Source organism: Jaculus jaculus, chromosome 5 (genome assembly GCF_020740685.1).
Source record: "Jaculus jaculus isolate mJacJac1 chromosome 5, mJacJac1.mat.Y.cur, whole genome shotgun sequence".
Classification (NCBI taxonomy): domain Eukaryota; kingdom Metazoa; phylum Chordata; class Mammalia; order Rodentia; family Dipodidae; genus Jaculus; species Jaculus jaculus.
In genome coordinates this window covers 166,350,205-166,420,071 of record NC_059106.1, presented here as the reverse complement: position 1 = coordinate 166,420,071, position 69,867 = coordinate 166,350,205, and the positions used below count along the sequence as shown (strand labels likewise).

Sequence of the window (69,867 nt, the reverse complement as noted above, 5' to 3'; positions counted from 1 at the left end):
CTCCGTCCTGCCTCCTCATGCCTGGCTACCCTCCTATTCTTGTTGAAGTGAGTGTTTACCATTTGATGCCCCAGACAGCTGAACATGTAGAAAAATCAACAGACCAAGGCGAGAAAGATTTAAGTCTCCAGTGATTCAGTTATCCTGAGAGAGCGAGAGACAAACAGACACATACGCAGAAGGACAGACATGCATGCACACATGTGCACACACAGACAGAGACAAAGGCCTTTCCTTTACAAGATTATCTAGTACTCTTGTTTGCAGAGCTTCTCTCGTGCCTGCTGTTCTCAAAATAATCAGGTTATACCCATGAGGGTTGCTTGGGTGGCATGTTCTGGTGTCTTCTCTCACTACTCTCGGGAGGAACAAGGATCACAAAGTCTTACTTTGTAAAGATCTTTAGAAAATTTATTTAACATATGGATGGAAATAATAATTAGTTTAGCATCTGCTAAGCGTAAAAGTACTTTAAATAGCATTTCTTATTCAAATTCCTTCCTCCCTCAAAAGTGTTCTCCTGGCCACCTTATTATCCCCAAGGCAAAGGGATTGCCAAAGACAAATTCAACTCTTTGATTTCTATCACCAACGATCCTGAACACCCGCTCATCCTGTGTACTCACGTATGCCATATGCTTTGCTTGCTTGCTTATTTTTGTAGTGATGAGGTATTTCATATAATCTTACTTAAAAATGGAGAGCTGGGGCTGGGGAGATGGCTTAGTAGTTAAGGCATTTGCCTGCAAAGCCTAAGGACCCAGATTCAGTTTCTTAGTACCCACAAGCCAGATCCACAAGGTAGCACATGTGTCTGGAGTTTGTTTGCAATGGCTGTAGTCCCTCTCTCTCTCTCTTTCTCTCCCTGCTTCTTTCTCTCAAATAAATAAATAAAACATTTTTTACACATGGAGAGCTGAGCCAGGCATGGTGGTGCATGCCCTTAATCCCAGCACTTGGGAGGCATAGGTAGGAGGATCGCTGTGAGTTCAAGGCTACCCTGCGACTACATAGGCTACATAGGGAATTCCAGGTCAGCCTGGACTAGAGTTAGACCCTACATAGAAAAAAACAAAAAAAAAAAGGGGGGGTGTCTGGAGAGATGGCTTAGTGGTTAAGGTGCATGCCTGCAAAGTCTAAGGACCCATGTTCAACTTTCCAGATCACACATAAGCCAGATACACAAAGGTGAGGCAAACAAAAGGTCACACATGCCTACTAATTGGCACAAGCATCTGGAGTTAGATTTCAGTGACTGAGGTCCTGGCACACCAATTCTCTTTCTTTGTTTCTCTCTCTCTTTAAAATTAAAAAAAAAAAAAAATTAATGAAAAAAAATAGAGCAGAGTGTGGTAGCTGAGACAGGGAAATGGAGAGTTGGAAGCTAGCCTGGGATACATCTTGAGACCCTGTCTCAAGTCAAGCAAAACAAAATTGAAGTGGCCTTAAATTGCTAGGCAAGGCACTCACTTTAATTATAGGAAAAAGATGCTATCCCTTTAAATAACTTTAAAAATAGTTATTTATTTATGAGAGAGAGAGAAAAACAAACGGATATACCAGGACTGCAAATGAACTCCAGACACACGTGCCACTTTGTGCATCTGGCTTCATGTGGTTCCTGGGGGCATCAAACAACAGGATTTACAAGCAAGTGTGTTTAACCACTGAGCCATCTCTCCAGCCGTTAAGTAACTCTTAATGGGCCTTCAAAGTTGTTTGTCTTTTTGTTTCAGCTAACATATGTGAGCCATCTTCTTCATGAACATGTGCTTATGACCGCCCCCCACTTCAGCAAGATGCATTTTGCCTTTTTTCACGGCTATGTGCTTTTTGTTGTTTTGGTTTTATGTTTTGTTTTGCTTGTGGGGTAAGGTCTCACCCAACCCCTGGCTGACCTGGAATTCACTCTGTAGCCTCAGGGTGGCTTCGTAGTCACAGTGATCCTCCTACCTGTGCCTGCCGAGTGCTGGGATTGAAGGCGTGGGCTGCCACCCTCAGCTTCTCCGTGGCTATTTTCTTGCACAATAGCTGCCGTTTCCCACCAGTTTGGGCGGCCGACTTGGTGCCTCCGTGAACACTACGCTTAAGAGTTTGGGCGGGAGAGGAGGCTGTTGGTGGGTCGAAGCAGCATTCTTTTTCTCCCTGAGGGCTCTGCAGTAAGGCTTGGTGCTAGTCTTTATATAATTCTCCTTGTATTGTTCTAGAAAGCTTAGGGGTTTCAAAGACACCTACTGCCTTCAAAGTAGACACGAAGTTTTGGCTGCTCATACATCCTTATGAAACACGCCCGGTGCTCTCACTGCCCGGTCACCGTTTCCCACGTGTAGCCGGTCCTCTCACTGGCGCCTTAGCCCTGCACTCAGCAGCCCCTGGCGAGCGCCCCCAGCCCCCCGCTGCTCGGCATGGGAGGGTGGGGGGCTGATCAGCCTCGCCAGGAGCCTTTCTGCTCAGTGTGCACACCTGCCCCCAGAAACCCGCGATTCATAAATAAAAATGTACTACTTATCACGAGGCACATATGGGACTCCAGAAATAAGTTGTCAGCTAGCAGGCAACATATTTTTGATATATTGAGTTTATTTCCTACATTTACCCATTTGCCCGGATGGGATTCCCATTCTTCATGCAAAGTCAACTCCCCTGCACAGCATCCCCTGCTTGAAAGCTTTATTTTTGCCTTTCACAGCCACCTTCCCAAGGGTTCTAATCTTTTTTTTTTGTCTCCTTGTCAACAATGCCTCATGGTGTGATGCAATCATATTGGGCCACAGAGTAATAGCTCAGTGTGGTAGTTAAGCAGCAGCCTTCTCCAAGGAGCAGGCAGCGTGCTGAGGACTGCTGACAGCACACTGTGCATATTAGGCACAGCCAGGTGTGGCTAGTTTTTCTACTTGTTGTTCTGGAAACTTCCATATGCATGAAGGTAGACAAGTGCATAATGAACCTCTGCACTCAGCATTCAGCTGTAAAATTAGGGACTGGGGGAGCAGCTCAGCTGTAGAGCATGGGCTTAACATACAGGAGGCTCTACATTCAATTTGAACATACACACACAAACACACACACACACAATAAAAAAGAAAAAGAAAGAAGAAACCAACACCACAACACAGTGGCACTTGCCTTTAATCCCAGCACTCGTGAGGCAGAGGTAGGAGGACGGCCATGAGTTCGAGGCCACCCTGAGACTACAGAGTGAATTCCAGGTTAGCCTGGCATAGAGTGAGACCCTACCTCAAAATAACAACAAAAAAAGAAACCAGCAAAAAAAATTACATTGTTAGCTGGGCATGGTGGCACATGCCTTTAATCCCAGCACTGGGGAGGCAGAGGTAGGAGGATCTCCATGAGTTTGAGGGCACCCTGAGAATACATAGCAAATTCCAGGTCAGGCTGGCCTAGAGACCCTACCTCAAAAAAAGTACATTGTGCCAATCTTATTTCATCTATTTTCTATCTATCCAGTTTTTCTCCTTCAGTTGCTTTTTTCCCCAACTCTTACTTTTCACAGTCATGAGGTTGAATCCAGGACCTTATGCATGCTAGGCAGTGAACTACCACTGAGTACATACCCTCCCCCTTCCCTTAAAGGCCAATCCTGCACATCACTTTATTTCATTGCAGTAGGGGCAAATGTTCTTAATTCAATGTTATAGGGAAATAAAGGTGGTGTCAAGTTCAGAACTTCACTCAAAATGTGGAAAAGTTAGATGCCACAAGTGAACTTCCCTCCTTATAATTCCCACAAGCTGCCAGACATGGTAGTTTAGTGTATGCCTTTAGTCCCAGCACTTGGGAGGCTGAGGTAGAAGGATCACCATGAGTTCAAAGCCAGCCTGGGCTACAGAGTGAGTTCCAGGTCAGGCTAGACTAGAATGAGACCCTACCTCAAAATCCACCGCCCCCCTCAAAAAAAAAAATTCCCACAAGTAAAGAAACCTGCTCAAGAAGACTTCACCTGGCTGTGCGTATAGACTTGGCTACTTACTATACAAATCAACAACGATTCAGATGTGCCAATGACATCCAGACGGATTAATTAATACAGATCTGTTTCAGTTCATAAGTGCTTAAAGATATTAAGAGTTTACGGGCTAGAGAGATGGCTTAGTGGTTAAGTGCTTGCCTGTGAAGCCTAAGGACCTCTATTAGAGGCTTGATTCCCCCAGGACCCACGTTAGCCAGATGCATAAGGGAGTGTACGCGTCTGTAGTTCGTTTGCAGTGGCTGGAGGCCCTGGTGCACCGATTCTTTATCTTTCTCTGCCTCTTCCTCTCTCTGTCTGTTGCTCTCAAATAAATAAATAATATTTAAACAATAAAAAATAATAATACTGAAAAGAAATTAAGAGTTTACACCCCCAAAAGTCAAAATCAGAGTCCCTTTAAAGAAAAAAACAATAAAAACAAATATACATAAAAAAACAAAATAGGGGCTGGAGAAATTGCATAGTGGTTAAGGCACTTGCCTGCAAAGCCAAAGGACCCAGCCAGGATCAATTCCCCAGGACCCATGTAAGCCAGATGCACAAGGGGGCACATGCATCTGGAGTTCGTTTGCAGTGGATGGAGGCCCTGGCATGCCCATTCTTTCTCTCTCTCTCCCTGCCTATTTCTTTCTCTCTCAAATAAATAAAAATAAAACATATTGAAAAATAAATAAAATAAAAGGCTGGAGAGTACGCTTAGCAGTTAAGACACTTGCCTATGAAGCCTAAGGACCCACATTAAATTCCCCAGTGTGCACATTAGCCAGCTGCACATGGTGATACATGCATCTAGAGTTCATCTGCAGCAGCTAGAGGCTCTGATATGCTCATTCATAATTTCTCTCTGTGTGTAATAAATTTAAAAAATAAAGAATAAATAGGTTATTCCAAGCCCCAAGGTTGTTAATTACAACCCAAACATACAGTGATAATGAACATGTGGTCCATGATCTGTTGCCCCCTGTACACTCTTTATTGTCTTGTTGTTCCATATGGCAATCCAGTATCCCCGTGAGAAGTGCCAGAAAGCGCCACCATTGATGTCTCACTGTGACGACCCAGTATCCCCGCGAGTTCCAGTGAGCGCCACCGCTGACGTCTCAGCTGTGACGACCCAGTATCCCCGTGAGAAGTTCCAGTGAGCGCCACCCGCTGACGTCTCAGCTGTGACGACCCAGTATCCCCGTGAGAAGTTCCAGTGAGCGCCACCCGCTGACGTCTCAGCTGTGACGACCCAGTATCCCCGTGAGAAGTTCCAGTGAGCGCCACCGCTGACGTCTCAGCTGTGACGACCCAGTATCCCCGTGAGAAGTGCCAGTGAGTGCCACCCGCTGACGTCTCAGCTGTGACGACCCAGTATCCCCGTGAGAAGTTCCAGTGAGCGCCACCGCTGACGTCTCAGCTGTGACGACCCAGTATCCCCGTGAGAAGTTCCAGTGAGCACCACCGCTGACGTCTCAGCTGTGAGGACCCAGTATCCCCGTGAGAAGTTCCAGTGAGCGCCACCCGCTGACGTCTCAGCTGTGACGTCCCAGTATCCCCGTGAGAAGTTCCAGTGAGCGCCACCCGCTGACGTCTCAGCTGTGACGACCCAGTATCCCCGTGAGAAGTTCCAGTGAGCGCCACCCGCTGACGTCTCAGCTGTGAGGACCCAGTATCCCCGTGAGAAGTTCCAGTGAGTGCCACCCACTGACGTCTCAGCTGTGACGACCCAGTATCCCCGTGAGAAGTTCCAGTGAGTGCCACCGCTGACGTCTCAGCTGTGACGACCCAGTATCCCCGTGAGAAGTTCCAGTGAGCGCCACCGCTGACGTCTCAGCTGTGATGACCCAGTATCCCCGTGAGAAGTTCCAGTGAGCGCCACCGCTGACGTCTCAGCTGTGACGACCCAGTATCCCCGTGAGAAGTTCCAGTGAGCACCACCGCTGACGTCTCAGCTGTGAGGACCCAGTATCCCCGTGAGAAGTTCCAGTGAGTGCCACCCGCTGACGTCTCAGCTGTGACGTCCCAGTATCCCCGTGAGAAGTTCCAGTGAGCGCCACCCGCTGACGTCTCAGCTGTGACGACCCAGTATCCCCGTGAGAAGTTCCAGTGAGCGCCACCCGCTGACGTCTCAGCTGTGAGGACCCAGTATCCCCGTGAGAAGTTCCAGTGAGTGCCACCCACTGACGTCTCAGCTGTGACGACCCAGTATCCCCGTGAGAAGTTCCAGTGAGTGCCACCGCTGACGTCTCAGCTGTGACGACCCAGTATCCCCGTGAGAAGTTCCAGTGAGCACCACCGCTGACATCTCAGCTGTGAGGATCCAGTATCCCCGTGAGAAGTTCCAGTGAGCGCCACTGCTGACGTCTCAGCTGTGACGACCCAGTATCCCCGTGAGAAGTTCCAGTGAGTGCCACCCACTGACGTCTCAGCTGTGACGACCCAGTATCCCCGTGAGAAGTTCCAGTGAGTGCCACCCGCTGACGTCTCAGCTGTGACGACCCAGTATCCCCGTGAGAAGTTCCAGTGAGTGCCACCGCTGACGTCTCAGCTGTGACGACCCAGTATCCCCGTGAGAAGTTCCAGTGAGCGCCACCCGCTGACGTCTCAGCTGTGACGACCCAGTATCCCCGTGAGAAGTTCCAGTGAGCGCCACCCGCTGACGTCTCAGCTGTGACGTCCCAGTATCCCCGTGAGAAGTTCCAGTGAGTGCCACCCGCTGACGTCTCAGCTGTGACGACCCAGTATCCCCGTGAGAAGTTCCAGTGAGCGCCACCCGCTGACGTCTCAGCTGTGACGTCCCAGTATCCCCGTGAGAAGTTCCAGTGAGCGCCACCGCTGACGTCTCAGCTGTGACGACCCAGTATCCCCGTGAGAAGTTCCAGTGAGCGCCACCCGCTGACGTCTCAGCTGTGACGACCCAGTATCCCCGTGAGAAGTGCCAGTGAGCGCCACCCGCTGACGTCTCAGCTGTGACGACCCAGTATCCCCGTGAGAAGTGCCAGTGAGCGCCACCCGCTGACGTCTCAGCTGTGACGACCCAGTATCCCCGTGAGAAGTTCCAGTGAGCGCCACCGCTGGCGTCTCAGCTGTGAGGACCCAGTATCCCTGTGAGAAGTGCCAGTGAGCGCCACCGCTGACGTCTCAGCTGTGACGACCCAGTATCCCCGTGAGAAGTTCCAGTGAGCGCCACCCGCTGACGTCTCAGCTGTGACGACCCAGTATCCCCGTGAGAAGTTCCAGTGAGCGCCACCGCTGGCGTCTCAGCTGTGAGGACCCAGTATCCCTGTGAGAAGTTCCAGTGAGCGCCACCCGCTGACGTCTCAGCTGTGACGACCCAGTATCCCCGTGAGAAGTGCCAGTGAGTGCCACCCGCTGACGTCTCAGCTGTGACGACCCAGTATCCCCGTGAGAAGTTCCAGTGAGCGCCACCCGCTGACGTCTCAGCTGTGACGACCCAGTATCCCCGTGAGAAGTTCCAGTGAGCGCCACCGCTGACGTCTCAGCTGTGACGACCCAGTATCCCCGTGAGAAGTTCCAGTGAGCACCACCGCTGACGTCTCAGCTGTGACGACCCAGTATCCCCGTGAGAAGTTCCAGTGAGCGCCACCCGCTGACGTCTCAGCTGTGACGACCCAGTATCCCCGTGAGAAGTTCCAGTGAGTGCCACCCACTGATGTCTCAGCTGTGAGGACCCAGTATCCCCGTGAGAAGTTCCAGTGAGCGCCACCCGCTGACGTCTCAGCTGTGACGACCCAGTATCCCCGTGAGAAGTTCCAGTGAGCGCCACCCACTGACGTCTCAGCTGTGACGACCCAGTATCCCCGTGAGAAGTTCCAGTGAGCACCACCGCTGACGTCTCAGCTGTGAGGACCCAGTATCCCCGTGAGAAGTTCCAGTGAGTGCCACCCGCTGACGTCTCAGCTGTGACGACCCAGTATCCCCGTGAGAAGTTCCAGTGAGCGCCACCGCTGACGTCTCAGCTGTGACGACCCAGTATCCCCGTGAGAAGTTCCAGTGAGCGCCACCGCTGACGTCTCAGCTGTGACGACCCAGTATCCCCGTGAGAAGTTCCATTGAGCGCCACCCGCTGACATCTCTGCTGTGGGTTTTCTGCTAACAGGTCATCCAGGGCTCTGGGCTATGTTGCCAGATATTTTTCTACGTGGGATCTCCCACTGGGCATGGATTTCTTGATAGCTCTCAGCAAAGAGAAATGTTGCTGGGGTTGTCCTCGGTCCTCCATGGTCACGTGTTTTTGTCTCTGGCTCTTGGGAGGGAGTGCCTGGATTTCCTGAGAGATGTGGCATCTTTGTGATGTGTACCCCACTTTCAGGAGTCCCCTTCCACTGAGCTATGAAGTACCATGAGACATGGTTGCATGACCTTGGATTTCCCAGCCTACAAAACCATGAGCCATAATAAATCTCTTTTCCTTACAAATTACCAGTAGGGAATTCTGCAGTAGCAGCAGCAAAGAGATGACCCTGGCCCATGCAGTGCTTCCAGCAGAATCTGCAGCCCCAGATACAACTGGTTCCTTACTGGTCTGGGGCACACTCAGTACCCTGGCACTAACATTACTTGAGTAACAGAGAGGAATTGAGAAGTCAGTGCCTTCCTCAACTGCTATGTGTGGAAGACACAGAAACAGGTATCCTAGAGAGTGGACTGCTGGAGGTACAATTAGAAATGTTTTCAGAGGGCCGGAGAGATGGCTTAGCACTTAAGACACTTGCCTGTGAAGCCCAAGGACCCAGGTTTGACTCCCCAGAATCCGCCCAAGCCAAATACATATGCGGCGCATGCATCTGGAGTTTGTAATCAGTGGCTACATACCCTGGCATACTCATTCTCCCACTCTCTCTTTTTCTCTCTCTCTAATAAATAAATAAAAATAAGATATAAAAAAATTTTTAAGCCGGGCGTGGTGGCGCACGCCTTTAATCCCAGCACTCGGGAGGCAGAGGTAGGAGGATCACCATGAGTTCGAGGCCACCCTGAGACTACATAGTGAATTCCAGGTCAGCCTGAGCCAGAGTGAGACCCTGCCTCGAAAAACAAAAAAAAAAAAACAAAACAAAAAAAAAATTTAAAGAAATGTTTTCAGAGCCTAGACTAGTGGTTCACACCTTTAATCCCAGCTCTTGGAAGGCAGAGAGATGTAGGAGGATCACTGTGAGTTCAAAAAGTCAGCCTGGGACTACAGAGTACATTCCAGATCAGTCTGGACTAGAGCGAGATCCTGCCTTGAAAATAAAATTTAACAATTTAAAAAAAGAAAAAGAAATGCTTCCAAGCCAGATGTGGTGGTACACAGCTGTAATCCCAGCACGTGGGAGACTAAGACAGGAGGATCTCGAGTTACAGCCCAGCCTGCTCTACACAGCACGAGCCTGTCTCAAAAAGAAAAAGTGTGTGTGTCCGGGGAGGCCTTCTTACCAGAAGTGGCTAAAATGCCTAGTTTCTTGTCTCCAGACCTGCAGGATCCTGAGCCCAGCAGGAATTGTAGCAGGCAGAGCAAGGGTCCCAGCCTAGCCAGGAACAGCCTTTGTTTCTGTTCTGATGACAAAAACAGGAAGAGCATCTTGTGTGTTGTGCCATAGCAGTGAACAGGGAATGTGAAGAGACAGTGGCTGGGCAGCCCTGCTTCTTGGCACGTCCTGGCAGTGGCTTCTGGAGGTGGCAAGGGTCCCTGTTGCAGTCAGGTTCGCATTGCTGGTAGAAATCACCCAACTAAGAGCAGCTGGTGGGGAAAAAAAGGTTTATTTTGGCTTATAGACTCAAGAGGGACGCTCCATGATGGCAGGGAAGATGATGGCATGAGCAGAGGGTGGACCTCACCCCGGCCAATATAAGGTGGGCCATAGCAACAGGAGAGTGTGCCAAACACTGGCAAGGGGTCATTGGCTATAACACCCATAGCCTGTCCTCATCAATACACTGCCTCCAGGAGACATTAATTCCCAAATCTCCATCAGCTGGGAACCTAGCATCCAGAACACCTGAGTTTATGCGGGACACCTGAGACAAACCACCACAATCCCAGAGAGGCCTCCTGGCCAGTGCTCTCTGTCCTTAGGAGACCAGCCTTGTTCAGGAAGTGGGATCAAGGCTCTGAGGAACAAAGTCCCACTTCCCCATGTTGGTATTTGTGAGTTTTGTTTTTGTTTTTGTTTTTGTTTTTTTTTGTCTTTTTTTAGGTATTTCATTTATTTGAGAGCAAGGAGGGGGGGGAGAGGCAAAGAGACAGAGAGAGAGAATGGACACACCAGGGCATCCAGCCACTGCAAATGAACTCCAGATGCATGTGCCACCTTGTGCGTCTGACTTACACGGGTCCTGGGAAATTGAACCAGGGTCCTTTGGCTTTGCAGGCAAACGCCTTAACTGCTAAGCCATTTCTCTAGCCCTTTGTTAGTTAAAAAAATTATTTATTTATTTATTTATTTGCAAAAGAGAAAAAGGTAGGTGTGGGGAGGGGGGAGAATAGGCATGCCAGGGTCTCTAGCCATTGCAAACAAATGCCAGACATGTGTACCACCTTGAGCAGCTGGCTTATGTAGGTCCTAGGGAATTGAATCTGTGTCCTTGGCTTTGCAGACAAGTGCCTTAATAACTAAGCTATCTTTTCAGCCCTATTAACTTTAAAAAAAATTATTTATTATTAGAGAGAGAGAACATGGGCACACCAGGGCCTCTAGTCACTGCAAATGAACTCCAGACGCACGCACCACTATGTGCATCCACCTTACCTGGGTACTGGGGAATCTAACCTGGGTCCTTAGGCTTCACAGGTAAGCACCCTAACCACTAAGCCATCTCTCCAGCCCTTGCTTTTTAAATTATTGGGGTTTTTTTTCTTTTTTTAATTATTCTTTTAAGCTTTGCCTTTGAGGTCATGAAATGGGAACAAATGGTAGAGAGCCCTGTGTAAGAGCAAGTCCAGGTGCAAGTATCTTCCATTCATCAGAGCCATTGCTGAGGTGCTCAGTAATTTAGTTTTATTAATTACTACTATGAATGTGGTGGTTTGAATCAGATGTACCCCCATAAATTCATGTGTTTAAAATGCTTGGTCCTGGGCTGGAGAGATGGCTTAGTGGTTAAGCACTTGCCTGTGAAGCCTAAGGACCCCGGTTTGAGGCTCGGTTCCCCAGGTCCCACGTTAGCCAGATGCACAAGATGACGCATGCATCTGGAGTTCATTTGCAGTGGCTGGAGGTCCTGATGTATCCATTCTCTCTCTCTCTCTCTCTGCCTCTTTCTCTGTCTGTCTGTCTGTCTGTCATTCTCAAATAAATAAATTAATTAATTAAAATGCTTGGTCCCCAGCTTGTGGCAATTTGGGAGGTGGAGCCTTGCTGGAGAAGGTGAGTTGCTGGGTGTGGGCTTTGGGGTGTTATAGTCAGCTCTCCTTTGCCAGAGCTCAGCTCACCCTCTCGCTGCTATCTGCCCCCTGCTGTGGTAAGAAGTGATGCCCAGCCTCATCTCTGCCATCTTTTCCGACCATGATGGAACTGCCCCTCAAGGTTTTAAGCGGAAGTGCACCCTTTCTTCTCATTCACGGCTTTTGGTCAGGTGCTTTGCTCCAACGACGCAAAGGCACCTGCAATAATGAACTAACTTCCAGAAAAGCACGCGCTGTGCCTACTTCAGACAAGGCTGACTGGCTGGCTGACAGAACTCCTGCAAGGGTGGAGAGATGGCACGTTACAAGTTCACAGTAAACTATCTTGAGCTGTCTTTAGTTCCCTCGATAGCCATTCATTGCCTGCCTCTATGTCTATGCTCACATCCTTGTGACTAACAGGTGACATCTTTTGGAACGTTCTAACAGATCACAAGCTTCCAACAACCCAAGAGCTAAGAATGTCATCACATAGCATCTGCAGCCCGGAACAGTGATTTTTTTTTTTCTCCCTTTTTGCTCTAAACTGCCTACCTGATGTTCTCCCCCATTGCATTTGAAAAATGTCTTGATTTATAACTTTCTTCTGTTACTATCTGTGGTGGTTTGATTCAGGTGTCGCCCATAAACTTATTATGCATTCTGAACGCTGGTGGCAATTTGGGAATTGAAGCCTCCCAGAGGCAGTGTGTTGTTGGGGGTGGGCTGATGGGTGTTATAGCCAGCTTCCCCTTGCCAGTGTTTGGTACAGTCTCCTGCTGCTGTTGTCCTCCTAATGCTGTCCAGGAAGTGATATCTACCTTCTGCTCAGGCCATCGTTTCCCCTGCCCTCATGGAGTTTTCCCTTGAGTCTGTAAGTCAAAGTAAACCTTTTCCTCTCACAAGCTGCTCTTGGTCGGGTGCTTTCTACTGGCAACGTGAAGCTGACTACAATACTGACAAACTTCCTAAAGCTATTGTCATGTTGGGACTTTGAATTTGGGATAACTTGAATCTGTGTTCCTGGGCCACAGTCACTCATAGATGGCTCTGTAATAAACTCGTATTCCCTCTGAGCTGAGAGCTGTGTTTTCTGTTAACATCGTGTACCCCAGTGGTTGGCCCTGGCCTCTCTCAGTCCTCCAGTCCTCCTGACTTGGTTCCCAAGTGCTGGAATTACAGGTGTGTGCTATCACAGCAAACTTTTTGTTGTTGTTTTTGTTTTGTTTTGATGATGCTGAGATCAACCCAGGCCTTACACATGCTAGGTTAGTGCTTGCCATCCCCAACCTGGTTGTTACTTTAAAAAAAAAAAATCATTTATTTATTTGAGAGGAGAGAGAGGGAGAGAACGGGTGCATCAGGGCCTCCAGCCACAGCAAACTCCAGCTGCATGCGCCACCTTGTACATCTGGCTAACGTGGGTCCTGGGGAACTGCACCGGGGTCCTTTGGTTTCGCAGCAAGTCATCGCTCCAGCCCTGGTTGTTACTTTTAAATGTGAAACTCCCATATGCACTCCTGAGCTCCGAGCCAGCCAGGGGAAGGCACAGCAAGGCGCTGCCCTCCCTGAAAGGCACAGAGAGCGCTGTGGCTGCTGCCAGCAATCTGACTTGGGTCGTCCTACTGAGTAACACTCCTTACTGTGAAAGTGATTTTCGGGGGGTGCTGTGCTGTATTTATGGAGCTCACGAGGAAAGGGGGGAGGAGGTGGAGGGGGCGGATGAGCGGTGGTTCACAGGTATCTGAGGCTGCTTGAGGTAGATGGTGGGGAGGCCTGGCAGGTTGTCCAGCCGGCTCTGTGTAAGAAGTACGGCCCGGCTGGCAGGGCCCTGCTCAGCTGTGGCTGCTGCAAGCAGCTCCTGGGCCGCCTTCCGGCTCACTTTCTGCCCTTCCTCCCTTTTCATTGTGCCACTGGGCCTTTTAAAAGATCCCGATTGCCGTGCCAGATACCCAGTTGCAAACTAGGGTGATCTGCATGCAGGAGGAGAGCTCACGGTGTTGAAATGTGTCTAAGGCTTATGTTTTTAGCGTGTGTCTGTGTGTGTGCGTGTGGGTTTTGTCTTTCCTGTATTTAATCTACAATGTTAATTCTTGTTCCAGACTTTTAGCATTCCGGGGTTCCACTTCTCTTCCCTTGCAGTGAACGCCCTCTTTCTGTTCTTGCCATCGTAATCATGAAGAACTTGACAGTGGAGAAGGAGATTGTATGTAGTGTTACAGATTAATGTTTTTTATTTATTTATTTATTTATTTTTTACTTTATCGTCGGAGTTGGTATGTCATTAGGAAAAAAAACCTATAACAAAAGCGACTGTGGGCCACGTAATTGCAGAGGTATTAGGTTAATATATAATGCATAAGTCTGTGTAATGGATACTTTCTATTCATCATAAAATTCTCAAATGGCTCACAGATGTGTGGCCCTTGCAGCTGTTCCCGCCGGCTAACGGCGGCGCTGGCTGACTCAAAGGAGTTTTGTACCAAAGTATTCTGGCAGCCGCCGCAGAGCTGGTGATACTGTGGCCGAGGCCGTGGTGCCTTGTCAGCAGGGTGATGACGACAAACTAATAAAGGCTGGAGGGGGGAGGGGAGGGATGGAAGCTAGGAGGAAGGGAGCCTGGGTCCTGCTCAGGAAGTCAGAAAGGTTGCTGCCAAGTTGCTTTGGAAAGCCGAATTCCTACCCCGGACTCCCTGTTAGACCGTCTCTAATAACCGTGTCTCCTCCTCCTCCTCCTCCTCCTCCGCTCCGCCAGCACCTCCCCCGGCTCACTGACTGGGTGACTAGGTGGCCAGTGAGTCCCAGGGATTCTGTGGCTCAGCCTCCCCAACACTGGGATTACAGGCATGCGCTCCTGGGCTGAGCTTTGATGTGGGATCTGGACGGGGGTCCTCATGTATGTGCAACAAGCACTTTGCTCACTGAGCCGTCTCCCCAGCCCACACTCGTCGTTTGTTTTTATTTTTGTTTTCTGGTTTGTTTGGGTTTTTTTGTTTTTTTTATTTATCTATTTTTTTATTAACATTTTCCATGATTATAAAATATATTCCATGGTAATTCCCTCCCTCCCACTGTTTTTGTTTTTTTTGGAGGTAGGGTCTCACTCTAGCCCAGACTGACCTGGAATTCACTATATAGTCTCAGGGTGGCCTCGAACTCATGGCGATCCTCCTACCTCTGCCTCCCGAGTGGTGGGATTAAAGGCGTGTGCCACCACACCCAGCTTGAAATGGGTTTTTATAGTGCGCTGCAGTGATAATCACTGTTAGCTGTTCTGAGCTTTTTACATCAGTGTCTGGTCCCTTTGGAATAAAGGTGAGAGGAGTCCAGGGACTTAAAGCACCTGCCTACTGCAAGCCCATCTCCGGGTAGCTCTTCCCCTAAAGTAGCCATGGCGACCCTATGATGACTGAGGCCTTGCTTATCTCTATGAGCCAAGGGTCATCTCTCTACCACTCCACCCCCCCCCCTTTTGTGCATGTGGTGTTTGTGCATGGGTATGTATTCATGTGGTGGGAAGGACACATGTGTGCCCAGGTGGAAATCAGAGGTTGACATTGAGTGACCTCTTCAATTGCTCTCCACCTCATTAAAAAAAATGTAATTAGTAGCAAGCAGAGAGAGACAGAAAGATACAAGAGAGAGACAGACAGAATGGGCATGCCAGGGCCTCCAGCAACTGCAAACGAACTCCAGGTACATATGCCACCTTGTGTATCTGGTTTATGTGGGTCCCAAGGAATCAAACCTGGGTCCTTTGGCTTTGCAGGCAAACACCTTAATTGCTAAGCCATCTCTCCAGACTTTTTTTCCTTTATTGGTTTTTCGAGGTAGGGTCTTGCTATAGTCCAGGCTGACCTGGAATTCACTTTGTAGTCTCAGGGTGGCTTTGAACTCATGGTGATCCTCCTACCTCAGTCTCCTAAGTGCTGGGATTAAAGGCATGTGCCACCAAGCTCAGCCCTCTACCTCATTTTTTCTAATATTTAATTTTTATTTATTTGAGAGAAAGAGGCAAACAGAAAAAGAATGGGCATGCCAGGACCTCCAGCCACTACAAACGAACTCCAGATGCATGTGCCATCTTGTGCATCTGGCTTATGTGGGTCCTTTGTCTTTGCCTTGTAAGTAGTTTGACCACTAAGCAATCTCCTGGTCCATAAAATCATTTTTTTGGCGAGGGGGGAGTAGGGTTTCACTCTAGCCCACACTGACCTGGAATTCACTATGCAGTCTCAGGCTGGCCTTGAACTCATGGTGATTTCCTGCCTCTGCCTCCCAAGTACTGGACACCTCATGAGGCCTAGAGCTCACCGATTCAGCTAGATGAGCTAGCTAGCAAGTCCCAGGGACGTAGCTTCCTGTCTGTCTCCCCAGCCCTGGGATGAGAGGTGCATGCTGCCAGGCCTGGCTTTTACGTAGGTGCTGAGGATCTGAACACAGGTCCTCATCTTTGTGCAACAAGTACGTTACTAGGCCATTTCCCCACCCCATCACTGCCTCCTTTCCATAAGCTAAGCAGGGGGTCTTTTACTTCTAGTGCAGAGAAAACATTTCCATCAGGCCCTCTACAGGACGCCTGTGGCCTCCCTACCCCTTAACAGAACCAACTGTGTATCCGGCGTCTTTGTGGGGTGATAAGCTGTGGAGTGTTGAGCTGACATTATAAAACAGCCACAATTGTTTCAGAGGTTACAACCATTGATATTGGGCCAGCCATTCTGAATTGAGATAGTAGAAAGAATGCTCTTTTGAAAGTAGGGGGTCTGAATGCTGAAGGAGCATCCTGCTCTTCAAAGTTGCCACTACTCCCCTCCCCCAATGCCAGATTAACAAGTTAGTAGCCCACCTCGTATTATGGAGTATAACAAATGCGGGGAAGAAAGGGTCATTGGATTTGCAAGTTTGTTTTTTTGGAAATGGTCACTGGGAAATATGAGGTAGGGCTGTTGGGAGTTCCTGTGTGGAGACCCAATGGAGCTAAGACGATGAAATATGGGTTGCGGGAGGGAATTACCATGGGATATATTTTATAATCATGAAAAATGTTAATAAAAATTTAAAAAAAAAAAAAAAAGAAATATGGGTTGCAGTGGGGAACTCAGCAGGTCTATGGGACGGCTGCCAAGGAAAGCTGCCTGCCAGTTTAGGATGCAATTTTCCCAGCTGCGGGGGTGGAACTGGAACCCAAGACTTTGTCACAGGTTACAAATGTCAGCCTTGGAGTTACAAAATTTATGTTCGCCCTGATAGATATTGTGTTAATTCAATCTTCCCTTGCTGTGCTCAATGCCATCTTTTTCAGTATAGATGTTTACTCTGTGCTATTACTTTGGTTTTTACAGGCTAACAGTTAAAAGACCTTGTACTATGGGGATGTTTGAACAGTGTTAGGATTGATATAAACTATGGAGACATTTAAAGTTGGACTGAATAAATGCACTGCATTTTAAAAAGTACAATTGTTTTTGAAAATATATTTTATTTATTTGATAGAAAGAGGCAGACAGAGAGATGATGGGTGCACCAGGGCCTCCAGCCACCGCAAACCAACTCCAGATGCATACAACCCCTTGTGCATCTGGCTTATGTGGGTACTGGGGAATCAAACTGAAGTCCTTTGGCTTTGCAGACAAACGCCTTAACCGCTAAGCCATCTCTCCAGCCCCTGCGCTGCATTAATTTTTTTTAACTTATTTGAGAGAGTGAAAGAGGCAGACTGAGAGAGAAAGGAAGAGAATGGATGCGCCAGGGCCTCCGGCCACTGCAAACAAACTCCAGATGTATGTGCCACTTTGAACATCTGGCTTATATGGGTCCTGGGGAATGGGGCCAAGGTCCTTTGGCTCTGCAGGCAAATGCCTTAACCACTAAGCCATCTCTCCAGCCCCTGCACTGCATTTTATATCATGGCTAGTCATTAGTTTAAGGGGGCCAGGGGCAGAATGTGGCAGTTTGAATTAGGTATCCTCTGTAAACTCACGTTTTGAATGCTTGGTTCCCAGCCGACGACAGTTTGGGAGGTGAAGCCTTGCTGAAAGTGTGTTGTTGGGGGCAGGCTCGAGTGTTATAGCCAGGCCCCCCTTGCTAGAATACAGCTCACTCTCCTGCTGCAGTTTGCCACCTGTTGTGGCAAGGAAGTGATGCCCAACCTCTTCTCTACTATCTTTGCTGTATCGTCACAGAACTTCCCCTCCAAGACTGGTAGCCAAAATAAGCAATGTTCTCCCCTGAGCTGCTTTTGGTTGGGCGTTTTGTACCAGCCACAAGAAGGTAAGTCCAACACTATTGAAACGAAGAGGGTGCTTGGGACCCTCGGTTTCAGGACCCAGCAGGGCAAGACCCCCTTGTCCTGCAAGGGCAGTGATGCTCCTGCACACAACCCACTCCCTAGAGGCACCTGCACCAGGTGTGAGACAGCAACATCTAGAGAGGCCAGGGCCACCGTAATTATATATTAAACTGGTTTTTTAAAAAAATCTATTCAGGGCTGGGGAGATGGTTCAGTGGTTAGAGGCACTTGTTTACAAAGCCTGCTGTACTGGGTTTAATTCCCAAGGAGCCACGTAAAGCCAGGTGCACAAAGTGGCTCACACATCTGGAAGTTGTTCACAGTGGCAAGAGGCCCTGGCACACCCATATGCTCAAATACACAGCCTCTCTCAAATAAATGAATTCTATCTAAATTAAAGCAATACCCAAATTCCTATTATATGACTGGCTCACTGGGTCAGTTTCTGGGAATTCATCCTAAGAATTCAAAACACCAGATGAGGGCTGGAGAGATGGCTTAGCGGTTAAGCGCTTGCCTGTGAAGCCTAAGGACCCCGGTTCGAGGCTCGGTTCCCCAGGTCCCACGTTAGCCAGATGCACAAGGGGGCGCACGCGTCTGGAGTTCGTTTGCAGAGGCTGGAAGCCCTGGCGCGCCCATTCTCTCCCTCTCCCTCTATCTGTCTTTCTCTCTGTGTCTGTCACTCTCAAATAAATAAATAAATAATTAAAAATATATATATATTAAAAAAAAAACACCAGATGAGTTCTATGCACACAGATGTTTCTGGTAGCAATCTCTGAGAACATGTGAAAACACAGATCCCAAAACTGAGGGTGACCACTCCATGGCCACCAGATGGTGTTCCTGGCTATCACTGCCCCTGGCTGGTTGTTGCTCTTCAGTGAGGAAGAGTCAGACACCCAAGGAGATGGAGACTAGGCCAGAGGGACCAGCTCAAGGGAAAAATGGTTCAAGCCTGATGGTTCCTCTTCAGAATGTGCACAGATTAAAACAGACTCTTTCCCATCAGGTCGCTTTGCACCCCCAACACACAGCCATTGCTGGGGATTCTGTTGGCCTAGGTGTGAAGTTGTTAATGCAAAAATCCAAGCAGGGGCTGGACAGATGGCTGAGGGGTTAAGGCCTTTGCCTGCAAAGCCAAAGGATCCCGGTTCGATTCTCCAGGATCCACATAAGCCAGATGCTCAAGGGGGCACATGCATCTGGAGCGCATTTGCAGTGGCTGGAGGACCTGTCACACCCATTCTTTCTCTCTCTGCCTCTTTCTCTCAAATAAATAAATAAAAAAAAAATTTTTTTTTTTTAAAAGGTATGCCCTGTGACACCTGGGGGAAAAAAAATCCAAGCAGGATAGAAATGGTCTAAAAATTAAATGGTTTCCCCTACTTCACACGCCTACCACCAAGGGAAACGCAAAAAATGTTAATGGTGGGGCTAATATGATGGGCCTTGGATAATCTTAGTATTTTCCATTTTATTTCCTTTTGATGGTATGCTTTTTAAAATTAGTTTTATAATAAATGTTATTAGAAGAAACCTGCTGAGTTGCTAAGCCTTGTGGCAGTCACGTGAAGCTGATGATCTCACCACCAGTGTTCAGTGTGATTTTTCCCTGTGATTTATTATTTTTACTTTTTAGAATTAAAATCTTAGTGAAATTTGTGTTAACTGTGTACAACTGTGGTTGACAGGATACATCATTATGCTTCTCACATCAGATGATTATAGATGAGATTAGCTAGAATAGAGTGCAACACAGCTTTGTCCCACTCATCTGTGAAAAACTGGGAAGTCTCCTTGGAGCTTATACAGATGACCTTTACTTGTTATTTTACAGTGTGAATTTGTAGGGGAAAAAATAATACACCAACCCTTGGGTCCCATACAGGCAAATTAAGATTGTGTTCTTCAGGCTGTTTCAAAAGCACTGGATTTGGCCATTCCCATTTAGAAAATACCAAGAAAAATTTATGTACAAGAGTTGATGCTATTGCATTTGGATAAAGCTGGCAAGTTCTTGCTACTAGCATTGCCCAGGAAAACACCACTGAGGAAATCTAATATATTGGAATAGATGTTGTGCCGTTTGGCCCACAGTTTTGACAGCTCTCAGAGTTAACCTGAAGTTGTCAATGTTTGGTACTAGGTGTAAGATTTCATCAGTTACCCTGCAACCATTAAGACTTCTTATGCATTAAAAATCTAAATTTTTAATGAGACTGTTATCTCGCAGGTCCAAATCTTCTGGAATAGTCTGCAGTGCTAATCTTGCAAACAAAATATCAATCTCTATCCTATCAAAACAGTTTGATAACTGGCACAAATGCCTCTTCAACAGCTCTTAAGTCTTTTATTTCTTCCTGTGATTTCAACTTATAGTAGAAATATGTGAAAAGGTCTCTTCGATCAACATGTCTTGGTGCAACACACAACGCATCTGTATCAGCACCTTTTGTATGTACTCCTAATCTGTGAGATCCAAATGTAAAAATTTTTCCTCCAACATTTTCAATTAGAGATTGTGGAAGATTCTTGCTTTCACTGATTTCCCGAATCCACTCTTTCACCAGGTTATTTAATTTTCCCAAAATTAAAATCCTGCACTGCAATTCCTCTTTCTCTTCGAATACCCCATAGGGCTTTAGAGTCTCAATGAGTTTCTGTGTCAGCAGGCAGCAAGCCTCCTTGGGGGCTGCTAAGCTGATAGGAGATGTGATGCCATAGTGCTTCTGTGGTGGCTGGGTTTGTTGTGATCCCTGTGTTGTAACTGGAAACGCTGGCACCGCCCAGCCGCTTCCCCCCTGCAACCACTACCGCTGCCCAGGGCAGGATCCACTGAGGCCGGAGGGAGGGAGGGGGGCGGCCTGCCTCAGCCCTGAGTCCAGCCCCAGTCCCACACCTGCTCCCGCTGCTTTAAGCGCTTCTCCTCCTTCCCCTTCGTCCTAACATCTATTTTTACTTATTTGTTTATTTTTGGTTTTTCAAGTCAGCACCTCACTCTAGTTCAGGCTGAGCTGGAATTCACTATATAGTCTCAGGGTGGCCTTGAACTCAGTGATCCTCCTACCTCTGCCTCCCGAGTGCTGGGATTAAAGGTGTGCACCACCATAACCAGCTTTTTTTTTTTTTAATGAGAGAGAATTGGCATACCAGGGCCTCTAGCCACTGAAACGGAACTCCAGACACGCGCACCACCTTGTGCACATGTACCACCTTGTGCGCTTGCGTCACTTCGTGCATGTGGCTTACATGGGGCCTGGAAGAGTTGAGCATAGGTCCTTAGGCTTTGTAGGCAAGCTCCTTAACTGCCAAGCCATCTCAGCATTTTATTTTATTTTATTTATTTATTTTTTTTTTTTTTGAGGTAGGTTCTCACTCTAGCCCAGGCTGACCTGGAATTTACTGTATAGTCTCAGGGTGGCCTCAAACTCAAAGCAGTCCTCATACCTCTGCCTCCCAAATGCTGGGATTAAAGGCATGCGCCACCACAGGCTCACCGAAGGTTCCAGGCCACCCTGAGACTAATTCCAGGTCAGCCTGAGCTACAGTGAGACCCTACCCAGAAAAACAAAACAATAAATAAAAATTGTGAAAAACCCTAGATTTTTTTTTTTTTTGTTTTGTTTTGTTTTTTCGAGGTACGTTCTCACTCTGGTCCAGGCTGACCTGGAATTAACTCTGTAGTCTCAGGGTGGCCTTGAACTCACAGCGATCCTCCTACCTCTGCCTCCCTAGTGCTGTGATTAAAGGCGTGCACCACCACACCCAGCTAGATCTCGAGTTTTAGAAGTAACTATTATATTTATCAATAACCTGCTGAATGGGCTTAATAAGAACTTAGCATTCTCCGGCTTTCTGTATTTGTCTAGTTGGCCACAGACTTGCTAAGCAGACACTCCTAAGTATATTCTAAGGTAGCTATTTCTAAGGCCTTGTTAGTACCCATGGGTAGTCTACATACCTGGAGCTCAGATCCCACAGCTGAAAACTTGTCAGTGTTCCTGGGACTCACCTGGAGGATGCTGCACACACGAACAGTAGCAGAGCGGTGCTAACTCTACATTCTGTGGAAGGTGTAAGAGGGAAACCAATGACACGCTGGGATTTGTGACTTGAGTGATTTTATTTTCACAAGTGAGAATGCAGGAAGTCAACGTAAGGTTAACCTGAGCCAAGCTCTCAGTGCCGAGGGGACTCTCGTCCGGAAGAGGGCTGTGGCATCCTGAACTTGGAGAGGTCCAGGTTCAGGTCCAGAAAGGTGTATGTGGTGTAGTCATGGTGCTGGAGGTTCTTGTAGGAAGTATTGTCAAACGGCTCAGCAGGCCCTGGGGCCTGAGTGGTCACTGCACAGGAAAGGGACATGAGAATTGTGTCAGATATCTATCTATTCACCAGGTGTTCAACATGGATTGTCAGACTAGAAAAGCAAAACCTGAAAAAGCCATACCATTAGAAAGCAAAGTATAGGCATTAACTGAAAATGTATGCTAAAATGTACAACCTTCACAGTGAATAAGTAATTATGAAAGCATGGAGGGCAATGCTGTCACTGTGTCCTATACAAATTCACCTCTCAACACGAAAAATCTCCCCACGTTTACACCAGGTGCCTACCAGAGCTAACAAAATGATTCTGCTCCTTTCTAGTCATGAAATGGTAACGTGCTAACATCTGTATACTTCTAAGCACAGACTTGTCATGAGGGTGGAAAGGCATGAGCCATCATGGATGGACTTTCACCATGTAAAAATGAACAATGGGAAAAAAGCCATCTCAGCAATCTGCCTATAATAGAAACGCTATGCACAGTTGAAAACTTTCTAAAGCTGAAATTAAGTGAATTTCCTAAGCTTTCAAATACAAGGAAAAAAAATTTCTTTTTGAGGTAGAGTCTCACTCTAGTCCAGGCTGATCTGGAATTCACTATGTAGTCCCTCCCTCCTGAGTGCTGGGATTAAAAGCATGCACCACCACACCCTGCTACAAGGCAATACATTTTGACTGTTACAGTAACAACAAAAACAAAACAGGGCTGGAAAGATGGCTTAACGATTAAGGCACTTGCCTGCAAAGCCAAAGGACCCATTTGATTCTCAAGGACCCACGTAAGGCAGATGCACAAGGTGGCACATGCATCTGGAGTTCGTTTGGAGTGGCTGGAGGCCCTGGTATACCCATTCTCTCTATATATGCCTCTTTCCTCAAATAAATAAAAATTTGAAACAGCAACACAGTATTGGGGAACTAGAGGTGAGATGTGTGACTTTGCTGTTTTAACTTTTTAGGGAAAAAATGTTGGCATGCTTAGAATCAAACAAAAAACTTAAATCTTTAAGCTAGAAGTGTGGAAACAATGTGGAAGGAACACTGCTTAATCTGCAACATGAAACAGTGGCAAGATGCAAAAAACAAAGCAGGGGCAGCAAGCCAAGGGGTTAGGAGGATCCACAGCAAATTTCTAGAAATCAGTCATTAGGGCTATCTCAATTTCTGCTCACACTATACACACACACACACATGAAAAAATAAACACACTTTTACCAGTCCAGCACCAAAATCTGATTCTCATTATTTAAACTACAGTCAACAAAAAAGGTGTCTTCGAGAACATGCTGAGGGTCTTCAGCATGGTGAAGGCACAGGTACGATCAAAGCAGGATGGGTTACGACAGGTGGAACTGAAGAAGCCAGGGTTATCAAAAGAAGGCCAGGGCTGGAGAGATGGCTTAGTGGTTAAGGCACTTGCCTGAGAAGTCTAAACACCCAGGTTTGATTACCCAGTACCTACATATGCCAGACACGCAAGGAGGCGCATGTCTGGAGTTTGTTTGCACTGGCTAGAAGCCCTGGCATGCCCCATTCTCTCTCTCTCAAATACTGTGTACACACACACACACACACACACACACACACACACACACACAAACGCACATTTTCTCCCCCCCCCCCATCTGGAAGGCAAGAAGCCTGGGGTAGGGACCACTTTGTGAGACATGGCCACCCTACACAGCTAGCCCTACAAAGATGGATGCACTTCTGGGGTCTTTCATAGCCCTTTGGGGCAAAAAGAATATTTGGAGAAAAAAAAAAGACAATTTTTTTCCTTTTTCCTCCCCACTCCCAGTGGTGGAAATTGAACCCAAGGCCTTGTTCATACTAGGCAAAATTCTTGCCACTAAGTGTATCACCAGCCCTGGAAGTTTCTTTACTGAAAAAGATCAGTAAACTGGAAATCCCACAGCCTGTACTTTCATCCTGAGGCTCTGGCACGCCCCTCCAGTTGAGAGCAGGGCTGGAAACAGCAGCAGCATCAGAGAGGCAGGTCCTGGGGTCTAGAGAGGTCTGGCATGTTAATGGAGAGACAGCAAGTGGAAAAGAAGAAAACACAAATCCTGCCCACATCCTGCCGCTGGAACAGTACCACACCAGGTGATGCAAACTAGGCGAGGAGGGCTCTACGAATGGAACACAGACGCGAGGAGGAGCCTTGTTAGTAGGAGCTGACTGCTGTCTCGAGGAGCTGCAGAATCTAAAAACCAAAGAACGGTATGTTTCACAAGGAGCCACCTAAAGGACGTCACCCTGCAAAGCCTAATGCTGAAGAGCATGTGGCAGGATAGGAAGTTCCCCTTGAAAAACTCTCACTGAACTCATGTAAAATAAAGCACCCACCGTGTAGTGCTGTCTAACGAAAAGACCAGAGACAGGAAGTCCACGGCTGCCCTTGTGTGACCTGCTTCAATCCCTTAACTGTGACTTTTTCCTTGGGCATAAGGAGGCTGGAAGCACTCCACTAGTTTAATTACCCACTGCTCCTGGCCTGTGTAAGCTACACAGGAGACTCCCTTTTCAGTCAGTAAGATGCTTGGCAAGTTCATGGAACAACCATTTGGACACTCTCCAAGACTAAGAATGGTGACGTTAAACTGTCAGTTTCCAAAAATTATACTGGCTGAGAATTAGTTAAGAGTGGCCACAGCTGGGTATGGCGACACATGCTTTTAATCCCAGCATGCGGGAGGCTGAGGTAGGAGGATTGCTGTGGTTTGAGGCCAGCCTGAGACTACAAAATGAATTCCAGGTCATCCTGGGCTAGAGTGAGAACATACTTCAAAAACCCCCCTCTCCAAAAAATAAATAAATAAACAAACAGTGGCCAAATGGGGCTCAGCAATTAAAGTGCTTGCTTGCAAAGCCTGATGGCCTGGGTTCAATTCCCCTGTACTCATGTAAAGCCAGATGCAAAAAGTGGCACATGTGTCTGGAGTTTATCTGCAGTGCCAGGAGGCCCTGTAGAGCTCATACCTTCTCTCTCTTCTTGCAATTAAAAAAAAAAAAAAAAAAGGTGCACCTGTAATACAACATTTGGAAAGTGGAGGAAGGAGGATCAGAAGTTCAAGGCAGCCTCCACAAGTTCCAAGTCAGCCTGAGCTGCTCTAAAACAAAACAAAACAAAACAAAACAAAACAGCACAGTGAAGAGTGCCAGGGCATGCTCTTTCATGTAAAACGAACGTAGACTAGTTAAGGACTTTGTCCCTGGGTACTTAAGACATCCTTTTCTTTAGCCAAGGCCGTGTTACAGGCCACGTTTCTATTACAGAATCTGAACCGCAATGCTTCCTTTGAAACACAAAGGAATTCAAAGTGATTCTTTAGAGTCCAGCCACACCTAAGAGACAAAGAGTCTAAAGCAAGGTGTACCCGGTGCGCTGTCTTGGGCTGGTGCGCTGTCTTGGGCGTCCCCGTGTGGGGCTGCGTCGACTGTCGCCTCACACCTCCCCTCCAGCTTCGGTCCTGCTGTCTTCTCCTCAAAGGTGTCTTTCTTCTCAGCAGGCTCTGCCTTCAAGTTTCTCACTGGTCCTTGGCCCTCCACCATCTCCTCCTTGGTCTTCAAGTGTCCTTCCGGCACCCGCTTCCCTGAAATCTCTTCTCTGATCAGAGGAGATGTCTTCCACTCAGGCTCTGGCACCTTTGGTTCCAGATGTCTGTCTCGGCCAGGGGCGGAGGCTGGCAGCTGCCCCTCAGCTCTGGCCTCTTCTAGCGGCTGCATGGGCACTGCGCTGCCCCTGAGCCCTGCAGACAAGCCGGCTGGTGTGTGGTCAGGGGCAATGTCCCTAACTTCACGTGGCTTCTGGCTTTCTGGCCCTCCCTCAGCTGACCTACGCTTTCCTTGCAGAGGCTGCGGCTGCACACGGGGCTCTGGCGCCTCCTCGCTGGACTGGGACCTGGGCAGTGCTGGTCTGGCCTGGGCCTCCTTTCTGCCCTCTGAAGGCTCAGTGAAGGTCCCTTTCCTGAGCTGCGGGGGCTTCTCTGGGTGGGTGACATCTGTGGGTGGCTTTGGCACCCTGGTCTTCTCCTTTGAGGACACTGTGATTTGGGGGGCTGTATTCTTAAACGGGTGGGTGGCCGTTGCTCTGGGCACTCCTCCCTTGCCTTTGCTCACAACTCGGGAACCAACCTTTGAGCTGTGGCCCTCCTCATCAGACTCTGAATCAGATGAGCTGGACGAGGACGAAGATGAGGATGAGGATGAGGATGAGTCATCGCTCTCCTTCTGTCTGGGTCGAGCCTCTGCCCGAGAACCCTGTTCTTTGAATGATAATGGAGCTTTCTGAGGAAACTCTACCAAAGTCTTTCTTGACAAAGGTTTTGGATCCGCTTCATCTGTGGGCGGCACACTCCCACCAGCGTGGGGGCCAGCTACAGCCCCACCCGCTCTCCCTGCTGTTGGGTAAGAACAGGGTGGAGAAGAACTTTTGGGCAGTGCAGCGGTGGGGTAGGTGGCTAGGAGCTTGCCCCTCTCCTTTGGATCCACTACATCTAGGAAATGGCATAAAGAGGAATATTAATATTTAATAAACAACCCAAAGCCATTGACATTACACTGCGTATCAGCATGTTACTTATAATGTCCTCACGGTAACAGACCTAAGACAGGTTCCTCCAAGCCGCTCACCAGGAAGCACCATATGGAGCTCGAGACAGCAGCAAGGAGCGGAGAGAAACTTCGAGATGTGAAATTCACACAATGGGAGTCACACATTTCCTCCATTTCTCACACTGATGGCTTCCCGGATGAGATTATTTTTATAGATTTCACCCAAGTTTGGGGCAGCCACGCCACAGTACAGATGTGTTCAGATGACCAATCTCCAGAAATCCTAACATCATCCAAGTATCAAAAAGTTCAGTTCTTGAACTTTCTGAGCAGCAGCAGCAGATGAAAGCCTAGTGGAAGTCTGAAGCAGGGCAGTAAGGGTACAAGGGGGTGTGGGGGAAGGGAGGCAGAAGTTCAAGTAAAGATGCCCTACAAAGGAAGAAAGTCCTTCAAATCACATGGGGCATGTGGGAATTTCTTCAGCCAAGAACACAAAAGTTTTACAATACCAAAAAGATCTAAAATAATATATCATATGCACTGCTAGAACTAGATTTTTTTTGGTCTGAGGTAGGGTCTCAGCTCAGGCTGACCTAGAATTCACTCTGTAGTCTCAGGGTGGCCTTGAACTCATGGCGATCCTCCTACCTCTGCCTCCCAGGTGCGCCACCACGTCTGACTAGAAATAGATTTTAAACTATAGAAAAAGAAACATGAATTCTCCTATAAACTCTTATATTTCATAGTCATTTAAGAAAAAAAATGAAATCAAATAATACATTCAGTAAAGTTAATTGTATTCAATCTTTTCTGGTAGGAATTAATCTTTTTTTAACAATACACATCAGAAGAAAAACATAAACACCTTTTTATATGTTAAATTGCCTTCAAACCTATAGCAAAATGCAAACTACCCCAGATGAGCAGATGACTATATTCAGAATTCTTGAGACGGTTCTGTATGATAAGCAGCTCCCTCTTACTCTCTAACCCTCCCACTTATCCCATCTTAGCAGCATCCATACAGGGCGTCGGTGTTTCCCGGCTCAGGGGATACTAACTGATTAACAGTGATCAAAGAAAATCAAGAAACTGTAAGCCAGAGATGGACGCTGTGAAAAAGAAGTGACTGGAGAGTCACAGCAGTAGATGACAGCTGAAAACTATCCATGGTCCTAGCACCATCACCATGCTTTGAGTCTTGACTCTGGTCACCAGGAATCTGCACATGGGCCACTCAGAAGAGGCCCTGACAGGGTACAGCCCCAGGTCTTGGTGCACAGTAAACAGGGTAAAGCGGCAGTCCACTCGTGAGCTCTGAACACAGCCACACGTGTGCTATTCCCAAGAAACACATGAGAAAGCAGCTAGCCCATTCACCTAAGGCACTGACACAGTTTGTTCTGAGCATGAATTTCACAGGTATGGAAAATTACTTCAAAAGGCTCAGTTGAGCTGGGCATGGTGGTGCATGCCTTTAATCCCAGCACTTGGGAAGCAGAGGTAGGAGGATCGCCGTGAGTTTGAGGCTACCCTGAGACTCCATAGTGAATTCCAGGTCAGCCTGGGCCAGAGTGAGTGCCTACCTTGGAAAAAAAAAAGGCTCAGTCGACAGAATGCTTGTCTACCATGCCCATAGTCCTGGGTGGTGGTCCACACCTGTAATCCCAGCACTTGCAAAGGACAGGTAGGAGGATCAGAAGTGCAGGGCATCCTTGGCTACATACTGAGTGTAAAAGGCCAGTCTGGGCTACATAAAACCCTATCTATAAACAAACAATAAATAAGTGGCACTCTCTTAGACAACTGCTCTGAACAGAAAAATACTAAGGGCTAAAAGGCTAAAAATTCCTTTCTTTCTTTCTTTTTTTTTTGGATGCTGGAGTTGAACCCAGGGTCTCATGCATGCTAGGTGAGCTCTACCACTAAGCTATGCTCTCAGCCCCTAAGATTTAAAGCCCTGGGTTCAATATCTAGCACCACCCCACCCCACCCACCCTCAAAACAGAAATATAAAAGCCTTACATTATAGATTCGTTATCTACAAAAATAGAGCATTTCAGATGGACTTAGTGATGTAATTAGATATTTAAGTTGAAAAGGAGACTTTATCCCATAAAATGAGAAAGCTTTAAAGTTTCTTTTACTACAGTAAGAACCCCAACCCCAGGAAAGGCCAACAGATGTGGAAATGGTTGTTTTTTGTTTTTTGTTTTTTCCGAGGTAGGGTTTTACTCTAGCTCAGGCTGACCTGGAATTCACTATGTAGTCTCAGGGTGGCCTCAAACTCACAGTGATCCTCCTACCTCGGCCTCCCGAGTGCTAGGATTAAAGGCGTGCGCCACCACACCCAGCTCTGGGTTTTGTTTTTGATGAAGAACTAGTTTGTAGCTTGCCCAGAAACAGGCTGGTCTCTTCCTATGGTCTCAGAAGGAAGTGGACCATGCTGATCCATAGCTGTCACCTCTACCTAGCAGCTGTACCAAGCCTGCATTCAGCAGCGCAGGAATGACGTCCCCTGCGGGAGAACAGATTACAGAGGAGGAAAATGTCTGGCCTCTGAGTAAAGTAAGTGCCTAAGTGCCGCTTTTCCCTCGGCGCCTGGACACAGTGTAGGAAACCAGACGTCGGGCAGCAGCACGGCTGCTCCCCGGCAGACGACGCGACAGAACCTCCACTGCCTCCGTCAGCCGGGCTCTGCAAGCCTGCCTCAGAGCACAGGAGGGACGCTCAGGGGCTTCTAGTCCCTCCGGCCACCGTAGCCAACGCATCACAAAGGTCTGCAAACACCAGCGAACAGCATGCACAGTTCTCCCACTGCTTCCCGCCTCCTCTCAAACAGAACTGGAATTTCCTGAATCTCTTTTCTGCTTGGTTCAGGAATGAGCCCATGGCCTTCAAGTTTCCAGGCAAAGCAACAATAATTTTGAGGTTCGAAATGGATTATTAACCCCGTAACAGGGAAATTGGGGTTCTGGGGTGCTTCCTGCAACCCCAAGCCCTGAGCTAGTGTCTGAAAACTAACCAAAGAAATTGGCAATTCCAGATTCAAGAGCATGGCTTTTAAAATACCACATTTCATTCAGATTCTACAAAGGAGTGTGGAAAGCGGAAGGCTGGAGGTAAGAGGAGATAAAGTAGAGAGAAGTACATCAGGTATACCCCAAAAACCCACGTGGGTGGGCCATGTGTAGCTCAGGAGCCCAAATGACCAGATATGAATCTGGGAAAAAAGCATGGAAAGAAACATAAATAACCCATACAGACAGTAAGGGCTAGGGGGCTCTAAGGCTGGCACGGGCCAAGCCAGGCCTGGCCCGGCCTAGGGAAAAACATACCCACAGCTGGAAGTTCCCAAGTGATCAGAGCGCCTGCCCTGCCCTTGCAAAGGTATTTCTTCTAACCTTAGGGTGGTGGGCTGTCTTCTGGCCCAGGTGAACCAGAGGTCCGGCAGTTGGTTAGCACTAGGGGCCTCTGGAGCCTGAGTTCAGGGGGCTGAACTTGACCAACCACAATGTTTAAATCCTGAGAAAGATTTCCCTCCCGGGAGGGGTCCTGACTATTTGTGGAAAAACAGTTATTTGGAACTAGGCAAGGGATAAGAAAACCTTTCCTGCCCTTTTTACCTTCAGGGGTCTAGTACCCTAACTGATACCCTTCCCTCAACCCCTAAAACTCTTCCACATTGTATCAATCGATACAAAACTAACTTAGGATACAAAGTATACTTACAAAGGCAGCATAAAGTGACACAAAAGAGGAAAGTTACTCAGATTTCTTAGGCTCAGAATCATGTATGGTGAATATATAAAAATAACGCCCCTCCCAAGGTCTCAGTCTAGTCCAGGCTGATCTGGAATTCACTATGTAGCCTCAGGGTGGCCTTAAACTCACAGTGGTCCTTCTTCTGCCTCCTGAGTGTCAGGATTAAAGGCATGTGCCACCACGCCCATCTAACATGTCCTTTGTAAAGTGAATGCACGAGAACTGAGATTCCCCACGACCCCCCTCCAGCAAGACAGTACAAAGACTGAATGCCAGGGCCCAAACACAGACTCCCCAGGTTCCTGTGACACCCTCACCTACAAGGTGGGAATCAGGTAAGACAAGTGAGGTACTAGAACAGCACTTGCTTTTACTATGGCTTCTGAACAGTGGACGCACCAAACCTCTCTTCCCAGAAACGCCTCCCTTTGAAATCTGTAAGGGGGCCTGAAGCAGAGAATTATTTTAAGTTTTATTTTATTTTATTTTTATTTATTTATCTGAGTGAGAGAGAGAGAGAGAATGGGCGCGCCAGGACTTCCGGCCACTGCAAACGAACTCTAGATGCATGCACCCCCTTGTGCCTCTGGCTTACATGGGTACTGCGGAATTGAACTGACGTCCTTTGGCTTTGTAGGCAAAAAGCACCTTAACCGCTAAGCCATCTCTCCAGCCCCAAAGAATTATTTTTGACTTCTTAACATACTCTCTAAAAGCTACAGAAAAAGCCAGGTATGGTGGTGCACATCTGCACTCTCAGTACTTAGGAGGCAAAGGCAGGAGGACCAGAGTTTGAGAGCCACATGCATTTACTACACAGCAAGACCCTGCCTGAAAACAAAGCAAACAGTACAAGAAAATTACTCAGCAACTTGCTGCTGGCTTACACAATTCAACCTGGTGACCAAATTCAACAAACTACAAAGAAAAGCCAGGCAGTACTCCAAGAGGGGGTCCCTGGGAGAGCAACCCAGTGCTCAGGCATGCCAACAGCTTTCCCTAGAAGGAAACGTGAGCTAGAAGCCTCCAGAATGGAGGAGAGAATGCTGTCCTCCCTGAGAGATGAAGCTTGGGCTGGAAACCCTGGTGCCTAACATGTGTACTGGGAGTGCCCATTAGCGCTCCAAAGCCATTTCTGGTTGAGAAACGTTGCTGAAAAGCACTTTGAACCTTATGCTTTCTCTTTTATTTTCGAGGTAGGGTCTCACTCTAGCTCATGCTGACCTGGAATTTACTATGTAGTCTCAGGCTGGCCTCAAACTCACAGTGATCCTCCTACCTCAGCCTTCAATGTGCTAGGATTAAAGGTGTGCATCACCACCCCCTGCATGTGCCTCTTCTGAAGCATCATTTCCTGTCATTGTAGAGACTGCTTCATATTACATTGCAAATATAATGTACACTTGGAGACCATTCACTTTCCTTTTAAGAATTCTTTTTTTTTTTTTTTGGTTTTTTGAGGTACAGTCTCACTCTAGCCCAGGCTGACCTGGAATTCACTATGGAGTCTCAGGGTGGCCTCGAACTCACAGCAATCCTCTACCTCTGCCTCCCGGGTATTGGGATTAAAGGCATGCGCCTTTATTTACTTGAGAGAGAGAGGGAGGGAGGGGGAGGGAGAAAGAGAATGGGCACACCAGGGCCTCCAGCCACTGCAAACGATCTCCAGATGCATGTGTCACCTTGTACATCTGGCTTATATGGGTATCGGAGAATTGAACCAGGGTTTTTAGGCTTCATAGGCAAATGCCTTAGCCACTAAGCCACCTCTCCAGTCCCGAGACCATTCACTTTCTGCCACTCACAAATTCCCTGCCGCCTACATACAGCTCCCGTAGAGGCAGCTCCAGGCCTGGCTGCTCATGGGGTGGTGCGGGTGGGAGTGGAGAGGCCGGACTCAGGGCTGCAGGATCACCTCAGCTGGAGGCTGGAGCTCCAGGAGAGTCCAAGGATAAAGCACTATTTCCACTCACACAGATGTGTGCTCTCAAAAGAGGGCGCTTAGGATCTGCTCTGATGTTCTAAAACCCATTTAGTCCAAGTTCACAAATCTAAGAGACAGGACCACAGACTTAACTCTAAAAGCCACCAAAGAATACCTTTAGTAATGCAATTCAACAATTATTCACCAGTTACCACTTAAAGAATGTAAAACACACACAAAGTTGTGCAAGGCCCTGGGATTAGTCACTAGCATGCAAAAAACAAACAAACAAAAAAACCATGCCATGTACCCTATAGAGTATAACTGACATTCTTTTTTTTTAAGATAGGATCTCATGTAGCCCAGGCTAGCCTCAAGCTCACTATGTCTGGAAGGAGCATTGGAGTGGCACATACTTTTTAAGTGTTGGTTTAATGTTTAAAAAACAAAATATCTTTGTGCTTAAGATATATTTTTTAAACGTACTCATTCAAAGGGGAAAAAAAGCCACCACATTTAAAACAAAGCAGGTAGGGCTGGAGATATATAGCTCAGTGGTAAAAACTAGGTAGGCAAACCAGGTATGGTGGTGCACGCCTTTAATCTCAGCACTTAGGAAGGCAGAGATAGGAGCCTTCCTATCCTTCACAGCCATCCTGAGTTTGCATAGTGATTTCCAGGTCAGCCTGGGCTACCTTGAAAAACCAAGAGGGAAGGGAAAAAAAAAAAGCTTGGTAAGTACAGGACAGAATTGAATCTTTCTCCTCTGGAATACAGGCCTCAAGGGGACAGGGCTCAGACACCATCACAATGTTGAACTCTACGCCCCAGGCGGGGTGCGAAAGGCTATGGGCAGGGCACTTTCTCAACGCAGAAGTCACACCTGCAGATCCCAGTTCTTGGACCAAGGACAAAACAAAATAATCTAAGTCTTTTCAAATATTCAAAGCAAGGAAATGCTCCTTTAATGAAGCTACAACCAAACTCCATGAGGATCCAGTATATGTGAAGATGCCGGGAGTTCTGCGTCATCTTTCAAGAGTAAAGCAGGGTTTCACCAATTCAAAGACTAAATTCAACAGGCCTGGTTCATAATCCACTGCCAACAACAAGCAAGGAGCAGAGCGCCAAAGGATTCCCAGGGGAAGAGCAGTTAATCGTTCCTTTCTGCTTCCTGTTTGTGAAGAAACACTATACTAGCATTCCGAGGGGGGGGAACAAAGTTAAAAACTAGTGATAAAAGTCAAAATGATTGTGTAAAGAGCTGGAAACACAACAGCACCGCTCATGTGCCGAGCGAGGGCCACACAGCGGGGAGAAAACTGCCGGCTCCCTCCCCGGGGCCTGGAACAAAGCCTCCTGGGTCGAGATCAGGTGAACAGGAGCAGCCACAACCGTTTTGAAGAGAGCCAAGAAAGTAAGAGCCAGGAGAAGGAAAGGAAGGAGGGTCTCACTATCTCACACTAGTTGAGAGTGCGATCCCCTAGAGGACCATGGAAAAGCCATGGAGCCCTTAGGCTCTGCGTTGCTGTCTCCGTGGTGGAGTTCGGCATTTACAGGTAGAGAACCAGCCTGCAGTTGTCATGGAGTCAAAGGAGTTGACATCTCTGATGATGAGTCAGCTCTAACATCTGTCACTCATCTCGGTGTAGCTCAGGCTGACCTGGAATTCACTATGTCGTCTCAGGGTGGCCTTGAACTCACAGCGATCCTCCTACCTCGGCCTCCCAAGTGCTGGGATTAAAGGCGTGCACCACCACGCCCGGCTATCACCTTATATCAAATGATAATCTATAATCAGGACACTTTGAAGATTAAGAACTGTATGTTATGACATTAGTAAAACTCATTTCATGCTAGTTATTTTGCCTTCTCTGTCTCTTTCAATTACCACTAAAATCTTACTTTTTGGTACACTTTGCTTCTTGGGCTTTGGTGGCAGTCCCTTTTCATCCTTCCCCGACTCTGCAGAGAGAGGCAACGTAGAGGCAAGTCCTCGAAGCGCCTGGGCTTCCAAGAGCACAGTCTGTCAAGAGTCAGGAAACAAGGGCATTCAGAACAAGACCCTGGACATATTACTAATATGAATACTATGTATTACTACTACATGTGGATGCTAACATGAATACTACTATTACCACTATATGGATATTCATGTCACAGTTTTGGTAGTTATTACAATTTTTCATATGCGTATTTACAAGAATTCTGAAAAATACAAAATATCTGCAGGAAAACACCCAAGTACCAGTACAACCACCATTATCATTTGGGTAAATGAAAAACACCATTCTACTGTTTCTTAGCCTACACCATTCTGTCATCCTACAAAATACTGATTCTGGCTAAGCAGTAAAAAGTGCTTGCTTCCAAAGCCTGCAGCCCAGGGTTCAATTCTCCCACCACTTATGTAAAGCCTGACAGGTATTCATATGCAGCTGCAAGAGACCTTGGTGTGCCCATAGAGACACATATACGCAAATATTTCCAGCAAAATCTTCCTAGACGTAGTGCTGTAGCAGAAATTCGATCTCCCATTAAAGTGATCCAGAAGATTGCTTTACAAGAATTTGCAACCTGCGTGAAAACACCTTACTGTAACTCACTCAGCAAACAATCATTTCTATGTTCTAGGTAGTAGATGCTTAGATACTGGACACCAAAACTGAGTGTGAAAACGTTTATGATATGTACATTTATACGTACTCATAAAAGCTGAAAAACTCATTGGGAACGAGATCCCTGAAGGAGTGATGACTATCGGCCAACAGGCTCCTCTCGTCTATAAGTTATTTTGCAGGACTTACTGCTGCTTTTGCAGCGAGAGCCACGTTTAACTTTTTATTTTTTGGTTTTTCGAGGTAGGGTCTCACTCTTCTAGCTCGGGCTGACCTGGAATTCACTATGTAGTCTCAGGGTGGCCTCGAATTCTCGGCGACGCTCCTACCTCTGCCTCCCGAGTGCTGGGATTAAAAGCATGCGCCACCACGCCCAGCTTCATACAGTGTCTTTTATGCTGAGATTAAGGATGCGCACCACCACCCCGCGGCTTGCCATGTTTTAAGTTTTTTTAAACAGCCAAGACACCTTAGCTTTCTGCATGTTGAAAGCCTTCTGCCCCCGGTCAGGTGACATAGCTGGCTTCTCATAGGCTTCCAGAGTCAGAAAGTTCCCGCACGTCATTTAACCTACGAGTGCCAGTGACAACTAGGCCGGGAGGTCTGGAGGTCGGGGCTGGCTCGCGAGCAGAAAGGACAAGGTCCTTAAAGGGGACACGCGCAGGGCACCGCGGCTCAGGGCGCGCTCCCGGCCCGGACGCGGCGGCGGGCACGCGCTCCAGGACGCCGGCCTGGCCTCGGCCCCGCCGCCCCGCGCTGCGTCCCGGCATTCCCCCTCAGCCCCACCGGCACGATGCCCTCAGTGCCCTGCGCGGGCTCCGGGGCCACCTCGTCCTTTTACCTTCAGCACCCTGGCTTGTCCTCGCCGCAGCAAGAGCGAGACGGCCATGGTGCACACGCCGTGCGCCCGGCCCGCACGCAGGGACGGGGAGGCTGCGCGCGCACTCCCGGCAGCCCGCGCGCTCCCCGGCGGCGCCCAGGCCACGCCCCCCGGCGGAGCCCACCAATCCCGGGCAGGAGCGCGAAGGAACCCGCCCCAGGGCCGCGGCGGACTAGGGCAGGGCAGGATGCGAACGCTTCTCTTCTCGGTGCCCAGCGGCGATCTGGCTGGCCTCTGTCTGCAGGACTGACCCCTCTCTCTCTTTCATTCTTTTAATATATATTTCATTTATTTGGGAGGGAATGGGCGTGCCAGGGCCTTCAGCCACTGCAAACGATCTCCAGATTCATGCATGCTCCCCCTTGTGCATCTGGCTAACGTGGGTACTGAGACCCTTAGGGCTCGCAGGCAAACGCCTTAACTGCTAAGCCATCACTCCAGCCCCATCGCTCCCCACCCCCCTCTTTTCTTTGTCCCTGTCCTGTCAGTCATAAATCTGAAACTGTCCCAAGGAGCACATCCCAGAAAGCACTGCCCTTAGCAGTCAGTCATCTCTGGTCTGGCTTGACAGTCTTCTGTGCTTTGTAGAATTCTTTTGTGGTGGTGTTTATGGTTGTTTGCTTGTTTTGTTGTTTGCGGCAGGGTCTCGGTGTATAGTGCAGGTTGGCTTTGAACTCAGAGATCCTCCTGCTGGTCCCATAGGCATGCACCACTGGGCCTGCTTGTAACTGATTGATGGAAGCCAGTGTTATATTTCAGAGTTCGCAATGAAACACAAAGACAGCTTCTTGGATCTAAGAATTTCTTTTTTAAAAAATTATTTATATGAGAGAGAGTTAGAGAGGGGGGAGGGAGACAGAGAGAGTGGCTGCATCAGGGCCTCCAGCCACTGCAAATGAACTCCAGACGCATGGCTAATGTGGGTCCTGGGGAATTGAACCGGGGTCCTTTGGCTTTGCAAGCAAGCAACTTAACTGCTAAGCCATCTCTACAGCCCGAATCTGAGACTCTTTATTGCACCGAATACAGGGAGAAGAAAAGAGTAGGATGCTCACACCTGATAAATAGGAGAATCAGAAAGAGATGGTCAGTGGGCCAGGGAGTTGGTCTTATGAGGAGAGGAAACTGCTCTATGAGAGAAGGGCCCTAGGTGGTGTGTAAAGGTATAGATTGGGGGAAGGTGGCCTTCCTGCCCCTTAGCCCAGAGATATACTCAATCACTATACCAGTGGGTAGTCCCAGGGTTAACATAAGAAGCGTTGGGCAGAGAGCTCTGCCACCCTTTAACACACAGGGTATGGTGCATACTAGACAAGTACTGTACCACTGAGGGATCCTCAGCCTTCCTTTTACTTTTTATTTTGATACAAGGTCTCAGTTGTCCACACTGGCCTTGAACTCATTCTGTTCACCAGACAGGACTTGAACTTTTTGTTTGTTTGTTTGTTTTTAAATTTTCTTTCTTTCTTTATTAACAACTTCCATGACTATAAAAATATCCAATGGTAGTTCCCTCCCTTGCCCTGCCACTTTCCCCTTTGAAATTCCATTCTCCATCATATCCTCTCCCCCTCTCAATCAGTCTCTCTTTTATTTTGATGTCATGATCTTTTCCTTCTGTTATGATGGTCTTGTGTAGGTAGTGTCAAGCACTGTGAGGTCATGGATATCCAGGCCATTTTGTGTCTGGAGGAGCACGTTGTAAGGAGTCCTACCCTTCCTTTGGTTCTTATATTCTTTCCACCACCTCTTCTGCAATGGACCCTGAGCCTTGGAAGGTGTGATAAAGATATTGCAGTGCTGAGCACTCCTATCACTTCCTTCCAGCACCATGATGCCTTGTGAGTCATTCCAAGGTCACTGCCATCTGAAAAGAGAAAGTTCTCTAATGAAAAAGTGAAAATAGTATTAATATATAGGTATGAACATTAAGGGAAGTGCTTACTGTGCAGTTTGATGAGCATAGTATATACATTTAGCCAGATAGCAACAGATGTTACACCCCTAGGACTCATGACTACCCCTGTTTTAGGTTTTCAGTATCAGGGATGTATTCTCTCCCATGCAGCAGGCCTCTAGTCAAATTAGAGGGCAGTTGGTTTCCACCATGACAGATGTGTCATTATTGCACCTGTTGGCTCATTTTGCCTGGCTGGCAAAATATAAGCCTTGCAATGTCCACTTTTGAGTATCTTCCCTGGTGATTTCTCTCTCTCTCTCATTGAACTACATGCAGAATGGCTTCTTTTAGCCTGTCTATGTGGAGGAGGTTATTAGCTCAGTTCCAGCAGGATTTTTCAGTGGCCTTGTATGTGGAGTCTTCAGCAATAGGGTCTTACCATCTATTCCTGGTTGGAAAATGGTTGGTTGGCTTGTTGAGGTAGGGTCTCACTCTAGCCCAGACTGACCTGGAATTTGCTATGTAGTCTCAAGGTGGCCTTGAACTCATGGTGATCCTCCTACTTCTGCCTCCCAAGTGCTGAGATTAAAGGTGTGTGTCACCACACTCTGTATAGGACTTGAATTTTTTTTATTTTTTTTGAGGCAGAGTCTCACTCTAGCTCAGGCTGACCTGGAATTCACTATGTAGTTTCAGGGTGGCCTCAAGCTCATGGTGATCCTCCTACCTCTGCCTTCTGAGTACTGGGATTAAAGGCATGCACCACCATGCTCGGCTTAAACTTTTTAAAAATGAATGAATTAATTAATTTACTTGAGAGAAAGATGCAAAAAGAGAGAGAGAGAAGGCCAGGGCCTCCAACCACTGAAAATGAACTCCAGACACATGCACCACCTTGTGCATCTGGCTTACATGGGTCCTGGGGAATCAAAACTAAGTCCTTTGGCTTTGTAGGCAAGTGCCTTAACTGCTAAGCCATTTCTCCAGCCCAGGACTTGAACTTTTGATCCTTGTTAGTAGTTGGGATTATAGGCTGTGGTGGTTTGGATCAGATGTCCTCCATAAACTATGTATTTTGAATGATTGGTCCCCAGCTGATAGCAATTTGGGAGGTGGAGCCTTGCTGGAAGCTCCTGCTTCTGTTTTTGCAGTCTTAACGCTTCTCAGCTGGGTTAGGGAGCTGGCGCAGCAATTAAAGATACTTGACTACTACTCTGGCTGGCTGGATGTGGTGGTATATGCATTTAATCCCAGCACTCAGGAGGCAGAGGTAGAAGAAAGCTGTGAGTTCAAGGCCAGCCTGGGCTAGAATAGGACCCTGCCCCTTGAAAAACAAACAAACAAACAAAAGCCCTTCAGCCCAGGTTCAATTTCCCAGCCACTCGCATAAAGCTAGGTGGGCTTTTTTTTTTTTTTTTCAAATGGCAAGAGATCCTGGCATGACTTCCCACACATATGCAAAGAAATTAAAAAAAAAAAATTAAAGAAGCTCCTCAACACAGTGCCTCTGGGTCCTCACCACTTACCCAGCCTCCTCCCCTGGCCACAACTGTGGCATCAGATCACCCTGTGGCGGCAGCATGGTCACCACTAGTCACTGCCTATCCTGCATGCGTGGCCTGGTTTTGGGTCCACAGCAACACTAATAACAGTTATGCAGGGCAGAAATGGCACCCTTAATTTACCTGCATGTTTATTTAGGGCAAACATTTTGGTACCCCAAAAGTGGTCTTTTGATTGCTGTGACAAAAAGCCTGAGAGATGGCTTATACTTTCATAAGTTCAGTCCACAGTCTGCTGGATCCATAACATCATGCCTGAGAGGAGGCAGAACATCACGGTAGGGGGAGTGTGCAGAAGAGGAAGTTAGTTGTTCACCCTAAGGCTGTCAGAAAGCAAAGAGAAGCAGGAAGGGGCTCAGAGGAGATCTACACTACCAAGGCACACCCCCAGTGACCTGCTTCCTCCAACAGGACCCCAGCCTGCTAGGCCCCTCCTAATAGTCTGTTCAGCTATAAACTCATCCATTGATTAACTACTGATGAGGTTAGAACCTTTTCTTTGTTTTTTTTTCAAATAAATATTTTTTTTAATTTTTATTAACATGTTCCATGATTATAAAAAATATCCTATGGTAATTCCCCTCCCCACGCTTTCCCCTTTGAAATTCCATTCTCCATCATATTACCTCCCCATTTCAATCATTGTACTTACATATATACAATATCAACCTATTAAGTACCCTCCTCCCTTCCTTTCTCTTCCCTTTATATCTCCTTTTTAACTTACTGGCCTCTGCTACTAAGTATTTTCCTTCTCACGCAGAAGGTTAGGACCTTTTCAATAGCCCTGCCAACTGGGGATGAAGCCTTCAACATTTTTAATTTTAATTTAATTTAATTTTCATATGTATTTGAGAGAGAGAAAAAAAGAAAATGGGCATGCCAGAGCCTCTAGCCACTGCAAAGAAACTCTAGACTCATGTGCCACCTTGTGCGTCTGGCTTAGGTGGGTACTGGGGAATCAAACCTGGGTCCTTAGGCTTCACATCAAAGTGCCTTAACCACTAAGCCATCTCTCAAGCCCACCTTAACATTTTTCTGTAGAACCTCCATATCCAAGGTGCAGTTGTGAAGTAGGAGTTATTAGCGATGTTTCCTTCTCCTTCTGTTGATTGGTGTCCCCACCTCAGCGCCCCTAAATATCTCATGGAAGATGAGTATGCTCACACCTCCACCTCCATAGGGGAAGAGGCTCTTTTACAATCCATTTAAATTGATTGGAAAGGGACCCCTAAGCCAGGCACACACCTTTAATCCCAGCACTCAGGAAGCAGAGGTAGGAGGACTGCTGTGAATTTGAGGCCACCTGAAACTCCATAGTGAATTCCAGGTCAGCCTGGGCTAGAGTGAGACCCTACCTCAACAAACAAACAAACAAACAAACAAAAAAACCACAGAGAAAGATAAAAAGACAAGGGACCCCTAAATAACAACTGGAGACTCACTTGGGTGGCAAGAGAAATGGGCAGAAACACATGCCCCTGATTTTGGTTGAGAAGAATCTGAAATCTATTAGTAAATATAGTAGAACTCACCCTGGACAAAAGGGGGGGGGGGATTCAGGGCCTAGGATAATACCGAGGAAACAATCCTTCCTTCTAAAAGAGGAAGAAGGGCTAGAGAGCTGACTCACTGGTTAAAGGCACTTGCTTGCAAAGCCTGACAGCCCGGGTAGATACCCAAGTACCCAGGTATAGCTAGATGCATAAAGTGGTGCATGTGTCTGGAGTTTATGTACATCAAAAAACAGGCCCTCGCACACCCATGCCCCTTCCCCACCACCTCCTCAATATGTAAAATAAAGGAGGAAGAGACAGAACGGAACCTGCTTACAGAACTGTCCCTTGTCCTCTTGTCTCTGGTTGGGGTGTCCGCTTGTTGTGGCGGCTCGTATTATAAGTGAATAATGAGACTGGAGAAAAGATTCAGTGCTTCACGTGCTTGTATATAAGTGAATGATGATACCGAGGGTGACAAGCCACACCTGTCATTTGGGGAAGGAAAATCTACATCATTGTCCATTTATGTGACCCAAACCCCCCACTCTCCCCGCCACCCTCAGAGTCCATCCAACATGTTAAGGCGTCTTGGTGCATCTGTAAGACTACAAAAAAAAAAAACAAAAACAGAAAAGAGCTTCCCCAGTGGGGTGATGTGATGGTTTGCACGTTGCGTGTCCCCTGAGGCTCCTGTGTTGGAAGCTTGGTCTCTAGCATGGCAGGGTGGGACATGATGGAGCTGCTCCGAGGTGGGCCCAGTGGGAAGTCATTAGTTATAAGGGGCAATGCTCTTGTGGGAATGAATGTTCTTGTAATTCTCATAAGAAGGTTGGATTTTTTTAAAAGTTTTTTAAAATAATCTTCTTTTAAATTTTTTTTTGTTCATTTTTATTTATATTTGGGAGTGACAGAGACAGAAAGAGGCAGATAGAGAGAGAGAGAATGGGTGTGCCAGGGCCTCCAGCCACTGCAAACGAACTCCAGATGCATGCGCCCCCTTGTGCATCTGGCTAATGTGGGTCCTGGGGAATCAAGCCTTGAACCGGGGTCCTTAGGCTTCACAGGCAAGCGCTTAACCGCTAAGCCATCTCTCCAGCCCTAAATAATCTTTTAAAATATTTTGTTTTTATCTATTTATTTGAGAAAAAGAGAACGGATGTTGCCAGAGATGGCAAGCATGCCATTTCAGGATCATGAGGAATCGAGCGCTGACACTGCTCCAGCCCAGCTGTCTCTTCCTTGAGTCTAATGTGGCCCCTCTATAGAAACACCTTTGGCTCTCTACGCTACAGATATCTGTGGTTTTCTGTATATTGTTTTTCTTTCTCTGTCTTTCATTTGGTGTCCCAGTCTCTAAGTTTACTTTTCCAGTAAAAAATTGGTGTTAGTGAAGTGTTGGTCAATGCATCTGAATGAGGCTCTGGCATAGAATTGGAAAAATAAGAAAATGGGTCAGAAATAATTGTTTTCCTTAAAGGCCTTAATTAAAGTCAGGCTTGGAGTATGGTACACTTAGGAGGAAACAATGAACCTCCTGGAGCAATGTAAAAATTGTTCTATGACTAGTTTTTCTAAGTGGTGGCAGTTGCACTAAACTATGACTCTTTACCAAGAATCCTTACAGAAAAACAACCAAAGTCAGAAAGTATTCAATTGGGGAGACCAAAGTCTAAGTATTGGAGAGACATGAAAAGAAAAATTCAAAATATATGATTGAGGGATAAATGGGTTTATAGGATCAATGATTAATGATGGGAAGCCCCATTTGTGGTGGTTTTGTATCTCACCTTTAATATAGTAATTGGAAGTAGAAGTTCAGGAAATCACAAGTGCTTGACCTCACATACATGGGGAAAGTGTGAAAACAGCTAATCATTATGGGGGCCTGACGACTTTACTTGAGGTGAATAATTATGGAATGGTTGATGAAAAGGAATAACAAAAAGTTTCTATGAATTCTGTGAAACTGTACCTTTCTTGAAGTTTGCTCTTGCATGACATGACCAGAAAATAAAAGACTGAGGCTAAGAGCTGTGCAGCAGAGAAACAGGGGAAAATAGAAAACAGAGAAAAAGACCAAAAAAAAAAAAAAAGAGAGAGAGAAAAAGAAAGAAAATAGAGACGGAAAAGCAGAGAAAGATGGAGAAACGCAGCTGCCTTCAGCATCAGCCTGTCAGCTTGCACCAGAACTTGACTTCGAGTCGTTATTGCGCCACTCCCTTTCACATCTCTCTTCGGGGACCCTCCTTCAAGCCAGGGCTGGACCCCGGCAGGGTGTGCTAGCTCCAGCCACTGCAAACCAACTCCAGACACATGCGTCATCTGGCTTACGTGGGTCCTGGGGAATTGAACCTGTGTTCTTTGGCTTTGCAGGCAACCACCCTAACTGCTAAGCCATTGTTGCAGTCAGGTTTACATTGCTGGTAGAAATCACCCAACCAAGAGAAGCTTCTGAGAAAAAGGTTTATTTTGGCTTACAGGCTTGAGGGGGAAGCTCCACAATGGCAGGGGAAAATGATGGCATGAGCAGAAGGCGGAAATCACCCCCTGGGCAACATAAGGTGGACAATAGCAACAGGAGAGTGTGCCAAACACTGACAAGGGAAAACTGGCTGTAACACCCATAAGCCCGCCCCCAACAATACACTGCCTCCTGTAGATGATAATTCCCAGATCCCCATCATCTGGGAATCTAGTATTCAGAACACTTAAGTTTATAGGGGACACCTGAATCAAACCACTACATTCTGCCCCTGGCCTCTATAAAGTCTAACAACTCTAGCCAGTGAAAAATCTCCAAGTCCAATAATTCTAACCAGCCACAGGTCTCTTGAGTTCCAATTCTGCCCCTCCAGCTAGGCTATTCACAGTCCTGGAAAACTTCATTGGGGCTGGCAGCTTTCTTTAGCAGCCATCTCATGGTCCTGGCATCTCCACTGGGTCTCCACTGCAATCCATGGTTCATCCTCATGGCTCCATGGGGTCTCCATGCAGGCATCCAGCAAACCTGCTTCACACTGCCCATGTCATTTCCAAAACACAAGACCATTTTGCAAACTCCCTCTTGCATTTATATATTCCACAATACCAGATAGGGTGTCAATTTGTTAATCCGGGGGGAATAAAGCAGACTTGGAAAAACAGGACATTCCTTGAACATTTAGCCCCTTCAAAAGAGTCTACATTCTTCCTGTTGCCCCAGTACAGATCAGCTGGTCCAGTCTCAAAGGTTGTAATCTCTCAATTGCAGCTAAATAGGCAATTCACCCAAAGATTTTTCTTTCTGTGCCCTATCCCTCTGCTCACACCCGTTCATTTCTATGCAAAGCAATCCTGCACAACTTCTCAGGACATGGGCATAACAGCAACCTTCTCACACAAACTGCTAGCCCAGTCCAAGCAAAGCTCTTTTTCACCCTCATAAGCCAAACCTCACAGTCCATAGTTCTTACTGTATTAAGGCCTTTCAACTCTGACCATAGCAGTCTATCAAGCTGTACTTACAGCACTGCAAGGCCAAGGTTTCAAATCCTTCCACTTTCCTCTTGACAGCTCCAAAAGGCCAAAACCACAGTCAGGTGTCTAGCAGCAATCCCACTCCTCAGTACCACTTTACTGTTGCAGTCAGGTTCGAATTGACGGTAGAAATCACCCAACCAAGAGCAGCTTGTGGGAAAAAGATTTATTTTGGCTTACAGGCTCGTGGGGAAGCTCCATGATGGCAGGGGAAAACGATAGCATGAGCAGAGGGTGGACATCACCCCCTGGCCAACATAAGGTGGACAATAGCAACAGGAGAGTGTGCCAAACATTGACAAGGGGAAACTGGCTATAACACCCATAAGCCCGCCTCCAACAATACACTCCCTCCAGGAGGTGTTAATTCCCAAATCCCCATCAGCTGGGAATCTAGCATACAGAACACCTAAGTTTATGGGGGACACCTGAATCACACCACCACCGCCATCTCTCCAGCCCCATTCCTCTCTCTCTTTTTTTTTTTTTGGTTTTTCAAGGTAGGATCTCGCTCTAGCCCTGGTTGACCTGGAATTCACTGTGTAGTCTCACAATGGCCTTGAACTCACAGTGATCCTCCTACCACTGCCTCCTGAGTGCTGGGATTAAAGACAGCCAGGGCCTCCAGCCACTGCAAACAAATTCCAGACGCATGTGACCCCTTGTGCATCTGGCTCACATGGGTCCTGGGGAGTCGAACCTGAGTCTTTTGGCTTTGCAGACAAACACCTTCACCGCTAAACCATCACTCCATCCCTCCCCCCACCTTGTTTTGTTTGTGGTTTTTGAGGTAGGGTCTTGCTGTAGCCCAGGCTGACTTGGAATTCATTACGTAGTCTCAGGCTGGCCTGGAACTCACAGCAATCCTCTTACCTTGGCCTCCCAAGTGCTGGGATTATAAGCATGTGGCACCACACCCAGCCTTTTTTGGTGTTTTTATTTGAGGTGAGTTTGGCACAGTCTTACTTTGTAGCCCATGGTGGCCTACAGAGAGTCACCCCTCCCGATTGCCTCCAGAATGCTGGGTTTACAGGCAGGTGTTATATCAGGCTTCAGAGGGTTTTTAAATAAAAGACCAGGTCTGTCTCCTACCAATATCTGTCCTCCTGTCCCTCATGATGTTGCCATCCACCATAAAGTCACATAGGCAGTGACAGGCCAGTAACATACCATTTGGATGTCATATATATATATGAAATTTGTTTTTGATCCAAAACTGAGCTAAATGAACTTATTTGTAAGTTACTCAGCCACAAGCATTTTGTTATAGTAACAGCAAATGGATTAATACAGATGGAGTGTGGCTAGGTTATTGGGGGAAGGGCCACACGGCCGAGTAGAAGCCCTGGGGAGAAAGAGATGGTGTGGGCATTCGGGAGCTGTTTGAATGGTTTTGAAGCAGGAGCATGATTGCAGTGCAGCTGTTTGCTCTGGATTAGGCATGATCACTGCTGTCTGGAATCAATCCAGCTGTGACCTGCTTCAGGAGAGGGCCATTAGCATTCCTTCCTGGAGGGAGCAGAGAGGCCTACAAGGCCCTAGGCATCCCCAAAATTATGAGCTAAATAGTTGATTGAGGATGGGACTTTTGTAGAGAAAACTGACCATCAATTGCACAGGGGACTTCCCAGAGATGCAGCTGCATTTGTGTCTCCCTGGCTCTGTAAGACCAAGCTGGGCCTGAATGGATTCTTTCTCTGGTGTTTTATGTACTCTCTTTCGGGAGTGAATGGTTCTTTCTTTGTGTCCCTTGGGAAAGTCCCATTAGGGTGATTATGATTGTGAGAGTAACCATGGCAATGCCTATGCGATCACTGTTGGAGGGTAGCTGGAGCAGTGAGGTCAGTAAGCTGACACAGCAGAATGATGGTGGGGTGGCCGAGGCAGAGCTAAACAGCAACACTGGGCAAAGGAAGAGAAAGGTCAGGGTCAAGTGTGAGAGGCAAGTTTACAATACTGCCTTAAAAAAAAAAAAATCAAAGAAGCTAGGGCTGGAGAGATGGCCCAACAGCAGTTAAAGGCACTTGCTTGTAAAGCTTGTTGGCCTGGATTCAATTCCCTAGTGAAGGGGCACATATCACTGGAGTTTGCACTGACAAGATTCTTTGGTATGCCCATTGTCTTTTTCTTTCTCTCCCTTTCTCTGCTCACAAATAATTACACAAAAAACATATTTTTTTTAAATCAGAGCTTAGCGGTTAAGGCACTAGCCTGTAAAGCCAACGGACCCAGGTTTGATTCCCCAAGGCCCACATAAGACAGATGCACAAGATGATACATGTTTCTGGAGTTTATTTGCAGCACCTGGAGGCCCTGGTGTTCCCATTCTCTCTGTCAGCCTCTCTCTTTCTCTCTTATACACAAACACACACACACACACACACACACACACATATATTTTTGGTTTTTCGAAGCAGGGTGTCGCTTTAGCCCAGGCTGACCTGGAATTCACTATGTTGTCTCAGTGTGGCCTTGAACTCATGGCAATCCTCCTACCTCTGCCTTCCAAGTGCTAGGATTAAGGGCATTTGCCATTACGCCCAACTTTACAAATCATATATATTTTTTAAATCAAAGAAGCAGAAGGCAGAACATGGGTATGAGACGGAGTACAACTAGGGTGACCGGACCCCTGAAAGTAAGAAACAGGCAAGAAAGTCTGCACTTGCTAGAAATCCCAGCTGATCTGACTTCTTATCTCTTGCCTAGTTCCCTAAACTTGTGTCTTTGTGGGTTTTTTTTTTCCCCCAAAAAAACAGGACCCTTCCTGGGAGGGAGGTCTTTCATAGGATTTAAACATTGTGGTTGATCAAGTTCAGCCCCAGGAACTCTGTCAGGGCTAGCTTCTTCCTGAGACAGCCCCTAGCCCTAACCAGCCAGCTGTCCCTCTGGTTCACCTGACAGCCCACCACTATAAGGTCATAAATACCTTTGCAAGGGGAGGACAGACTCTTGCTCTCTAATCACTTGGGACCTTCCAGCTGTGGGTGAGTTTTTCCCTCAGCTGGGCCTGGGCTAGCTTGGCCCAGGCAGGTTAAGCCACAGGGAGGGCCTCCAGCCGTCACTATCCACATGGGCTCTTTTATCTCCTCCACCTCCCCGCTTGGCAGGAGCTCCTTGAATTTTCTTTTCTCTTTATTTTCTGCACTTTTTATCCCAGGCCTTCCACATGGGATCTCTAGCCACATGGTGTCTTTCCTTGGCTCTGCACTTTCCTCAATAAATATAATAATTATCCTTCCCAGTTTTCTTTTTTACTCAATTCTTTGATTAAAATTAAAAACAAGCCAGGCGTGGTGGCGCACGCCTTTAATCCCAGCACTCGGGAGGCTGAGGTAGGAGAATTGCCATGAGTTCGAGGCCACCCTGAGACGACATAGTGAATTCCAGGTCAGCCTGAGCTAGAGTGAGACCTTACCTCGAAAAACCAAATAAATAAATAAATAAAAACAAACCTAGGGTTTGGGGTTCAAGGACTTTCCTGGACCACAAGCACCCCATTAAAGGTAGTTTCAGGAGAGCTATAAAGGGGGTTAACATACATCCCATCTCAGCCAGCAAACGTCTGTGATCTCAACATTTAGGAGGTGGTGGGGAAGGATCGGAAGTTCAAGCTCATCTTCAACTACATTGTGAGTTTCAGGCAAAAAAAAAAACAAAAACAAAAAAAAAAAAACCACAAACAAAACAAAACACCTGGGCTACATGAGACCCTGTCTTGAAAAATCCTTCCCTACCCCAAAAGCCCTGTTGTGGGAAACGTTTCCCCCTGGGGAGACACAAACACAACAGATAGGCCTCAGATGACAAAGTACGATTTCAATACAACTTGATGAACTGATGAATTTAATGGGGTTATTTACAGAGCATGGAGAGGGGTTATCTGCAGGAATGTGGAGCCCCCGAAGCCAGCCTCTTCATTTTTTAAAAATACTTTATTTATTTATTTATTTGAGAGAGAGAGAGGGTGAGAAAATAGGAGGGAGCAGATAGATAATGGATGTACCTGGGACAGCACAGAGGAGGCAGATAGAGAGAGTGGGCATGCCAGAGCTTCCAGCCACTGCAAACAAACTCCAGATTTATGCACCACATCTGTGCATCTGGTTTACATGGGTCCTGGGGGGATCGAACCTGGGTCCTTTGGCTTTGTAGACAAGCGCTTTAACTGCTAAGCCGTCTCTCCAGCCATTTTTTTTCAAAGCAGCCTCTTTGATGGGGCTTCCTGGGATGTTCCCCCCACAGCCTCAGGATAAGGGTTTACTTACAGAGCATGGGGACCCCAGAACAGCCGCACCACCCAGAAGTCTCATCCCAATCTGAATGACGCCTCCCCACAGCTGCTTAGGAGGTTCTCCCTCAGTGAGGATCACCTCCACGGATGTGCTGTCCTCAGTCTTGGAGTATGGAGACCCCAAAGCAGCACTTCCTTGTCGGGATTACCCTGTGGATGCTCATCCTTTAGTCTCAGGGTGAGCACAGAGACCCCCAAAACAATGCTTCAGTCATTGTCCCTTGATCTTTGTTTTAAATTTATTTATTTTATTTTTTATTTTTTGTTTTTTGAGGTAGAGTTTCACTCAGGCTAACCTGGAATTCATTATAACTCAGGGTGGCCTCGAACTCGCAGTGACCCTCCTACTTCTGCCTCCCAAGTGCTGGGATTAAAGGTGTGCACCACCACGGCTGTCCTTTGATCTTTCACTCTATGCTCTATCTCCCGTGAGGCCAGGAGACTTCAAGAGTCACTGCGTAAGACTGGCACAGGAGATGCTGAGATCTCAGGAGGGGTCCTGATGACCGCCCCCTCCCCAGGCCTTCGGTCGTGAGTTGTCCCAGCTGCTTCTGATGAAAGCTGGCAATAGTTGTCTACTGCTTTCAGTGTGGAGGAATGTTGCTGCGCAGCAGGCCCCACGTTTGATAAATGACAAGCTTGAGTGCAGAGCAAACAGAAAGAAAAGGACGAACTATGCAGACAGTTTAGAAGGAAGAAAGTGACCAGTGGTAGGTCTGCAGCTGTGACCACTGAGAGAGCGTTTGACTGCTTCCTAGAGAGGCTCGACGGAGGAGTTCCCTTCTCCCACACAAGCTGCGCTACTTGCATGTGTAGCTCAGGCCTCGAGCCCAGCGCTTTGGGGGACGGTGGGGGCTCAGGCCTCGAGCCCAGCGCTTTGGGGGACAGTGGGGGCTCAGGCCTCGAGCCCAGCATTTTGGGGGGACGGTGGGGGCTCAGGCCTCAGGCCCAGTGCTTTGGGGGGACGGTGGGGGCTCAGACCTCAGACCCAGCGCTTTGGGGGGACGGTGGGGGCTCAGGCCTCAGGCCCAGTGCTTTGGGGGGATAGTGGGGCTCAGGCCTCAAGCCCAGTGCTTTAGGTGGAAGGCAGCGGGCTCAGGACTGAATCCCAGTGCTTTTGGGGGAAAGGTGGAAGCTCATATCATGTTTGTGTTTTGGGCAGGAAAGAGTGGAAGAGGGGTGCTGACCACTGAGTCTGTCTCTTTTTTCCAGGAAAACAGGTGCCATCTGTCCCCTCCAGTAACTGCAGCCTTCATGTCCCTGGTGAGGGCTGTGTGCTGTGCCCTCCCCTTGCTGCAAAGGAAGGAGAGAAGGGGTTTCAGACAGGGATTGTGTGGCTATAGCAGATATGGCTGGCTAGGGAAAAAGACCCTTGTTAGGTGCTGTTAACAGAGAATTATTGGTTACACAGGGTCTGAGTCCCTTTTCTGTTATTGTAACTAATTACCAAAGACAGGCTGATTTATATAGAGTAGTTTCATTCAATTTATGGTTCTGGAAGCTGGGAGATTCAAGGGGGAGAGCCAGCATCTGGTGAGGGTCCTCATGTGGGAGGGGATTCTGTAGTGTTCTGAGGCAGTGAAGGGCATATTGTGATAAGAACTTGTGACAGAAGCAGAACCACATGACCTTGTCATCTCTTGTTTGTTTCTCTTGGCCTGGCCTTTAAAAAAAAATGTATTTGTGTGTGCATGTGTCCATGTGCATGCCAGCAAGGTGCATGCATGCTAGGGTCTCTTGCTATTGCAAACAAATGCCCTTCTAGCTTTACAAGGATGGTTAGGGAATTGAACTCAGGCCCAAAGGCTTTGCAAGCAAGTGCCTTTAACTGCTAAGTCATTCTCTTCAGCCCTGGCCTGATCTTTTTATTTTAGTTATTTAATAACATGACAGAAAGAAGCAGAAAGAGAGAGAAAGAGACAGAAGGAGAAAGAGAGAAAGAAAGAAAGAAAGAGAATGGGCACACCAGGCCTCCAGCCACTGCAAACAAACTCCAAATGCATGTGCCACCCTGTGCATCTGGCATACGTGGGTCCTGGGAAATTGAACCTGAGTACTTTGGCTTTACAGGCAAGTGCCTTAACCACTAAGCAATCTCTCCAGCCCTTTTATTAAATTTTTTGTTTTTCAAGGTAGGGTCTCACTTAGGCCCAGGCTGACCTGGAATTCACTATGTAGTCTCATGGTGGCTTTGAACTCATGGCAGTTCTCCTACCTCTGCCTCCTGAGTGCAGGGATTAAAAGCATGTGCCACCACACCCGGCCCTAATTTTTTAAAAAAAGTTTATTTGAGAGAGAGACAGACAGACAGACAGAGGCAGAGAAGAGGTGCATCAGGGCCTCCAGCCACTGCAAATGAACTACAGACACGTGTACCACCTTGTGTATCTGGCTTATGTGGATCCTGGGAATTGAACCTGGGTCCTTTGGCTTTGCAGGCAAGCACCTTAACTGCCAAGCCATCTCTTTTAAAACCTCACAAAAGGGACGGATTTCAATGTGAATTTTGGTGAGGCCAGTCAAAGCATAAAATATTAGGATGGATGGTAGACTTTGCCGATGGAGCATGGGCTGGTTCTACAGACAGACATTGTGATGAATTATCCATTTGAAGTTGGAGCTTTATTTATTTTGGTTTTTTGAGGTAGGGTCTTGCTCTATTCCATGCTGACTTGGAACTCACTATGTAGTCTCAGGCTGACCTTGAACTCTCAGTGATTCTCCTATCTCCACCTCCTGAGTGCTGGGATTAAAGGAGTGCGCCAACACACCCAGGCTGGAGTTGGAGCTTTATTTGGAGAGTTATTAGCATCGTTCTACAGGCAGCATGATGGAGTTCTGGGGGTGTGGAGAGGGAGGGAAAGAGAAAGAAAAAAGAACATGACAATGAATCTTTACTTTTATGAACTTCTGAGGGAAGGGGAAAGTTCCATACCACATGACCCAAGCTTGCTAGGTGACACAGAGTTACTGGGAGTCCAGAAGGCACTAGATCAGGCAAGGCCAAGTGGCCTTAGGGCCCCTGCTTTTTGTTGAGCTCATAGCAATGGCAGGTGAAAGCTTATGAGCCTCCTTGAGAGGCCACAGGAGGGAGTAGTGCTATTCCTTTGGCATGCTCCCATCTGGTTTAACACCGGAAGAGCCAAAAGAGGAAGAGAGACCACTCAGATTTACAGAAGCCACTGTGGCCCTTGGGATGGAAAGACTAAGATGAGGGAAGGAGGTGAGATGGTGCTACAAAGCTGGCTGGGTCACCTGCTGGAAGCAGAAACCCTGTGGCCTTGTGCAGCTCAGGGAAAGAGCTCTCAGGAAGAACACACTGTGGATGGAGAAATGTCCTTTGTCGCTTTCCTTCCCACTCATTAAGCACCACCGGGCTTGGGCCTCCTGCTGGTCATGGCCAGCTGACAAGAAGGCTGAGAGGCAGCCTGTAAGCCCCTCCCTCTACAAAGGCCATAAATCTAAGGGCCACATGTCTTAACACCAGGCCAGCAGGCTAACTGCTGTGTGCTAGTGAGAAACATATTGCTCATTAGAGAATTTGGCAAAACTGTTGTGCATGTGTGAACAATTTGTAAAATAGCAATTGCATTTTTAGACCGCAGGAGCAAACAAAATATAATTTCAAATGGATCCTATTACATTAGCAAAACCTTTTTTTTTTTTTTTGCTTTTGTTTTCCAAGGTATGGTCTCACTCTGACCCAGGCTGACCTGGAATTTACTATGTAGTCTTGGGCGGGCCTCGAACTCACGGCGATCCTCCTGTCTCTGCACAGTGACACAAGCACACAAGGTTGCACATGCACACAAATGGGCACATGAGTCTGGAGTTCGATTACAGTGGCTGGAGGCCCTGCCGCACCAATTCTGTCTTTCTCATTAAAAATAAAATTTTAAAAAAGGACAGCCTGTTCGGTTTGCCTCAATTTTTTTTTTATTTGAGAGAGAAAGAAGCAGATAGAGAATGGGCACCACACCAGGGCCTCCAGCCACTACAAACAAACTCCATATGCATGTGCCACCTCATCCATCTGGCTTTCATTGGGTACTGGGACATTAAGCCTGGGCCCTTTGGCTTTGCCAGCAAGTAACTAACCACTAAGCCATCTCTCCAGTCCTTACATCTTATTTTTATTTGAGAGCAAGGGTACATCAGGGCCTCTAGCCACTGCATGCACCACCTCGTGCCTCTGGCTTATGTGGGTTCTGGGGAGTCGAACCTAGGTTGTTGGGAGCCATAGAGCAAAAGCCTCTCCATTTTGCCTGGGCCTGCTCATAAGCTGACTCATTACTCAGAAAGCTGATCCATCCAGCTTTCTGTTAGGTATTTCTGGAACGCTGGTCAGCAGACTGCTTACAGAATCTTATCTTTTGCAAAAGGCCAGTTTATGGTCAGGATGTGCAGTCAGGATGTTAAGCCATTGAGGCAAGATTAGATGAACACCTAATTACATCCCCTCTAGTTTTCCTGGCAATTCCAAAGCCCTAAATCATGTCAGCCAGCTTATCCCCCCACTTTTCTTCCCCTATATAACCACTGTGTAAAAAATCGCACTTTCTGCGCATGCCCAAAGCTGGGTTTCCGCTAGGGGGCGCCAAGGGGCGCGTGACGTCACTAGCCGGCGCCGGCCGGAAGGGGCTCGGACGGCGCACGTGTGTGGCGGCGCGGCGGGCGGGCGCATGGCGAGTTCGGCGGGCTTGGCGCTGTGCGGGCGGGCGCTGGTGGTGCGGGGCGGCAGCCGGTTCCTGGTCACCTCCACCGCGGGCAGGTGAGTGGACCTCTTCTGGTAACTGGCGGGCGGCGTGTCGGGGCTCGGCGTCCCCTGCACGGCGGTCCGGAGGTGCTCTCTGTCGGGAACCGGGCATCTCTGGGCACTTCCGGTCTGTGCTGCGCCTGCGTGGCGTCGGGGCGGGCTGGGTCACGTGGGCTGGCGCTCTCCTGTTGCACCCGCTGGAGCCGCTTTGAACCTCCTTGGTTAGAAGCGTTTACTATGGGTGGACTTGGCTGGCGTGCGCATTCTCCTTCCATGATGCTTCCCCTTCTTCCCGGGTCCACTTACTCGTTTTACTTGATCTTCAGTGCTTAGGTTCTTTTTTTTTTTTTTAAATATTTATTTTAGAGAAAGGCAGAGAGAGAGGGAGAGAATGGGCGCGCCAGGGCCTCCAGCCACTGCAAACTCCAGATACATGTGCCACCTTGTGCATTTGGCTTATGTGGGTCCTGGGGAATCGAGCCTCGAACCGGGGTCCTTAGGCTTCACAGGCAAGCACTTAACCGCTAAACCATCTCTCCAACCCATTTACTTATTTATTTTTATTTATTTGAGAGAGAGAGTGTGTGTGTGTTTAAGTTCATGTGACACCCCTCATTCCCATGATATACTCAGAGCCCTGCTGCACACCATCTCCGTAGTGGCCTTCACAGGACTCCGCTGTTGCATTCTGTTGTTTCCTTTTTAGTGTATGCCCGGTACTTGGCCCAAGCCGTAGTAATCTTAGATCGGGGAACATTCAGCCAGCAGTCGTGGGGGAATCAGTCTGTTTAGCTCCTTGTGTCCCCCCCCCCCCCCCCAGGTAGGGTTTCACTCTAGCTCAGGCTGACCTGGAATTCACTATGTCATCTCAGGGTGGCCTCAAACTCATGGCGATCCTCCTACATCTGCCTCCCTAGTGCTGGGATTAAAAGCGTGCACCACCATGCCCGACTTTTTTTCTTTTTTTAATAGATTTTATTTATTTATTTGAGAGAAAGAGGATGGGTGTGCAGACGAACTCCAAATGCATGCCTCACCTTGTGCATCTAGCTTATATGGGTCCTGGAGAATCGAACCAGGGTCCTTTGGTTTATGCAGGCAAACACTTTAACCATAAGCAATCTTTTCCAGCCCAAGCTCCTTGTTTTCTTTCTTAAATAATGTTGATTCCTTCACTGTTAAGACAGCAAATGTTGTTAAGTGTCCACTGTACTGTGTGTTGGAGGTGAATTATAACTCACAGAACTGCTCACAAGCCAGTCATGTGTTCCAGGTGTTGAGGACCATCCCTTTCCCAAAAATACACGCCACAGTGAGTCAAGGATACCTGTGCATCTTTGTGTCTTTGCAGATACACTAGTAATGGCAGGTAAACTTTCTGACTTGGAAAGGGACATTTCTCTACAGTTCTATGTTCACTAGGAAAAGCCATTGATGCAGTGGTCCATGATGCCTTCATGTGCCAGGAGGTGGCATTGGGCTGAACTGAAGGGAGCTTAGGGTCTAGTACGAAGGGTAGGTGATTCCTTTATTAGTAACTGCTTGAGGCTCCTTGGGGGGCTTTTTCTAGTAAGTGGGACGTGTTTCTGAACATTGAATGTCTTAAATTTTGCAGGAAAAATCTAACTGAAATCAGTATCTGAATAGTTCTTACAGCTCTGTGTTGATTTTTGTGTCAAAAAGGATAACAGATTGATTCCTGTTGAATTTTTTTATTTGAACTGATTTTCTTGTCTATTTGATAGAAGCATAGTTGTGTATGATACATCCCAATAGAAAGTTCAGCAAATAATACATCTTAGCTTTTGTCATTGGATAAGACCCATAATTTTTTTTTTTTTAAAGTAGGATCTCTCTGGCCCAGGTTGACCTGGGATTCACTATATAGTCTCAGACTGGCCTCAAACTCACAGCGATCTTCCTATCTCTGCCTCTTGAGTGTTGGGATTAAAGGCATGTGTCAATACATACTGCAAGACCTATACTATAATTTAATGACAATTTTTTTTTTGTTGTTGTTCCAAAGAATGAAAACAATCCTCCATTCTTGTTAACCAAGTGCTCATTTTTGTTGCTTTCTTTAGTGATGAGGACGTCGTCTTCACATACGATTGCAGCACTGCAGAAAAGAAGGCTGCGCAAGAAAATAAAGGGTGAGATGATGGGGAAGTGTGTTCAGGGTCAGGCTGGTGCTTCGGTGGGTTCAGAGAATAGTTACTATGTTGCTAAATTCTTAGTTTCTGTCTCTTGACTGTGGTTAGATTAAGTTGTAGCTCAGTAATGAAACATAGGAATAATTTTCTATTTAAGTATAAAGAGTATGTAGGACTTTTTTTTTAACTATTTTTTTGTTCATTATTTATTTACTTATTTGAGAGTGACAGACACAGAGAGAAAGACATAGAGGGAGAGAGAGAGAGAATGGGCGCGCCAGGGCTTCCAGCCTCTGCAAACGAACTCCAGACGCGTGTGCCCCCTTGTGCATCTGGCTAACGTGGGACCTGGGTAACCGAGCCTCGAACTGGGGTCCTTCGGCTTCACTGGCAAGCGCTTAACCGCTAAGCCATCTCTCCAGTCCCCATGTAGGACTTTTAATTACTGTTGTTATTGGTTCCCTAAAATAATAGTGAAGAGTGCCAATGCATTCAAGCCAGGTATAGGAAATTAACTTCAGCTAATTGAAAGGTACAAAAACAGCATGTGATTGTTTTGTATGGCGGTCTTGTGGCTCAGCTTTTATTATTAATGATAATACTTAGGGCTGGGGAGATGGCCCAGAAGCTGAAGGCACTTACTTGCAAAGCCTGCTGGCCTGGGTTTGATTTGACAGCTGCCCCATAAACCAGAAATACAGAGTGGCACATGTATCTGGAGTTTGTTTACAGCGGATTGCCCATTCTCTTTCTGCTTGCAAATAAGTAAGTAAAATATAAAAAGAAGTAAGCCACATGATCTCTGAGGTCCTCCAGCTCAACTCTTTGCTGAGAGCCGCTGTTGAGTTAGGTTTCACTCTTGTAAAACTGTAGCTGTTCTCCACCCACCAGCTCATCATAATCTGTCTTTATGCTCTGGCTACATGAACCACTTAACCTTCATTTTGTACTTCACCCATAGTAGAAGGTAGGTGAGAACTTAATTGTTTTCTGCCTCTCTCTCAGGGAGGACGGACAGCCCATGGACAAGGGGAGTGACATGATTCTGGCGTCCACCTTCTCCAAGTCTGGCAGCTATTTTGCTTTAACTGATGACAGTAAGCGTCTGATTCTTTTCCGTACAAAACCATGGCAATGTCTGAGTGTCAGGTATGAAATGCTAACATTGAATCAATCATTAAGATGCCCTATGCTCACCTTATACTTGCATGTCAGTAGCATTAGTGACAGTAACCATAGTAATAAGCAACTAACATGAAATACCAGCTTTTATGTATTGTGTGTGTGTGTGTGTGTGTGTGTGTTTTTCAAGGTAGGGTCTCACTCTAGCCTAGGCTGACCTGGAATTCACTATGGAGTCTCAGGGTGGCCTCGAACTCATGGCAGTCCTCCTACCTCTGCCTCCTGAGTGCTGGGATTAAAGGCGTGCGCTACCACACCAGGCACCAGCTTTCATGTATTAACTGACTCCTAACAGCCTGTGAGGGGGCAGGGCCTTTGTTCTCCCACACTGGGCAGCATGGGAGTAAGTAGCCAGTTTCAGGCCAGTCAGCTTGGAAGGGCTTCTTAGACTTCAGGGTTCATACCCCATCCACTGAACCGCCCTGTGTTGTACCTGGTAAGAGCAGGCCTTCAGCCTGTGCTCTGAGAGAATGGGCGCTTTGGGCAAGAAGCGGGGGGGGGGGGGGATCGCAGCATTGTAGCTGGGTGGTGGAGTGCCTCCTTTCTGTGTTCCCAGAAGAGGACAGGCTGGGTGTTGGGGAGGTCACTGCCCCAGCAGGAGTGGAGGCACCTGTCACATGCTTCTCTTTCCCAGAAGCCCAGTAATCACTGTCTCACCTTCTCTACCTCTCAAACCATCACTTCTGAAGACTGGAGACACTCAATACTGAATCTTTGTGACAGTACAAGCTGTGATGGACTAGCCTGGGTAGGGCTGGCTGCAATGGGGGTGGAGTCCCCAGGGTCTTAAGCCTGCTGAGAGTACACTTCCCTGGTGACCGGAGCCCCCAGGCAGTTGTAGTGCTCTTGGGCTGGGACTGCACCTGGAGCACAGGCAGTTGGTCGCTGGGCTCAGGTTGCACTCTGAGTGTTCTTGTAGATCCTGCAGTAGCCCTGCCAGCCCAGCTAGGGCCCTTGACCACCTAGAGACTGAAGGTGTCTTGGAGGAGAACGAAACATAGGCTGCTGTGGCTTAGAAGGAAAAGCACAGAGGGTATTACGAGGGACAGGCTCTGTGGGCAGAGTATGGGAAGCTGGTGTGGCTGCTGGAGTTCCATTGTGTGGGTCTGTGGTAATTTTTCTAACACCTCTCCGTTGATGGACTTTTTTCTCTTACATTTGGCTAGTTCAAAAAGCACTCCAATAGCTAGGCGTGGTGGTGCATGCTTGTAATCCCAGCACTCGGGTGATAGAGGTAGGAGGATTGCCATAAGTTCGAGGCCACCCTGAGATTACATAGTTAATTCCAGGTCAGCCTGGACCAGAGTGAGACCTTACCTCAAAAAACCAAAAAACAAAACACTTCAAAAATACACAGATGTGGTGTTTCCTGCTTGAGAGAAATGCCCAAAATAAACCGCCAGGTCAAAGGGTATCTGAGTGTGATTTAGACAAATCATCCCAGGAGCTGTATCTCTCTCTGTGTGTCTGTTCCTGAGATTAAAAATACTTCTTAGGGGGCTGGAGGGATGGCTCAGTGGTTAAGGTACTTGCCTGCAAAGCCTAATGACCGGGTTCGATTCCCCAGTGCCCATGTAAAGCCAGACACATAGTGGTGCATGCATCTGGAGTTTGTTTGCAGTGGCTGTAGTCCCTGGTGTGCCCATTCTCTGTGTGCTTCTCTTCTTTCTCTGCTTGAAAACAAATAAAAATATTAAAAACAAAGTGCCTCCTAGGGTTTGTGCATGGCTTACTGACATATGCAAGTACTGGCTTCCATCCCTAGCTGCCACCCCCCCTCCTTTCCCCTCCCAGGTAAGGCCTCACTCTAGCCCAGGCTGACCTAGAATTCACTATGTAGTCTCATGGTGATGTCAAACTCATGGCGATCCTTCTACCTCCACCTCCCAAGTGCTGAGATCAAAGGGGTTCACCACCACGCCTAGCTAAAAATCCCTTTCACCATGGACACCAGTGTTAATGGCCTCTTACAGTTTTTTTTTTTTTTTTTTTTTTTTGAGGTAGGGTCTCACTCTAATCCAGGCTGACCTGAAATTCACTATGGAGTCTCAGGCTGGCCTCGAACTCACAGTGATCCTCCTACCTCTGCCTCCCAAGTGCTGGGATAAAAGGCGTGCATCATTATGTCTGTTGAAAACTTGCTTTTTGTATTCAGTAAGTGGTGTTTTCACACTTGTTGATTTGTATTAGCAAACTTGGGTTGTTTATTTGTTTTAGATAAAGTGCATCTCTAGCAGTTTTTTTTTTTTTTTTTTTTTTTTGGATTTTCGAGGTAGGGTCTCACTCTAGCCCAGGCTGACCTGGAATTCACTGTGGAGTTTCAGGGTGGCCTCGAACTCACAGCAGTCCTCCTTCCTCTGCCTCCCTAGTACTGGGATTAAAGGCGTGCGCCACTATGCCTGGCAATATGTTTTTTTTTTTTAATTTTTTTTTTATTTTTATTTATTTAAGAGAGGAGCAGAGATAGAGAGAGAGAGAGAACGGGCATGCCAGGGCCTCCAGCCACTGTAAACGAACTCCAGACACATACGTTCACTTGTACATCTGGCTTATGTGGGTCCTGGGGAATCAATCCTAGGTCCTTTGGCTTTGCAGGCAAGCGCCTTAATTGCTAAACCATTTCCCCAGCTCCCCATATGGTTTTTGAGCAGTGCACGTGTGGAAGCCAGGTTTGCGAGGGCTGGGTGATTGTGATCCAGTAGATTTGCTTCAACTGGCAAGGTTTCCAGGCCTGGGCTGAGAGTGTGTGCTGACTGTAATGAGGCCTCTCTGGGACTCTTACCTGGGGCTCTCTCTCAGCTTTGGGAAGCCAGTAAGCTCATCATGGAAGTTGAGAATAAGTTCTTAGTTCTTTGGTTTTGGTTCATGCAGAAAGCTTGGAATCACAGGGGGTGGGGGGAGGGAATGAATATGGGCATGCCAGGGCCTCCAGCTACTGCACATGAATTCCAGATCATGTGCCACCTGTGCATCTGGCTTACGTGAATTCTGAGGACTTCAAAGAGAGCTAGCTGTCTTTCGGTTGTCACTCTTCTTCTGCCCCTTCTGTAGCCACAGCGCTGAGTAGAGGATGAGTAGTGTAGCAGCTGATGGTGGCAGACCGAAATGCTGCCTTCCCTCCTTTCCTTGTCCTTTTGCCCTGGGTGGGGCACAGTCCTCAAGCTGCAGGCTCCTTTTCAGGTTGGCATGTGGCCAGCCAGCTGCAGTGAGGGAGGGGAGGGTGAGTGTCCTGTTCTGTCCCCACATTGGCTCTTTAAGAGTACTCACTGCCATCCTGAGGTGACAGGAAAGTGGGGATGGAGGTTCTTGATAAGGGACACGTGTAATGTGTATGGGTAGAGAAGGAGAAATGTCCCTAGAATGAACGATGCCAAGGGAATGTAGTGTGTGTATACTTAGCAGACGAGGTGGCTGCGCCCTGCCCCTGGTGGAGGAGAGGAGCCGCATCACTGACCCAGCTTGCCAATGGGACACACTTTTGGAATCCAGTAGAGGGTTGTTGTGAATGTAGTGAACTTAACGCAGTCTCGGGGGTGCCCCTCCGCTCTCCTCCCCAGCAGTCCCTGTTATAGCACTGTCCATCCTCCTAGCTGGTGCTGACTCGTCACTGTGTTGCCTGTGGCTCAGTGCCAGGGGCTTGAGGGGTAGCAGCGGTCTTCTGTGGGGCATGGCTGCCCTGGAAGACGTGTGGCTTTCTTTACTAGCAGTGGGTCACGAGACAGTGGGGTAGACCTGCTGGATGGGGAGAGTCGTGAGCAGGGTCCCAGGTACGGCAGTCACACTTGTCCCAGATGGCAGCCTGGAGTCCGTGGAACGCGCGTACAGCTGACCTGTCTTCTGCCTCTTTCAGAAGCAAAGATTCTGGGCCAAGAGGAAATTTGCCCAGTGTTTTATTTATGTCAGTTTCAAACACATCAACCACCCATGTATCCACCACCTGGATCTCACCACTAGGTGCTCTTAGTAGGTGCTTTTTTGAGATAGGCCTGGGACCCTGGGTCCTCTTATCTGAGCCTCCCAAATGCTAGGATTACAAGCGTGTGCCACTATGCCTATTTCCGAACAGCTCTGCCTCCACCTAACCAAGTAGGATCTTGCTGTAGCCTAGGCTGACCTAGAATTCACTGTGCAGTCTCAGGGTGGCTTCAGACTCATGGAGATCCTCCTGCCTCTGCCTCCTGAGTGCTGGGAATAAAGGCATGCTCCACCACGCCTGGCTCCAGAACAGCTTTTTTGTTTGTTTTCGAGGTAGGGTCATGCTCTAGCCCAGTCTGACCTGGAATTCACTGTGTAGTCTTGGGGTGGCCTCTACCTCAACAGTGATCTTTCTACCTCTGCTTCCCAAGTGCTAGGATTAAAGGCTTGTGCCACCACACTCAGCCAAAATAGCTTTTTTAAGGGAAAAATTTATAAAAGTAAAATATGTTGACGGCATTGACTTTGTTTCTGTTCTTCATGTTGCTTTATGTTTTGGGTGCCACCCTCCACAGCTGGAAGAGTGAATACGAGACAGGACACTAATTCAGCCCAAAGCACAGGTGAAGTGTTCTTGGACCCACAGCAGAGTCATGTCCCAACAAACTCTTTCTGGATTGGAAATAGCATGTGGTCAGAAGTGCATTTACTGTGGCAGACCTGCAGAGCATTCTAGCCTATTGTTACATGCTCAGAGCACTTTGTTAGCCTGATTGAAATGTTCTAAGTCCAGCTGTCTTAAACTGGGACCCTCTGTCTTACTTGAAGGCCTATGGAGGTCCTGGCTGATTGGTGGACACTAATCAGTTCATCTCTGACCCTGCAGAACTGTGGTGAGGAGGTGCACAGCCCTAACCTTCACAGCCTCAGAGGAACGACTCTTGGTGGCTGACAAATCTGGGGACGTGTACTCCTTCTCTGTGCTGGAGCCTGATGAATGCGGCAGGCTTGAACTTGGGCACCTGTCCATGCTGCTGGATGTGGTATGTGGCGGCGCATGGGGTTGCTGCTCCAGCCCAGGCATGGGGGTTGGAGGAAAGGAACTAAGTGGGGAAATGCATGGAGCTGTTCTGGAGCAGGAGAGTTTGGAGTGGAGTTGAGACAGGGGAAGTGGATGGCAGGTGTGTGGCTCTGGGTATGAGATATGGTCTCACCGGGGGATTCCAGGCCAAAGGACGTAGTGGATGGAGGGGACAAGAGCCCCTTGGTCTGTGGCCTCCCCTCTCACTCCTAGGGCTCAGCTAGGACCCTGACCTATAGCCTGTAAGGTAGAATTAGATAGACCAAGGCAGGGATAGTGGGAGAGGACTCACTAGTGCTTGGAGATTGCTGGCTGTGTGGGTGAGAGTTGGAGAGGTAGAGCAGAGGGGTCGGTTCAGATGTGTGGAGATGTGGCTCTGGTCCTGACCTGAGCTGCGGAGCGTGGGCTGACCACTGCCTGAGACCCTCCTACACAGGCTGGGGATGAGGAGGGTCCCTGCAGAAGGCTTCCAGAGGTGGGCAGGAGAAAACGCCCATGGTGTCTTGTGAGAGACCAGCCTGTGAGTGATTCTTTCTTTTCTGACCTTTCATGGCTTAGACTGTGAGTCCTGATGACTGCTTCATACTCACCGCAGACCGGGATGAGAAGATCCGCATCAGCTGGGCTGCAGCACCCCACAGCATCGAGGCCTTTTGCCTGGGGCACACTGAGTAATTGTCACATTCTGTTCCTCCTCAGCTGAGGGAGGTCTGGGTATAAGATGGATGTGGGAGAAGTCAGGATCATGGGAGCTAGAGGCAGATTGGGAGGGCCCTCATCCTAGACACCAAATGAATACAGTTTTCCCTGGGCCAGCTCTGCCTGGCTCATTTCACTCTTTCAAGTATGGAAGCATAGAAACAGACACCCAAGGCTGTCAGGTGCATGAGAGCAGTTTTCTGTGAGTCACCCTCCTGGGGTGTTGCTCCTTAGTCCATTTCCACTTTGTTTCTAGAAACTCCTTTATGAACATAGGGTCCTGTGGTCGGTGCTTGGTAATTGATGGGTATGGAACATTTAGCTGTCAGGAATTCAATGCTTGGGATGCCAGGGTGTGCCCCCACCTGGGTTCTCGTGGCACATGAACATGAGAAGCATTGCTGAAGAAAGTGCTTAGACCAGAGGCTGAGTACAGTGCACACAGGAACATGCAGTTAGTGTAATTGCTCCAATGTATTGAAGACCATTATTGGAGGCCATGGAAAATGCCAGTGGACTGGAATTGTTGACCAGAGGCTGGCTGTGGCCAGGCCTGAGTCAGGATGGATGGTGGGGATGAAGGGGACTGCTTGGGACAGCTTGTTGCAGGAGCCCTGGGAGCCTGTGCGTTCGCAGTAGCTTGAGGTCTCAGAGTTGGGAGAAGAGCAGGAATCTTGTCGCTTGGTGAGCACTGGAGGCCATGTTCATGGTCAGCAGACCTCCCAGGGGCAGTTTCTGGAGAGCCCTGTTGCTAGAAGTGAGAGGTGGGGGAGGCAGTTGGTGCAGTCCTGGTGGCAGTTTCAATAGAGAGTAGCTGCCACTGGCAGGGAGAGCTGGGCTGACTTTAAAGGCAAGTCTGGTGGTTGGTTCCTAGTGGTGCTGTTCCCATCTATCTGGCCATGTTGAGGACTCTTGTGTTTGCTCTGACTGCTGGTCAGTGTGGCTGCCTCCTCCTCATGTCCTATCCTTGTGAGGCTCACCGAAGGGCCTGATTTTACTTTCACACTGCTGTCTTGGTAGGGGCAGGTTTAGTGAAGGGTGAGGTACCACTGAGCTGAGCTGCATGCCCCACAAATGTTGGATTGGCCCAGCCCTGGGTAACCAGATACAATGTTGGGGACCTGAGAGAGATACAGTATGTTGTCCCAGACTGCCCCTTCTGGGGATCTATCACCTGGCTAACCCTATTCCTCTCCCATTCCTGGTCCGTGTGGGCAGCAGGCTCCCCTTCTTGAGCAGGGTGAAAGGCTGCCTCTTGTGCCTCCTGTGGCTGACTTGTGCCTTTGCTTGCTGTAGGTTTGTAAGCCGCATCTTTGTGGTACCCAGTCATCCAGAACTGCTGCTCTCCTCCTCTGGGGTAAGTGTTCCACTCTGTGGGTGTTCACTGCTGGGTCTGTGTTGTGGGAGAGCAGGAGAGAGGCCACAAGAAGAGCTGGCCTTCTCTCTCCCACTGGGATTCTAAATCTCTCTTTCAGTGGTGTCCACTAGGAGGTCCTTGTACCCTGGATCTGTTTTATTATTATTATTGTTTTTTTTTGTTTGTTTGTTTTTTCGAGGTAGTCTCACTCTAGCTCAGGCTAACCTGGATTCACTATGTAGTCTCAGGGTGGCCTCGAACTCACAGCAATCCTTATGCTTCTGCCTTCTGAGTGCTGGAATTAAAGGTGTGCACCACCATGCCTGGCTATTTTATTTTATTTTATTATGAGAGAGAGAGAGAGAAAATTGGTGCACTAGGGCTTCCAGCCCCTGCAGTTGAACTCTAGACACGTGCGCCACCTTGTGCACATGTGTGACCCTGGCTTGTGTCACCTTGTGCATCTGGCTTACGTGGGATCTGGGGAGTCAACATGGGTTCTTAGGCTTTGCAGGCAAATACCTTAACCGCTAAGCCGTCTTTCCAGCCCGTATTTAATTATTTTAAATTTAAATATTTTGTTTGTTTATTTTAGAACGAGAAAGAGGCAGGTAGAAAGAGGGAATGAGAATGGGCATGCCAGGGCCTCTAGCCATTGCAAATGAACTCCAGATACATGTGCCACCTTGTGCATCTGCCTTACATGGGTTCTGGGGAATTGAACCTTTGTCCTTAGATGTCTCAGGCAAGCGCCTTAACTGCTAAGTCATCTCTCCAGGCACCCCCCCCCCAATTGCTTTTGGTAGGGTCTCACTCTTGCGCAGGCTGACAAGTTCCAGGCTGATCTGGAACTCACCACAATCCTCCTATCTCTGCCTCCCGAGCACTGGGATTAAATGTGTGTGCCACCTTGCCCAACTCTGTTCCCTAGATCTTAGAGCTTCCACTTGACTCAGGGCTAGGTGTGTGCATGTGGTTTGTGTGCGTGAGCGGGTATGTGCACACACGTCCACCTGGTCCAGTACAGTAGACATGCATGGGACAGGATGGCTGTCACGGGTCCATGGCCCATTGGGCTCTGTGTGTCTTGGTGATTTGTATCTCTGCAGAGGACCCTTGACTCATGAGGGGCTCTGGCTGTCAGAAGTGTCTTCCCCATTCACGCACAGTTGGGTTGCATCCTGTGCCAAGCCCCTCTCCCACCTTCCTGGTTCTTGGATGGATAGCCTCCCAAGCCTGCCTGCTAACTGTTCGTCTGTGTGTAGGATGGCACCGTGAGGCTCTGGGACTACAGAAGTGGCCGCCAGCTGCAGTGCTATGACCTAGCCAGCCTACAAGACCTAGCAGAACCTCGAAGCCACAAGGTAGCCCCACGCTCGTCTTGGGTGCTTGTGCTACATATATCCCCCCTGGCTCTCACCGAGGGCAGACATCTTGCTATCAGAAACACCTTGTCACTGTCTGGCTTCTTCCAGCTTGGTAGTAGCCCACACAGCATTTTCAGTTCTGAGGATGCCTGATCACACAGTGGGAAGTAATTTATATCTTACCTTCTGTGCACGCAGGCAGCTGGATTGCAGAAATTGTCTCTAGTTGTACTTAAACATGGGGAAATGGTGGTGCTTGACAGAACCTTTTTTGGGCTTTGTTAGCTGACGTGAGGGGGAGCACCCTAGCATTCTGCCCCCATGAAGTGCCCCCTAGCATCAGTGATATCGTTCTGCCCACCTGTGTTTCTTAGAACCTGAGTGGTGTGGCCTCTGCCCTCTCCTTGGATGGCCAGTTAGAGGTGGGCCTGTTTTTCCATACTTCATGAGATTTAGGACTTCCAGAAGCTGCAATCATTTTTTGACTTCCGTACTGGGAAGCCTGAAGTTCAGGCATGTCTTCCCCGTATCTGCTCCCCCTCTCCTTGCTTGCCTGCTAGTTCTCTTGATCTAGTCACATTGTCCAGGCCTACAGGGGTGGTCAGGGCCTCACAGTCTTTTGTTACATGTCTCAACCTGGAAAAGTTGTGAGAATGGGGAAGTCACATGCTACCTTCCTTCCTATTGATTACCAGAGAAGGTTCTTGTGCTATCTTCTTGCCCTCTGTGATGGAGATGAGGGTGTATTGGTGGCTGGTGGCAGATCCTGGCTAAGCAGCTGCTTTTCCTTGCAGGGGTTGGCTGCATCTAGGATCGCGTTCTGGGGCCAGGAGAGCTGCGTGGTGCTTCTGTGTGACTGGTGAGCCACTGCGCTTCCCAGCTGTGAACCTATGGGGAGCCCTTCAGTGATGAGGATGTGGATGGCTGGTAGTGCCCCCACTCCTAGAGACTCACTCTGTTGGATGCTTGTGAGTGAGGGGCCTGGCATTCTGTTCAGTGTGGCTCTTCTCCTTGGAGGCTACATCCATCAGCTTGAAGGGCTGCAGTGGCCTTTCCCAAGCCCTTGTGCACGATGAAGCCATTCCTTTCAGAACTGGTCCTATTGGAACCTGCCTGAGAGTTGGTCTCGATGGGGTAGATGTAGAGGGTGAACTGTGGTTGAGTGGGTTCTCCTGGAGCATCTGCTCGCTGTCCTGGTGCTGTGTGCACTCTGCATTCTGTTCTGTGATGCCTGGAGACGTGCTCTTTGGTCCCCATGGGAATGAGGTGCTGGGCTGGGGAGGAGGGGTGCTCCGGTACATGAGCCTGATGGCTGTCGCACCCGTCAACTAGCACCTGTTACGCAGCCAGTCAGTTGCTTCACGATTCAGGCAGCAAACCTGTGCCGTCCCACTGTGCTGTGAACTCACTTGGGTTCTGGCTCAGGGTATCTTGAGGCTGATAGAGGCAGGGCTGTGTTATCCTCAGGCCCAGTGCTGAGGTGCAGTGTGTGAGGTGTCCTAGGCCCATGGTCCTGGTGGTAACTGTTCTCTCTCTCCTGGAAAGCATTCCTGTGGTCTTCATCTTTCAACTCGATGCCAGCAGACAGCAGCTCATGTTCAGACAGCGCTTGACTTTCCCGCACAGAGTGTGGGATGTTGCATTTGAGGAGACCCAGGGACTGTGGGTTCTGCAGGACTATCATGAAGCCCCCTTGGTGCTCTGGAGGCCTGTGGATGGCCAGTGGCAGGTGAGACTTGCATGTTTGTATCCTTCGCCTGCTGCCTTATAAGCCTGGTGGGTGGATGGGGTGGAGGCAAATATTTTCCCCCCTCACAGCGTTGAGCCCCCTTCAGTTTGGTCACATGTGAATTGTAAGTTCCAAAACCATATCCCGGAGGCCTGGTGTGGTGAGGGCGCTGGGTGCTGGTCATCCTTCCCTGCCGTGGTGTGGGCAGCAGTTCCTATGGGCAAGTGATCTGTTGCTATCATGATGTGTCCAGTCCTATGACCCCTGTCCCACATCTAAAGTCACCACCAAGTGTGGTGCGGGTGTGACCTTCTGTGTGCAGGCTCTGGTGGGGTCCTGCTGAGTGCTGGGTTAAGGAGGGGCATGGGTTGTGCACCAGCAGCCACTGGAGTGAGCTCCCCACTAATGGGAACATCCCTGCCACCATCACAGGGCAGGGTGAGGCGGGGGAGTGCGGTGCTCTTGGTCAGCTTTGGTGTCTGAACTGGGCTGACAGCTTTGTGAACAGGCTGGTCCCTCAGGCTTTTGTCTGGCTGAGGTAGTGCGCTTGTGCCCAAAGCCTGAGCTTCTGTCAGGACCTGATGGGCCCTGCCAGGCCTTTGAGCATCCATGAGGGGTTCTCTAGATTACCCATGCCCATGGCTGCACCCGTGGGCTCAGGTTTCAGTGCTGAGCCTCCTTCCTTGTCGTCGCCAGCCTGCTCCTGAAGATGCTGTGTCCCAGAGACTCTGCAGCTGTCTCCGCACCAGCTGGGCCATGTTGGAAGGTGAGAGCTTGAATACAGGTTGCGTGCTGGGTCTGTTGTGCAGTCAGGCAGTAGGAAGCCATCCATGGACGTGAAGGGTGTCACAGCCTGCACGGGCCCAGGCGGCTTAGTGTGCTGACGGGCGGGGTGCTTGGCTGAGGATCCCGACAGGCTACCAGCAAGGGCTGCTGCAGATGGAGCGAGGAAGCAGGGTGAGGCTGGTGTGGACCCCGCGGAAGACGTGAGTGACAGTAAGCCCAGCCCTCTGTGTCTGCTGGACAGAGCTCAGCCCCTCTGTGCAGCCTGTGGGTGTCCATTGTTTACTGGGCAGAGACCAAAGGCAGTGGTTGTCTGCAGGGCCATTCAGACCCTGTCTCTGTTGAAACAAAGCAGATATTACTCAGATTTTGCAAGGCCATTTCCCTTGAGAAGTCGAGATTCCTTGTAGGGAGGATTGAAATTTGGTTTTGGGGTGCTCTGCCAGCTGTGATCTGGATGTCCTCTCTGAAGTAGAGCAGGCAGCTCTCGTGCTGATCTATCTTTTTGCTGTGGGTGGGGGCTGCGGTGGGAGCAGGCTCAAGTGCTGCCCACTGGGTCTTCTTCAGCAGAGCCCTCAGGGTGGGCCCTGGCTGCAGCCTGTGCTGCTTGTCCTGGCTGTGGTTCTTTCTGGTGCTTTGCGGTGCAGTTGTGGGGTGGCAGGGAGGAGGCCGTGTGGCCCCAGTATCGTGCGCAGTGGCCCTGGTTGTAGGCAGTTAGGAGGCCATGCCCAGGTGTGGGGTGGGCACAGGCACAGTTACCAGCATGCAGTGCTGCCTGGCCCTGGATGTTCTTAATCAGAGGAGGCTGTCTTGGAGAGCCTGCGCCCACTCCTCCTCAGCACTCGGTACTCAAGTCAGGTCTGCTGCTGGCATTTGGCACCACACACTTCACTTGCAGCCCTGATGGCCTCGATTGGCTCAGGCTCCCATGGGAGGGTCCTTCTTACTGTCTGCTGGAGGATTCTAGATGCACTCGTGCCCTCACCCATGGTTCTGCAAGGGGCCTCAGGGAAGCTGACTCACAGGGAGCCACACAAGTCCACGCAGGTCTTCGGGCCCCACTGAGTTACTTTCCTGTGGCAGGACTGCCTCATGGGAAGTCCAAGCACTGGCCCTTAAGGTCTGGCTGTTAGAGGCCAAGTCCCAAGTCACTGTCCCACCTGGTTCTTGTCCCTGTCACAGGCTCTGTTGGTACAGAGGAAAGCTTCCGTAGTCTTTACAAGGCCACCTTCGACAACATGACTTCGTACCTGAAGAAGAAGGAGGAGAGACTGCAGCAGCAGCTGGAGAAGAAGCGGAGGAGGAGTCCCCTCTCAGGATCCCCTGGACAGACCAAAAAGGCATGCCCCGGGCCAGCGGCCCTGAGTTGCTGACCTTGAGCTTTGTGGGTGCTCTCAGGACAGATGCCCCACAGCTTTACTCATCCCTCTTGCCTAGCTCCTCAGTAGGAAGAGGGTAGCAGCTCAGTTGGTTCCCACTCTTGACTCAGCACATGGTCTCTGGCCTCCAGGCCTCACATTGTTTTTTGTCACTGAGCACCAACTCTTGCCTGGTGTCTATGCCCCTTTCTAATTGTAGAGAAGCCATGTGGTATGCTAGCCAGTAGTTCTGCACAGAGCTGTGGAAGCTTCTAGGAGCCCTTTACCTTCACATTGGAGGGTGCGCCTGACCCACAGCGACTGCTGATTCCATGTCCATTGTGCCACCCATGCCAGTCTTCCTCTGGGGAAGTCTGTGGGCAGGACACATGTCTCCATGCTGTTACTGTCATCTCCTTCCGGGTGGTACACTGTGTGTCCCACGTGGTGGCCGCCTCCTGTGGCTCTGTTGAGACACAGATGCAGTTCAGTGTTTTTTTTTCACCGCAGCTCTGCGTTCGCTAGCCACATGTGAGTGGCTCAGTCTAGGCTGAGCAGAAGCCATGCATCCGTTCTTGGGAAGCTGGCTTGGTGCTGGCACAGGAGGGGACCTTATTTTAGGGCATCTGAGAATGTGGTGCTGGCCAGCCCTCGTTCTACAAGGAAATGACTGGTCATGTGGGTCTTGCTCACTTCTGTTTGAACTCTGCACATAAGTGCAGAGCACTTGGGCATCAGCTGAATGTTCACTGTGATCAATAAAGACGAGCTTTGTGGCAGCAGCATGTTGCACTGGTCTTGAGGTTCCCTGTATGTGTGTGCACGCGTGTGCACTCTTCAGGAGACATGGCTCTTGATGGCTAGACATCAGCCAGGTTGCTGGGCCAAATTCTGTGATTCTGTCCCATACAAACTCAGCTGTCTATGTTGGCGACAGTTGGGGCAGAAACAGTGAGGGGCTGGAGAGATGGCTCAGCAGTTAAAGGCACT

At 48.4% G+C, this 69,867-nt stretch overlaps 2 protein-coding genes and 1 pseudogene across 7 annotated transcripts; 1 reads left to right on the top strand and 2 right to left on the bottom strand.

Moving 5' to 3' along the window:
- Positions 1-19,681: 19,681 nt before the first annotated feature.
- Positions 19,682-20,931, bottom strand: LOC101616396 (annotated as a pseudogene).
- Positions 20,932-21,762: 831 nt separating this feature from the next.
- Positions 21,763-35,792, bottom strand: Ndufv3 (NADH:ubiquinone oxidoreductase subunit V3). 2 transcript variants are annotated; one of them, XM_045151184.1, is made up of 4 exons: positions 35,688-35,792; positions 34,134-34,254; positions 25,363-26,481; positions 21,763-22,001 (listed from the first exon to the last, which is right to left on the bottom strand). In XM_045151184.1, exons 1-4 carry the CDS (start codon positions 35,733-35,735, stop codon positions 21,838-21,840), a joined length of 1,452 nt encoding a protein of 483 aa, XP_045007119.1. In that variant the 5' UTR covers positions 35,736-35,792; the 3' UTR covers positions 21,763-21,837. The 2 variants fall into 2 exon arrangements, with proteins under 2 accessions (XP_045007119.1, XP_045007118.1); XM_045151183.1 differs by lacking the exon at positions 35,688-35,792 and adding an exon at positions 35,316-35,461.
- A 17,372-nt stretch (positions 35,793-53,164) lies between these two features.
- On the top strand, positions 53,165-69,659 carry Wdr4 (WD repeat domain 4). 5 transcript variants are annotated; one of them, XM_045149800.1, is made up of 11 exons: positions 53,165-53,268; positions 55,338-55,406; positions 56,412-56,555; positions 61,390-61,546; positions 62,143-62,255; positions 63,580-63,640; positions 64,906-65,004; positions 65,802-65,866; positions 66,553-66,736; positions 67,433-67,502; positions 68,702-69,659. In XM_045149800.1, exons 1-11 carry the CDS (start codon positions 53,180-53,182, stop codon positions 68,890-68,892), a joined length of 1,242 nt encoding a protein of 413 aa, XP_045005735.1. In that variant the 5' UTR covers positions 53,165-53,179; the 3' UTR covers positions 68,893-69,659. The 5 variants fall into 5 exon arrangements, with proteins under 5 accessions (XP_045005735.1, XP_045005731.1, XP_045005733.1 ...); XM_045149796.1 differs by lacking the exon at positions 53,165-53,268 and adding an exon at positions 53,475-53,586; XM_045149798.1 differs by lacking the exon at positions 53,165-53,268 and adding an exon at positions 54,572-54,622 and having other exon boundaries at positions 56,412-56,503.
- The last annotated feature ends 208 nt before the right edge of the window (positions 69,660-69,867 follow it).

Excerpts from the sequence above, each read along its gene's own strand:
- Wdr4 (XM_045149800.1), top strand. The coding sequence starts at position 53,180 with ATGGCGAGTTCGGCGGGCTTGGCGCTGTGCGGGCGGGCGCTGGTGGTG. Across the intron at positions 66,737-67,432 it reads CTGTGGATGGCCAGTGGCAG|CCTGCTCCTGAAGATGCTGT; the intron begins GTGAGACTTGCA and ends TGTCGTCGCCAG. Across the intron at positions 67,503-68,701 it reads CAGCTGGGCCATGTTGGAAG|GCTCTGTTGGTACAGAGGAA; the intron begins GTGAGAGCTTGA and ends TCCCTGTCACAG.
- Ndufv3 (XM_045151183.1), bottom strand. The coding sequence starts at position 35,411 with ATGACGTGCGGGAACTTTCTGACTCTGGAAGCCTATGAGAAGCCAGCT. Across the intron at positions 34,255-35,315 it reads TCAACATGCAGAAAGCTAAG|ACTGTGCTCTTGGAAGCCCA; the intron begins GTGTCTTGGCTG and ends GACTCTTGACAG. Across the intron at positions 26,482-34,133 it reads GAAGCAAAGTGTACCAAAAA|ATGTAGTGGATCCAAAGGAG; the intron begins GTAAGATTTTAG and ends GCCATTTCCTAG.